This window comes from Prunus persica, chromosome G6, assembly GCF_000346465.2.
Source record: "Prunus persica cultivar Lovell chromosome G6, Prunus_persica_NCBIv2, whole genome shotgun sequence".
In the NCBI taxonomy this organism is placed as follows: domain Eukaryota; kingdom Viridiplantae; phylum Streptophyta; class Magnoliopsida; order Rosales; family Rosaceae; genus Prunus; species Prunus persica.
The window spans coordinates 18,804,824-18,874,808 of NC_034014.1; the positions used below are offsets into that span (position 1 = coordinate 18,804,824).

The window sequence follows — 69,985 nt, forward strand, 5'->3', positions numbered from 1 at the left end:
AATTTTAATTATAAATACAAGTCATTTTTTATATTAAGAGTACTTTCTTAGTCACTTTCCCATTGTAACAACTATCATATTTAAGTTTTTCTCAATCTCAGCAAGTGAGTATGGGTGGGCATTAATCTAGCCGAACTGACTAAATGGTCTATTCAAACCCTAATGACTATTTTGTTTTGGTTTCAACCAACAAAAAATTCAAATGGTTTAAAAAAAAAAATCGGACCTTATGGTTTGGTTTCGTTCAGTTTTGAGCTTTTGTAAACTGGCCTACCCAATTTGGACCGTCTACTTGTATATGTATTTTTCATTTTAGTGTATTTTACTTATGTAGTCCTCTTATTGGATAATAACTAGATATGAATGTTAAATCTGAAGTTTGATAGAACTTTGAAGTTATTGATATATTGTAACTATATTAGTTATTAGACTTGAAGTTTTATTGCATGTTGAATTTTAGGATAGTTTGATATGCTAGAAAATGAAAATATATATATAGCAAGTTATGAATTTTTTTTTATTGTAATTAAGCTAACAATGTTGAAAACATGCAAAGAAAAAATAAGAGTGTTGCTAAACAAACCCTAAAATTAATTGAGTATATCATATAATCTAAGTACACTTTAATATTTTAATCAAAATATAAGATTAACTAAGTATACCTTATTTAACTACCAAAAATACCCCGATACACCCTATCACACAACACGTGACTTTGAAAATCTTTTCCGGCTGCTTCCCGATTGAATTGGACCTCAACCTAGGGTAGGGGGAAGGCTCCTTTCTTTCATACCATACTTCAACATTGGGGTAGAGGGAAGAATTTTAAATTATGAAAGAGGCTTATTTTTGGGCACGAAAGACAACCCTCAACCAACCAGCATCAGCCATAGCAAAAGTTGTCCACACTGAAACCATAAGAATGAGAGGGCAAGCGTGGGATAAAATTGAGAGAAAGACATGAGATTTGGGCATGTCATTTAGGGTTATTTTCCTTAGTGTTGATCAGTAAATGATTCATCAAACTGGCGAGAAGTTGGGGTCAACGGAGTAGTTTTCTTCTTCCCTTCATTTCAAATGGGATTGCGCAACAATTTTCCATCCACATGCTCTGTCACTATCATCTAATGCTTGTTTGTTTGACGTTCTACTAATATTCTGTGTAATTAACGCAAACAGAATTTCCAAGGAATTACAGAAAATATACTTTCCAATCTGACAAAATAACAGAGTAAGCTCCACCTCCTAACATAGTATTTTAACCAACCAAATCGTGCAAGGATTAAAATTGGGGAGAGATGGCTAATCTATCAACCTACTATAACAAGGTTTACATGCAAAGTTCCCACAGGACCAAGTTTCCAAAATCTTACATCCAGTCTACTAAAATGAAAGGACACATTTACAAGTGAAGAAAATAGAGAGACAGCTCCAAACCAGTCAGAAAGATTATTTTTTGTCATTTTATATTAGGGTAAATTAGTAATTTAATAAATAGTTTCGTAGTAAGATGTACTTAGTTAATTTTAAGATTCATTTAGCAGAACTCAAAAAGAATTGGGCTTTAGGCCAAATTAACCGAACCAAATTGTCTTATTATAATTAATTTGCCCGCAATTTTAAAGTGAAACTGATCCAATTCGAATATGCAAGAGGGAGGTGGAAATAAGGTTTGGAAGAGAGACAATTTCTCTACTATGGAATCCAAAAATAAATTAAAGGGTCTGTTTAGAATTGCATGTGATACCTACCTACAGAAGTATACAATTGGTAAGAGGGCAATTGGCCAGGCAGGAAGAATTGCAAAGGATGCGACAAAACTATGTGTTGTTGAGGGGTCAATTCCACCAAAAGCAGGACGCTTTTCCAGTGTAAATATGTACCAGCTGGGATTGCAGGGTTTGATCAGACAACTGCAGCAAACGCATGAAAGACTGGATCATGCTACATTAATAAACATGCACCATTCATGGAAATGGCCCAGCAAAAACTACAAGGGCTAGCTATAGGTTAAGCTAAGCTAAGCTAAACTACAAGGACTTCTCCTCCTCCAAGGAAGTAAATTGATCGGGTTCTGTGTTTTATGAGACACGACTTGACAGGACCCAATAGCCACCTATTCAAAGAAACAACATTTACTTGTACAAGTTTTAGTCGAGCAGTTTCCATTTACTTTAAACTTTTGTGCTTTTGTTTTAATTTGTAGTTTAGCATTTATTCTTTTATTTATTATTTTTGTTTTTTCTATTAACACTTTTTTCGAACTAAAAGATTTCATTCATGAAGGAGAAATCATGCTTATTTGGTGTTGTGTAGTGAAAGATAGATTGATGTATCCGTAAGCCAATCAACATAGAGAGACATCTAGGTAAAGAGAAGGTAAAAGTGATCATAATTATTCAAGTAATGGACCCTAGGTTCTAATACATATAATCTTTTCTTTTCACCTTAGGAAAACTTATTATGAGCATGAACACAGAGATATTTGCAATGATGACACTTTCATATGTTTGATGCCAAATCCCTTTACACTTCAATTCAAACGTTAATGAGTTAGTAATACGACATTAACCACTCATTTTGATATACTTCATAATATTTATCTCATGATGCAGACTGTTTACTTCTTTAAATTGGGTGAAATTTTGCAGGGATAATTTTTGAATAAGAACCTACAATTTAAACATTTCGAATTATGAAAATACATTACGAAGTATGCCCAAATGTACCGTTCGAGCCGTATTAACTTACTAACCATATAATGCATTACCCCCTAAGATAAACATATTCTATACATGAAAAGCAAGATAGGAAGAGCTGTGCACGTCCATCTAATAAAGGTTTAGTATATATGCTTTTAGAGTTATAAAGCTAAAATCACAAATGGCCTCAAACAAGAACATGCATGTCCATATTAGCACCAGTGTTAGGCCCGTGACATTCATATTCCTTGACTAATAAAGGAAGCGATGTCATTTCTGTCTCATTCTCACGCAAGATAAAATCTACAGAAAATTACACTTGCATTAAAATATAGATAATGTGCTTTCTTGTCATCACATGCACACTTAACGCACATATTATAACTTATATAACATCCATTCCATACTTCGCATTTTATAATGTCAAATAATAAAATTATGGGATCACTCATTCAAATAAATATTTCATTTAATCCATAGTCTAATTACCAATTAACAACATAACATGTAGTAGATATCTAACGGTTCAAAGTGACCTGAGTCGGATTCTCATGTTAGTCCATAGCATGCATGATACTTTTTTCTATCATGAGGTTTGTCTTATGTGATTTTCTTGATAAAAGTTTTAACAAGACCACTGTATTAATGTCGTTCTTTGTATGTCTTTTATGATTTATGAATAAAATCTTTTTTTTATATATAAAAAATATAACAACATAACATGTATATTTAGGTGAAATGAAATACCAATGTCATAGATCCTTGCGAACCCTCATGCTCCTACTTAAGGTTTCTTAACTTAATTTGATGATTTATATATGTTGCAGAAACTCTATAATTTTATCTAAATGTCAATGGAAAACAATGCTACCCAAAAAAGGTCACCAAAGTTGGGTGGCAAAGCGATCTAGACCATGATCACTTTATCTCCTTTCGGGATCAGCGCAAACCCAAAGTCAAAATTAAATTCTCAAACAGTGACCTCTCTTTCTCTCTCCAGCATCCAAAGCAAGTCAGTATCATTCTGCATTTGCGCCTTTTGAGGAGCTGTGTGATCTCTTGTCCTGGGCGTCTACTTTTCACCCATCTCTTTTTTTAAATGAATAGTGATATAAAGACGTAAATTTTCAACCACCAAGACACCAACAACAAAACAGCACATTAAATTAACAAGGCAGAAGAGAGGCAGAAGAAGAAGAATATCTGAACATGGATGTTCGTTTTAGAAGACCCACCAGAGAAACCAGCCCAGACAGAGCCAAAGCTTGCAGCATGCAGATGCAGATGCAGCCAAGACTCAACAACAAACCCATCAAAAAACACCAAGTCGTCTACTATCTTTCAAGAAATGGCCATCTTGAGCATCCCCATTACATGGAAATCACCCATTTGGCCAACCGGCCACTTCGTTTGAGAGGTGAGCCCAAATTCTCTGCTACAAAACAAAACTTCTTGTTTTCTTTTTCTTCATTGTTAATCTTTTCTTCTTCTTCTTCTTCTTTGTTTCATGTACAATTAGATGCAATGGAACGGCTCACGGCTCTTAGAGGCAAAGGCATGCCCTCACTATATTCTTGGTCCTGCAAAAGGTTCTGTTTTGTTATTTTTATACTTTTTTTCCTTCAAATTTTAGTTCTTATTGAGCTAATTATCTTTGTTAAGCTCATTATTATTATTATTTTTAGGAGCTACAAGAATGGTTACGTGTGGAACGATTTAGCTGAAAACGATACAATCTATCCAGCAGAAGGTGCTGAATATGTACTCAAAGGATCAGAACTACTTGAAGGCTGCTCTGCAGGTGCTCTGTCTCAACATGAATTAATCTCCATTACCGAGTGTCATTATTGATAATAAGAAAATTTAATTAAATTTTTTTCATTATTTTATGCAGAAAGATTAGATCAGCTTCAGATAAGCAGCAGCCAACAGATACAAGACACAAATTTTGAGTCCAAGAGAAGATCACCACTTGCTCCAACCCGAAACAGAAGAGAACACGATCATCAACAAGCAGAGAATAAGTACCTCATCACCAAGTATCCTCATCATGATCATGATCCAGACCAAGACTACGATGAACAAGAAGAAGAAGAAGACTATGAGGATGAGAAGACAAGCTACACCAGCTCCACCACACCCCACTCTCGCTGCTCCAGAGGGGTTTCCACCACAGACGAACTCGAAGAGCCTCCACAAACCCGCAAAACCCCAACTGAGTCAACTCACCCCGAGCCATCTCCTCCTCCAAACCCATCAATTATATTATCAAATCAACCCAACCAAACCACCAGTCTCTCGGAAAGGTTCGAGGACGGCGAGCCAGTTGCTGTTTCCACCTCCAAGTCTTCAGCACAGAGCAGGAACTCTGTTCTGCTTCAGCTCATAGCATGTGGAAGCTCTGCTGTGGCCAAAGCGAAGAACGCGCCTTGTGTGAAGCAGCACACAGTTTATAATTCACCATTTGAGAGGAAGAGCAGCGAGAGCTTTCGAAAAGAGGTTGTGTACAAGGCTGCTGTGAAGGTGGCGGCTGAAGAGGACATGATCAATTACATGTCTGAGAATCCAAGGTTTGGGAATTTGCAGGCAGAGGAGAAAGAGTATTTTAGTGGGAGTATTGTTGAGAGTATCAAGGAAGATCGAATTTCAGCCGAGCGTGCGCTCAAAAGATCGAATTCTTACAATGAAGAAAGGTCAGTGAGCATGCATTCATAATTTGCGTCAATTAATTAAGCTATGTCTCTGCAGAGTATTAATTTGCATGTTCTGCATGAATTTAAGTTTTGAGTAACTTTAGGTGTTTGATTAATTTGGTTCAGGAGCACTAAGGCTGGGTTAGCGGCCGAAACAGTAGAGGAAGAGAAGAGAGAGAAGGCAGGTGTGAAAGGAAAGTGCATTCCTCGTAAACTATCTTCTGCTGTATCAAAACAAACCAGGAAATGATTGTTAGCTTGGGTTCCCATAATTATGAAGAATTGTGGTCACTAAAAGCCATGGGGAAAGGTAAAAGCTGTAGGGAAAGGTTTTCTTTTGGATCCTTGAATTAATCTGAAAGCAGTGGCTAGTGTGACTGTGATTCCTTGACACTCAGTATGTTGCAGCAATCATAATTCCCTGCCTACTATGGATTGTACTGTATAATGCTTTCATGAGGTGTTGATTTGGTACCTGAATAGAATCATAATCAAGGCAAACGTTGACATCATGAATTGCTCATAACATGCAATCTTTTTCTGTTTAAGACCTTGAATTTTAGCTAAAGGATTTATTAATATCCATATTAATATTTAAATGTGGAGGGGGGTTGGGGGCGGTGTGGAATTGGAGGGAGCACCCGAAGTAGAGCCAGCCTTGACTTTTGAGTGGCTCGTGACCAGAAATTGAAATGAGATCACTTTCCCTTTATATATCACAATTTAAAAGAAAAAATAATAATTCTATATATATATACTAAACCAAGGGCATGTGTACTAATTTGTAATCAGAATCAAAATGAAGTGTTGGATTCCGATTACGAATTACTTATATATTTACATTAATGAAAATGGAAGTGGGGTGTAAATATTGGCATGTCAGACGTGATGTTATTAATTTTGGTGTAATATCAAGACCTTTGCGATGAGGGACCAACCAAAGAGTCATAGGTGAAATAAAAACTGGGGCACAATATTTTAATAAAATAGAGTTTTTTTATTTAAACTCCACACTTTTCTTTGTTGATTCCCATACTTAAATTATTAATCTATTAAGTTTTATTATTGTGTAAAATGACAAAAAAGGTCATCTAACTTAATACTTAACCTTAAACCCTACACACACTCCACCACTCTTTATATTAGTGGCTTGTGGGTCATCAATTGAGGTATGTGATGTGAGAAGTTGTCATCAGGAAGACCACTTGCTAATTTCCCCAAGAAAACTTTTGAATTTTGTGCAAGAATTTGAGCAGGCTCCTCAAGGAAGATACAGACCGTGAGTCTCTCTGTTTTACAATAAGTAATGATAGTTGGAATTAGATGTTAATCACTAAGCTTGAAAGTAGAATGGTGAGGGGCAAGATAATGGGGGTGTGAGGTTGATGAGTTTTATTTTGTTTTGTTTTGTTTTTCTTCTGTTAGGTGTGTATTTAGGGATAGTTTGGGAAGATAGTGAGATTTTCTTAAAAATTGTAAAAATTTAAATTAGAAGTTGGGGTGAACTTAGAATATAGAGTGAACAAAGAGAAATGTAAGGTTTAAATATAAAAACTCCAACAATATTATTCCCAAAGCCCACTCGAAAGCAAGGTTTAAACCCCATTAGGTGTTAGTAATATGCCCTTAAAGCCAACTAATTATGTAATAGTTAGAGTGAAGGACATCTTTGATAAAAGACATATTATGTTATCATGGGAAAGAAATATTATTTTATACATTAAATCATCCTATATTATCTTTCAATATGCAGAACAACTATAGTCCAAAGAATACACAAGTGAATATGAGAACTATGCAATGAGATTGCATACATAGAGACTTCTCATCATCCTTAAATCCTGAATATGTTCCTGGTAATTGGAATATTGATTGGGCGTCAATATTCCGCAAAGACCAATACACACAGTATTGTCTCTATATATAGGGAATCGCAAGGTCTCAAAGCATTAAGTGTGGAGACACATCGATATGTGTGTAGGTGCTTGTAGAAGAACAAGTACACTGAACGCGATCCAACACATGAATTACAGCATGGAAGTCTTTACTCACATGTCAAGCTAGAACTTATAAATTGCAATGGTGCAAACTAATCCTTAGACCTAATGCATCATAGATGTTTTGTGGCCTGTTGTTAATCTTTGAGGGTACTATACGATCATGTTGAATTAAGCATAGCTTAAAAGTGCTCATCAGGATTCTCAATGGAATCATGGAAGCAAAAGAATGTACAACAAGGAATCTCTACTCTCAGTAAAGGAGAGAGAATACTCCAAGATATGATTGGTCAAATCTTTACCCAGAGTAGTGGATAAGACTTGAAAGAAGAAGTCTTCAAATCTTACCAGGATAATCATATAAAAGGAATGATTCACATTAGGATATTGACAATCAGATTCCATGATTTAATAATGTGAATAAGGAGTATTGACATAAGAGAAGGATTCAATTGCACGATGATTCCAATTTGAATAGGTTTTTTCACAACATCTCATTTAGCTCGGATAACCATGACTTCCTGCTAGGCGACAACCATGGTTTGCGGATGTCCTAAAAGTTTTCAATTATTAATAGGAATAATTGAATTGTGAAATTGAATTTGTATATCATCTCTGAGGAGTTGAGTCATCCCACTACCTTGCTAAAGGGAACCTACGAATCTGCACACTCAAAGAATGTGATTATAGGTACAAATGGAGAGAAAGAAAATGAGAAGACACAAGTCAATGGTTGATAGTCAAATGTCAAAGTCAATGGTCAAAAGTCAACATATTGACCGGAGCAATTGACCAAAGTCAAATAGTTCGACCGGGTCAATTAAGTAAGACTATAATTATAATTTAATAGTTAAATTATAGTTAAAAGATTAATTATGGAATTAATATTGACATATAGAAATATTGGATAGAGCTTTTAAATATGATTTAAAAAGAAAAGGGACAAAATAGCCCAAAATGATGTTGGGCCCAAGGGATAAATGTCATAAGATGACATGACTCATAGACCAAATGGAGCCCTAGCACCCACCCAAAATTCGGCAACTAAGGGGGAGCTCTCCCCTTGCCTTTTTGTGTTGTCCTATATAAGCTAAGTGTTTGAGAAAACCTAGTTAGGGTTTTTGGTTTCCTACGTTGGTTGATGACGGATCATCTTTGTATCTCATCTTCCATAAACCAAAAATTGGTCCAATCAAGAAGTAGACTAACATCCATACTTCTTGATTGCCTTCTCTTAATCTCTAGCAGCATTTGGTGTGGTGAGGTAGAGGACTCCAATCTTGGAGCCTTAAGGTGAATGAGTCAAAATCAAGAGAAACAAAAGGCTTTTCCAACAAAGGTGTTCATTCTTGAGAAATTAAGAAAATACCATCAAGGGTAAATATCTATTTCCTTTTTCCTTTTTCTATTTGTGTTCAAAGAGACTAAACTAAGATATTTGGTTTAAAATGAAAAAGGTTTAGCTCAAGTAGTATAAACAAAATGAATCTGCCATTTCGAATGTTTTTGTTGTATAGGTTGTAGTTAAAGTTCATTTCTTAAGCATTAGATGCATGTTTCCTTCACTAGGTTCCAAGACTAAAGAATTTAGCATAATTGGGAATCCAAGTTTGAATAGAAAACCTTTGCTTATTGCTTGACCCAAAAAACAAATTGTTGCTTATTGAGTTTGTTGTCAAACTTCTCTTTTAGCTTCACGTTATCCTATCCCAATTCTCAAGTAGAACTCCATCAATTGGTATCGAAACATCCTTCTTGGGATCTCATTTTCTTCAGTCACTCTACGACCTGATGACGCGAGGTTGACATGGTCAGCAAGGACGTGATCCTCGTGATATCGAGAATGAGGAGTTGAGAAGGCAAGTGCATCAATTAACAAAGCAATTGTGTCGCTTCGAAACTCAGAATCATCACGATTCTGATCTCAGTCTTGGTGACGATGAGAACCCCTTTCACTTTCGCGTTCCGCATGAAGATCCAGGTGAAGAGGCTGTATATGAACATGCTATTTAGTTCAATAACACATTCAATGACATCAATATGAAGGTAGACATATCGGAATTTGAAGGAAAGATTAAGCCTGACAAATTTATCAATTGGTTGAACGCCGTCAAAAGGGTCTTTGACTATAAAGAAGTTCCAATCATCGTAAGCTGAAAATTGTGGCTATTAAACTGACCAAGTATGCATCAGCTTGGTGGGAGCAGTTAAGGGAAAGACTAGGGAAAGCAAGAATCACATTAGGGACAACATGAAAAGGGAGTTACGGAAGAAGTTTCTCCCTGAAAACTATCTACAAGAATGGTATTCAAAGATGTATAATTTTCAATAAGGTAGCAAGTCCGTAGATGAGTACAAGGAAGAATTTGATTTACTCATGATTCGTTGTAGAGTTGAAGAACTAGAGGAGCAAACGGTTGCCGGATACTTAGGAGGGTTACGAAGGGAAATTCATGAGTTTTGAGTAGCGTTGGTGTTTGATGAATTTGGTTAGGAGCAGAAGGATATAATCTACAAGAATGGTTAACGTTACGTGTGGAACATTCAATTTCACTGAACACGATATAATCTATCCAGCAGAAGGAGCTGAATATGTATTCAAAGGATCAGAATTAGTTGAAGGGTGCTCTGCAGGTGTTATGTCTCAACATTAATTTACGGCTTATTTATGGATACGCCCCTTGTGCTTTCAAAATAGCCTCATATTACCACCTGTTCTTTGAAATGTCTCAATATACCACCTATACTTTCAATAAGTGTTTCACATTAGCTATTCTATCAAATTTGAGAGAAGTTCCGTTAGCTGATGTGGCCCCCACTTCTTTTCAATCTCTTAACAACGGAGAGGAAGGGTTAGTCAGGTTGAGAAAAGGGGAAATTTGGGAGAAAATGGAGAATTTATGAGAAGAATGTTAGGTTGATGGAATTTCATATTTGGAAATCTAGAGGTTCAGATTTGGGAGAAAATCAGGGATTTGGGAGAAAAAGGGAAATTTGATTTAGTGATTTCAGATTTGGGATATCCCCACAACATTCAAACCATCCTTCTTCACCCAAATATGAAATCCCCAAATCAAATTCCGGTTTTCTCCCAAATATGAACTTCACTCAACCTAACCTTCTTCTCCCAAATTCCCCATTTTCTCAATATGACTAACCCTTCCTCTCCCTTGTTAAAAGATTGAAAAGAAGTGGGGGCCACATCAGCTAACATAACTTCTCTCAAATCTGACAGAATAGCAAACGTGAGACACTTATTGAAAGTATAGGTGGTATATTGAGACATTTCAAAAAACTTGTGGTAATTTGAGACTATTTTGAAAACACATGGGGCATATCCATAAATAACCCTTAATTTATCTCCATTACCTAGTGTCATTTTGATGATATTGATATAGCAACTATATTATGTAATTTAATACAACAATTAAAAAAAAAATCATGTTATGCAGAAAGAATGGATCAGCTTCAGATAAGCAGCAGCCAACAGATACAAGACACAAAATTTTGAGTCCAAAAGGAGATCACCAGTTGCTCCAACTCGAAACAGAGAACATGATCAAGACTACAATGAACAAGAAGTAGACTGTTGAAGATTTCTCAAAATATTAAGAAGTTGTGAAAAGCGACTGGTCACTTTGGACAATGATCGGTTGTTTTTGGCATACTGGTACAAACATCATCTCTATATTAAACAACCGATCTAGGGTGTGATTGGCACGAAGAAAAAATGACTGGTCGTTGCGTGTCTGGGGTGTGATTTTGAAGTGCCTTTTGAGTGTTTAGATATGTCTCTTGATGCCTAAGTGTTTGAATTAGATATATGACCGTTAGAAATACTTCATATACACAATTCAAATATAAAGATACATTCTTACATGAAGAGATGTGTTCTCATTAAAGTGGTACCTTTTGATTAAGAGGTGCAATCCAAGAGAAAAATAGTTTCTGAATTAAGAGTTACACCAATTCAGAAAGGACACAAATACCTCTATAAATAGAGAAGAATTCTCTGCAAAACTCACTTACATTCAATCCTATTGCTAATTGCTATCATAACTTTTCTCATATTTCACAAAGTAAAAACCTTCTAGAGACTATAATCTGCAGCAATATCATTTTGATATTCTTGAGCATCCTTATCACATTCTTGAGTGTGTTTGGGATTGTCTTTGGTTGTGCAAAACATTGACAACATATAGTTTAAAGCTAGGCTTCATTGTATCCACATGGCTTATTTGCTTAACCTCTTTGCACACAAGTAGTAAGGGCAAATAAAGACTGAAAGATAGACATCTTTCATCCTACTATAGCCATTCTTATACAACTTCATATCCAACATAGAAGACTATGAGGATGAGAAGACAAGCTACACCAGCTCCACCACACCCCACTCTCTCTGCTCCAGAGGTGTTCCTGTAAAGACCTACTTCCAAAAAAGATATATTTGCAGATTCAGATGTGGCTTTAGTAATCTAAACCAGTCACAGTGAACATCCATGTTTCTACGAATTTTTCTTTTATGGTTGAGAGATTTTGAAACTTCTAAACCATACATTTATAAACTTATATTTTTGATAGCCCATTTATATGTAAAAAACCCAGCCTAATAAATTGTCCATCACCACAACATCGGGCAGAGTTTTGCATTCAAATTATTCTTTTGTCCTAACCTTTTCCTTTGTTCTTATATTTTTTATTTTCTTGCTACAAGAACGCTTTGTGAGCACTCTAAGTTAGTGACTGAGGAAAGCTAGGTGGAGGTCTATTTTGTGGAGGTGGAGTAGCTAAGATTTCAGGTAACTGAAGGTGGCATTCTGGGATGATTTTAGGTTGTTCTGTGAACAACCTATACAGCTGAGTAACCTCAGTTGATGTGGCTGCACTTGAGAGAAACCAAAATAATATTCTCCTCTTCCTCTATAAATAGGGGTTGTTTAGTTTGAGAAATTTCAAACAAAGAAATCTGTAAGCTCACTTGAATTTGTTCCTAATGCTGTTGTGTTTTGTGGGCTTTTGCCGCTTATGGGCTTTTAGCCATCATGTGGGCTCTTTACCTTTATGTGGGCTTAATGCTTTTATGTGTGCTTTATGTATTTTATTAGCTTTATTATTGCAGTGGGCTCTATGTCTGTTTGTATTGCATTTGGTGTAAACTCAATTATTTGAGTTCATTTGATGTAATCTGGTTATCCTTCTATTTAATAAAACTTGATTCTGACCCAAAAAAAAAAAGGATAAATTATTCAAATGGTCTTCAAACTTATACCCGATTTACATTTTGGTCCTTAAACTAAATTATTCTTTCAAATGGTACACCAACTCTTTATTAATCGGCGCTTTGGTCATACCGTTACATTTTGTCAATATTGCCATCAAATATAGGGGTAAGTCTGAATTGAATGAATTTTCAGGCCTTCTTCGTCAGCAATCGCAGAATAAATTTCAAGGCTTTTAGAGCTTGCTTTCTATTCTGGGGATGGAGGAAGATGAAAATCGCAAGGGGGAGAGAGAAGAAAATCGTAGGTAGGGGATGGGTTTTGTGGGTCTGGGTACAGGGCCGGTCTTGAGATTTTGAAGGCCCTGTGCAAACCTTAAATTGGGGCCTCACATAAGCTAACACAAACTTACATCATTATGTAATGCCATACAATAAATATTTTTTTTTCTTCAAGTGATCAAAGTATCCCTACTCCCAAGGACAAAATGAAATTTCACAAAAGAATTAAATTGGATTAAATCGATAACATTGGGTCAGAGATGTTACACCTTTGAAATAATCACCATGATTGTGACGATGAGTCTTTGTCATCATAGGTCATACTCAGATATTAAATATTTTTTAACACCTAATTTATTTTGTATCAATATTCCAAGAACATCATTAATTCGATGCAATTATTTTGGTTGACTTAGTTGGATGCATTATTTTTGCGAAATTGAATATCTAAGCATAATTATTGACTAATTCATTGTGATCGGGTATTTATTATTTCAGTTTGTGGTTGTGAAAGTAGATGGGATATTGAATGTTGGTGTTGACATCGGACAAGCCTTTAACACAAGCAGATTTTGAAGTCGAGTCCTAAATAGAAGTTGAGGCCCTACAAACCAACACAACTAGAAACGTCTTTGTGTCAACAATTTGCTCACTCTGTATATATATAACATTTGTTATACATATAGAGTGCTGCTATTTCCACCCACATGTCCTATTTTCTCACCCACTGTGTAAATTTGAAAAATTAAAATCCTACTTTTCCACCCACCATTATTCATAAAATACCCTTTAATTATTAATTCGACCAAACACCATCAACTCCAAGTTAAAAACATAAAAATTTTAACCCAAAAAAAAAAAAAAAACATTCTTCATCTTCTTCATGTGTTTTCAACATCACGACCTTACCCTACCATATTAATATTCTCATCAACCCCTTAGCAGTACTGATGGCTAGCTTCACGACCGCGACACCACCACCACAACAACAACATACAACCAACAAGACTACAATGGATTTTTAATTGAAGTGATGTTATATGGAATAAGGACCCATATGTGGGTTAATCATACTAAAAAATCTTTAAAATGGAATAAAATTAAAGGACAATTTGGCCTCTATTATTAACACCTACCAACCCTGACACAATATTAAAGGTGGAGTTGAGAATTTGATTTGATTTTTTTTTTTAAAACTTTTCAAATGATTGGGATGGGTAGATCAATGCTCGCTGAATTTGTTGAGGTTAGGAAGATGGAAAGAATATGGAGAGTAAAAGAAAAAATTTATTTTCTTTTTAAAATTTGTTTTATTTTTAGGGTTTTAGAAGTCATTTTACATAGGGATAAATTTGTCTTTAAATTTTTTAAAAATAAGGTGGGTGCAAAAATATGATGTGGGTGAAAATAGCAGCACTCTACATATATTATACACATGAAAAAAAATTGGGGCCCCTAAAAAATTAGGGGCCCTGTGCGGTGGCACCACTTGCACACCCTCAGGGCCACCCCTGTCTGGGTAGGGACTGGGGTTTTGGGTTGTGGGTTCGTAGGGTTGGAGGTGGTGGTCACTCTCTACGATTTTCATCTAGGCTGCTCTGTGTTCTTTGTTCTGCTAGGCTGCTCTCTGCGATTAGCTTTTCAACTTTCTCTGAAAGCTCAAAGAAAATAGCAAGGCCAAAGAATGAGAGAGGCATAAGTCCATATATACACACACAAAGCAAAAGTGTGCGGCCCTGGTATGAAAAAGTCTAAAGTACAGAAATGATTCAATTGAAAATATTATTTTGTAAAGACAAATTTGGCCCCCTATGTGTATATTTCTAGGAGATTTTTTCCCCCCATGTCCTCGTTCATAGTTGTTCGATTATTTGATTAGTCAAACCCATGGATGGAGAGGGAGGGAGGAGAAGAGGGAGTGGGTGGGGGGGTGGGGTTAAGTGTGGCAGCCATAGATAGCTGGGGAGCTGATGCTGGGGGGATAGGGGGCTGGGTCGCAGAGGGGGTCGCAAGGGGAAGGAGAATGAGAGGTAAGGATTGGGGGTGGGTTGTGGCTGAGGCTGGGATGGTTGGTAGAGCATTTCCAGCAGTTTGCCCATTGCCATGGCAAGAGCAGTCTTAGCCCTAGCTCCCCAGCAAAGTGTGTTTTCAGCAGTTGCCCTTTGCCATGGTAAATACTATCATTTTTTTATTTTTTTCACAACTTTTTTTACTTAAACAATTAATTTGGATAATATTTTCGAATAAGATTTTTGAGTTCCTACGTGTCAATATTATTCATATTGGATAATATTTTCGGATAAGATTTTATTTTATTAGTTGTATTGGTTGGTATTTATGGGGAAAAAAAGTATGAGGATTTGGTGTTAAAAGTGAAGAGTATTGGTTGGTATTTATAGACACTAGCGAATCCAGAATTTTTGTAGCAGAGGTGCAATATTGACTAAGTATGAAAAATGATTTTTCGGAATAATCATTTTCTCAAGATAATTTTTGGCGGCTTTTATTCCTTACACATCAAATAAGAAAACTTGATTTTATGGAATTTTAATATGAAGTATATATTGACTTAATGAGCCATCATTTTTAGCCTAAATCGTGTTTTGCACTAAAACCAATTTTTCATATTTTGATTTGGTGGGAATTTGATTTTCTAGTATTTTTATTTGAATCCAAATAGGGGGTACTTTCTTATTTACATTGTAAACTTAAGTAAATAGAGTAATATAAAAATAAATGAAAGTAAAAGGACAAAGACATTTACTTAAATGTTGAAAATGGAAATAAGGTATAGAGAAAAAACAAATCAGTAATTTTTTTGGTTTTTTTTTTTAATTTTTATCCATTTTTTTTCATTTTTTTTATTGCACAAACATTGGCTGTTGTTGGATTGCTGAAAAAAATATGATCGGATAGCCTAGCACGCGCCACGTGGATGATTTTAAAAAATTTGGACTCAGGGCTGACGTGACGTCAGCACGCTGACATCAGCCTTGCCCTCAGGCCAGCCCAGTCTACTGGGTCCCACCATTTGTCCGGGCTTGCTTTTGTTGCTGGAAATCACTTTTTTGCCCAAACCACCCCCCCAGCCCGAGTCCAGCCTTAGCTGCTGAAAATGCTCTTAGGGAGAAGGAAATACACACACAGAGAGAGAGAGAGAGAGACTTTTGTTTTTATTTTTGTTGTTTTTTATTCTTTTATAGTTTTTAATTAATTTTAGAAATAAAGAAAATTTTGTATTATTTAATTTTTAATCATATATTTTTATTTTTTAGTTGTCAAAAGTCTTATTTACCTCCACAAATGTAGCATGTGCTGCTCACATGACTAAATTTAACAGAAAATGTAACAGTAGGACCTAGCGTTGATTAATAAAGAGTTGGTTGACTATTTGAATGAATAATTTAATTTAGGGACCAAAATGTAAATCGGATCCAAATTTGAGGACCATTTGAGTAATTTACCATTTATGTTAAATATGAGGGCAAATTGATCATTATTTACCCTAAAATTAGGTTAAATCTAACAGAAAATTAGACGGTAGGACCATTGGAGCGAATAATATAAAGTTGATGGACTATTATTTGAACGAATAATTTAGTTGAAGGACCAAAATATAAATCAGGTATAAGTTTGAGGACCATTTGAGTAATTTACCCAAAAAAAAATCTCAATCTTATTTGAGTTGAAGGGTTTTTAACTGTAGACGTCCCTGAACGTTGCCCCCAGTTACAATTGGGTACATGAACTTTTTTTTTTTAGGCAATTACATCTTTTATCTTCACAAGTTTTTCCAATTAGGTCCTACTATCCAAGTCTGCCAATTTGTCCTTCAAAATGAGGGGTAAAAACGTCCTTTTGAGCTGCAGAGGTAATTGTTTTAAGGGTTTTTAATTGTAGACATCCCTGAACTTTACTTGCAATTGCAATTAGTTCCAATACAGTACACCCACACGAGAGGACTGCAGAACATCCTAACTGTTAAAAGAAGCCTTTTATGAGAAAAATCATAGTCCTTTGACACCCACACAAACTACAAGGCATACCATAGCAGAAACCAATAGAGAACATGCAAGAGGAACACATAAACAACAGTAAAAGGACCCATGAGAAGCACTCCACTTCAATTCAGAATCGAACAAAGAAAACGGTGCATAGTAGAAAAGAGCACCACATCCCAACAACTACCACTAGTGTCGCTGCTGCCGCCGCTGTTGAAATAGAGACAAACATCAGCCACCAAGTATCACAACTCTCCCAAAGAGAGACACAATCCAGTGTCACCATATAAACAACAATAAAAAGACCCTGAGAAGCACTCCACTTTAACTCAAAACTAAACAAAGAAAATCTCCTATGACCAAGCATAGTTCTTTGGTCGGCGCAGAGTAGAGAAGAGCACCATATCTCAACAACTACCACCAGCGTCGCTGCTGCTGCCGCCGTTGAAACAAATATAAAACATCCGCCACCAGGTATCACAACTCTCCCAAAGAAAGACACAATCCAGCGTCACTCCTGTCACCACTGTCAAGACAAAGACAACACCAACCACTTAGAATACTGCAAAAACAATCAAATAAAACAAACATAAAAAACAGACCTAGATCCAAACAGATCTAGACTATCTGGGGAGGAGAAGGGGAGGAGAAGAGGGGATGAGAGGAAGGAAAAAGATGGGAGAAAAAGAAGGGGAGATGAGGAAAGGAAAGGGAAGATGGGCGGTGGAGAGGAGGGGCAGTGGTCACCTCCCCCCTTAGCTTCCTTGCGGTTGATTATCGACAAGGAGAAAAAGAACCAGAGTACGGCTAAGGTTGTTTAGAGGTTTTTCTTTTTAAGTGACCAATATTAAGACCCTGTAGTGCATTTAGATGTTGCTTTGCAACTTCAATCTTTACTAACTATAATGAGTATAAAATTGACGGAAGCAGTCCATCAAATCCTTCAAGAGTCAATATGGAATTCTACAAAAGTTTATCATTTAATTAAGTTTGTGTAACTCTTTAAGGGGCTTGTATCCCCAAAAAAAGAAAAAGTATGTGCAACTCTACATGAGCCCAAGTCCGTAGAGTTTATAAAAGTCAATAATAATAAGAGTGCTACTATTTCCACCCACTTATTCTATTTCCCACCTACCTCATCTTCCCACCCATTATATAAATTTGAAAAAATACAATACTATCTTTCCACCCACCATTATTCCTAAAATGTCCTTTGATTATTAATTCAAGTAAATTTCCCTTTTGAGCTGGTATAACATAAATGCTCTTCCCACAGTCCTAATTCTACATGTCTGGAAGGGATCCTCATTTGCTAACCCATTTTATGCTTCATTCTTCTGCCATTATTGCCTCAGTTAGAAGATAGAGTTCAATGCTATTTTTAGTTTTGTTCAAATTTTTTGATGTTCTGTTTCTTTACTTTAGAATTAATTTTAGAAACTTGCTTTCGATCATATGGGAAATCACTAAAGGGATGTTGATAATTATTAGTGTTCCAAAGCTCGTCCAATTCTTCTTATCTCTACAATTCTTTTCTTTCTTATTGTTATTGGTTCCTCCATCGGTTTTTTTCACAATTCTTCTTGAACATTTGGTGTTGCACATTACATTTTGCATCTTCCTTCAGAGTTAGAATCGCTGCAATCAATATGAAGAAAGCAAACCCAGAAAAAGAGTTATAACTGTTGATGCTCTTTTTGGGTATCAACTTAAGTAGATGTGGAGTGATGGATGGTGTGTGGAGACGTGGGCCTTCAGCATGTGTGTAAAGATTTGGGCAAGCAATAAATATACAGAAGACGAGATATACGTGGTTCACCCTTAATGAATGAGCTACGTCTACGGAAAAGGATGTTCTCATTATGGTAATATTTGTTTACATTTGTACAAAGGGATTAAACCCAAAGATAAAGGGAAGATGGCCCAAGGCCTAAGGTACAAAGCCCAAGAATTCAAGACCCAAGACCTCTTTCCAAGTGAAGAGTAGTCTTCTTTTATACGTGAAGGAGAGTCTCCACCTCTTGTAGTCTTCCAATGTGGGACTCCTTGCCTTGCTTAGAGTTGTGACTTATGATAAAGCTTTTTTGGCTAAGGTGATGGCCTTTCAAAGCATGGCACATGAATGATCTAGCCTAATTAGTTGCTCGGTTAGTTACGGTACAAACAATAACGAAACAAAAATCTATTGATCAATATCTTCAAAACTAAAAAGCTATTAACCAAACCCAACAAACACGAAAAACCCCAATTCTCAAATCAAACTAATATCATTTACTGAATACCATCAATCAAAACCATCAAAAATCCAAAACCCCATCTCCAAATGGTAGCACTCTAATAATAATAATAATAATAATAATATTTTAACTGTGCAAAAGTCAATCAATTAAAAATCTTCTGCATAAGTTTTGATAAATCTGAATTCATTACACATTTAAATAAAATCCTTAAACAAATATTGTCGAATGATAGATTGCTTGGTTTTAAATTTTCATGTAAAATAAAATCAATTTCTTTTGAAAATAACTATTTAGAAAAGAAAAAAATGCAATGCAAAGTCGCTCTATTAAGAGGAGTATACTTTTCATTGAACGAACAGACATAATGTCTTAGCCACAAAAAAACTTTCACTTTTAGAAAAAGCCAAAGCTTTTTCAAAAAAGACAGAAAAACCTCCCAACTTTCAAACCAAAGACATGCAAATGTAAAGGATTCATTAGGAAATTCAAAAATAAATAAGGGTAATTTTGTCCATTTTGGCTTCTTTTAAAAAATCTCTCTCCTTTGGCCTTTTTCAAAGTCTCCCTAATTTAATGTTATAGCTTTCAAAAAAAAAAAAAATTGTAAATTTAACTTGTTCTTCTCTTATGCAAACCTCCATATGTTAGTACTTTACGGACACCATTGTAAACATATAGGAAAGCAGGGAGGGCTAAAAGAAAATACATATATATATAGTTTCCTTCTATTGAGGAATCCTTCAAATAATTTTACTTAAATTAGGTCTTCTGACTAGGCATCAGAAAAAAAAATTTCAAACTACTTATAAGAGCATCTCCAAGGGAGATGTCAAATATCAAACATCAAATTTAAATTTGATGGCTAATGTGACAATTTGACATCTTACAAAGCTTTACACTCCATCCGAAATATCAAATTAAATTATTATTTTATTACATTTTAGTGTTGATTCATTTTTAATTAAAAATAAAAGAAAAGAAAAAATAATAAAATATTAATTTGACATCTTACTTTTGGGATGTCAAAAATAACATCTCAACCTCCAGCCTTCATTCCACGTCAGCTTTGACACATCGGTTAGAGTGATGTGAGATATTATTTCTAACTGTTAAATATTTATGTGGCACGTTTGACACATTAGTTGGAGATGCTCTAACCGAACATATTACTTAAATTAGGTCTTCTGACTAGGTTGTCACTGCTCATATCCGGGGCAAGAAAACAACTCGGGCTTTCTACCTATAGATTCTTTACTCTTCTACATTCTTAAACCATGGAGAGGTCGAACATGGGGCAGAAGTAGGCCTGGGCTGCTTTGTTTGGGCTTTTCGGCTTTTGTGGTGCTTCCCACTCTTAATTAATATATATATAAAACAAAGTATGCGTATATATTTTTTATATATAAAAAGAGAAAAAACCCACCCCAAGTTCATCTTGAAATCATGGCTCCCATCTCTGGGGTCGAACCCTTATACAATTTACACCCAAAGAAAAAAAAAAAAAAAAAAGTACTCCCATATTGAGAAAAATGAAATACTCTTAAAGAAACACAACTGAATGTAGATCACTTGATCCCATGTGATGCATCGATTGCTGACTCCAGACCCCAAGAAGTGTGCATCTAAAATATATATTATATGTGTTATGCACATGTTTTTCTTCATTTTTAGTGTGAAAGATGTCCACAATATAAGCAAAATGATATTGAGCAATGAATAGAAGATGTTGGATACGACGATTTTGTCTCTAGGATCCACAACATGCAGTACAATTCCTCTATAATATATTTTGCAAAGCTTAGTCAACTTCGACTTCTTTGTCCATGAATCTGCTTCGTGAGATCATATATTAATTCTTTCGCATCCATCACTCTAGGTCATGCACATGCACGTATAAATGTAGTAGGTAGGTCTACAGTACTCAAAAGAGGAAGAAGAAAAATATCCAACTCTCTTCTTTAGGAATTGTGTAGTCAATACACTAATATAGGAGACAATTCCTACAGCCCCTAAGCCTTCTTCCTTGGGCATTTTTTTTATATATTTTTTTTTAAACAAAGAGATTAAGTTATAGATGTAATTTCCACAAAAGGTGCTTTCGAAACATATGAAAGTTCCCTTGATACAGGACATTTAAGAAGTTAAAGGAAAAGAAAAAGCCCCAACAACAATTTGTTGAATGTGCCTCCTACTCATAAGGTCCATTTTTTTCCCTTCTTCTTGTAATTTATTTTGCACTATTCTCCTTTCCGTAGGCATCAGGTGGTTAGGCCTCTTCTGATCAGGAGCGAATCCACTGTTTCTAAATTTGTGTTCCCTTCCATGTCCCTTCTCTAATTTGTTGACACATGTCAACTAGTATAACTGAGAGTTATAACTTTTTTATTTGAGAATCTTAAAAATTAAAAATATTAAAAACAGCCCACAATGCGCGAGCATGAATTATGGATATGTTTACGGTCACAAAAGTTTCTCTCCTATTTTGGTAATATGAATGTGAATGGCAGCGAATGTGAAAAGAACCTGGGTCAGACTTCCTCCAATCTTTCGCATGCAATAGATATAAGACAGGTTCTTATTTCATAATCTTAATTCATGCCCCAAATTTTATAAAATGCTGGCAGAAAATGGATCTTACTCCTTGCAGTTAATGCCAAGCGGAGGAAAGGGCACACGAAATGGCCCGCAAGACGCTCTCTAATTTCAATGGCGGTGCATGTGACTGATCCAAGACCCTCACTATTATATGAATGCACTAAATCCCATTTGCTTTCACTTGTTTCTTCACATTTTACACTTCAGTTTCTTCGAGCATTTCCCTCCTCTCTTTGGACTTGGCTCAGCCAACACTTAATTGATTGCTGATTGTTTCTATTTAGCCATGGCCATCTCTAGGGTTTTGTTGTTGTTTGCTCTCTGTGTGCTTCCGGGGCTTGTCAGCGCACGCACATTGGGCAACCCCTTCCACATCCAAGGCCGCGTCTACTGCGACACTTGCCGTTGTGGTTTTGAGACCACTGCCACCACTTACATTCCCGGTACTCCTTGTAACCCCATAAGTTTTCTATTTATGTTGACTCGCATATTGCATTTTCTGATCACATAGCTAAACACATTATGTGACAGATGAGTCTTACCTGTTATGTACGGACGGAACAAACGTATGATGATTTTTCTAAACATTTTTGTTTGAATTGTGTGTTATGCTGTGCTTGTTAATTAGGTGCAACTGTGAGAATTGAGTGCAAATACAGGAACACCTTGCAGCTTGCTTACAGTGTTGAGGGAGAGACCGACGCAACTGGAACATACAACATTTTGGTTGAAGATGACCATGAGGACCAAATCTGTGAGTCTGTTCTTGTTAGCAGCCCAGTAAATGACTGTAAATCAGCAGACCCGGGACGTAAACGTGCGAACGTGGTGGTCACCCGTTACAACGGCGTCGTTAAGGACAAGCATTACGCAAATAACATGGGATTCTTCAAGGATCAGCCGTTGGCTGGGTGTGAAGAACTGCTAAAGCAATACTTGAACTATGATCAGCCGGAATAGAGGAGGAGGAGCTATATACAGCCTTGTTAGTTCATGTGGGCAATCTTAGATTTGAGCTATAATGCTGTTGGTTATATAAACCTATCATTGATCTCAATGATATATGGGTGTTGGTTCTCCGTCTGTCTTTAATTTGTTTAGTTTGTGGACGTTAATGTTTTAATCTTAATGTTCTGTTTCACTATATATGTATGTATTTTGGTCACTTAATTGTGGCTTTCAATATGGATGAACTTCTCTCCTTCTGCTAAATAATCATGATCAGTAACAAAAGAAAAAAACTATACACTAGAAAAGAAGAAACCTTTCATCTCCTCTCTTTTTCTTTTTTTTCAAAAATAAAATATCAATGTCTTTCTTCTTTTTTTGGCAACAAAATCAATAGTATCTTTAAAAAAAAATGAGGTTTATATTGTGGGAGCAAATAAATCCGACATCCAATCAGAAGGCGCCACTTGGAAAAGAAGCTAATCCTAGAAATATATTATTTAAACTAATAAATCAAGTTTAATAATATATTTAAAGTGCTGCTAAACGAATCCTAAAATTAACTGAGTACACCTACCAAACTATTTATTGAATTACTAATTTATTCTATTATAAAATGACCAAAAAAGATATATTGAATTGTGAAACAAATATAATTTTAATAAGTACTCTACTCACCATATTCAACACTAATAAAATAGCAACTGAACACTGGCGAAGGCACAAGGAGATGTCATTGAATGTTTGGGGTCCTGCATTAAACTTGAATTGATTCTTGCGTTGAATTATTGTCTTGCCTTGAAACTTGTAAGATGCTATTTCTTTGTTCTATTTATCTGCTAAACTTGAATTATTGTCTTGCCTCCATGATTCCTTATTGTAGATGATGATTGACAACATATTGAAAATAAAAAAGAATACTGGTGTTGTTGTATAAGAAACGAGAAGATGATTTTTTAGAGACGTGGTTGTGGTTGCAACTGAGGTGATGTATTTTATTTGGTTCAGTTAATTCCACAGGCAGAACTACCTAGTGGGCTACACTGGGTTGTAGCCCACGTAGCTTTTTGGAAAAGAAAATTTTAAACTTATATAGCCCATTAGCTGAGGCTATCCTCTTGTGGCTTCTTGGTAGTTTCTTACGTAAAGAATTATATCCTAATATCCGAATTGATCCCACATAATTAAGTATCCTCGATTATAATAAACTATGTTAACATAAAAAATATACATGTGAAACTTAGCCTAGCAGCAGTCCCAAAAAAGTTACATGTCTCCTTTTGTATTCTTTGTTATGAAAGTCTCATTTGTAAAATTTGTATCCCTAACTCTCCAATTTTAATATTTTCATTGATTTGTCTCCATAAGAGAAAGATTTGTCTCAATGAAATTCACCTTTTTACGAATAAGATGAAACGAAAATGTCACAAAGATATCATTTGATAGGTTGATTCGCAACAAGATGGATTCATATGACCAGGCCTGGGCTCGGATCGGTTCGGAACGGTAGAAGGCTCTTCCGTTAACCAAACCAAAGACTTCGGTAGTCCATTTTCTCTTCCGTTAATCAAACCAAAGACTTTGGTAGACTTCGGATCGGTTAACCTAATATTCAGTTCGGATTGGTTCGGTACACCGGTAGTTCCGTGATAAAGACATACTAATAAAAATACAATTTATAATACTTTCACATAACATAAGTTCTTGAATAAATACACCAAATCATCCTTGTAAAATATAAAAATCCAATAGTCTAATTCATCCAAGTAAGAAATCAAATAACTTAGTCACTATATCATTCAATATATACTCAAGATGTATTGAGAGCCACTTGTGTTTGTTGTTTGAACATTTGAATGTTATTTTTACTAAATTCTCTACATTTATGTAAATGATTTTGAATTTGTTTCTCGTTGGATTCTTTATTTTTTTCATGCTGAATACAACCATATAAAGAACATAAAATTTGGATCAACGTTTGTAAAGTTACAGGTAAAAAACTGGACAAAGGTCAAAACTAGAAAATATAGGAAATTCATAAATTCCTCTCTGACCATAAAGTGCTATAGTACCCGGGTGATAAAGAAGTGATAGAATGGTAATAAAGCAGTGATACAATGGTGATAAAAAAGTGATACAGCAGTGATAAAGAAGTGATAGAAAATGTTGATTGTATTTATCTTTAGTTCTTGTTTTGTATTTAAATAATAGAATAAGTATAAATATCAGATCGGTACGGGTTTCTATTGGGTTAGGAATATTATTTCCGTTAACCAAACCAAACATCTCGGTATGGATCAGATTGGAATAATTAAAATAAAAAAATAATTATTTAACCAAACCAAACCAAACCGTCGGTATGGTATGGTCGGTACACGGATAATTCAGATGAGATGCCCACCCCTACATATGACAATAACAAAATATTTCAATTATCTAAAGGATGTTAGTGTAACATCCCACATCGACCAACGGAGAGGGAGTGATGTGTCTTATATGTACATGCCCACCTTCATCTAACACGAGGTCTTTTGGGAGCTCACTGGCTTCAGAGTCATGGAAACTCTGAAGTTAAGCAAGTTAGGGCTAGAGTACTCCTAGGATGGGTGACCCATTGAGAAGTTGCTCGTGAATTCCCAGAAACAAAACCGTGAGGGTAGAGAGGGGGCCCTAAGCGGACAATATTGTGCCACGACATAGCCGATCTTGGGATGTGACAATTTGGTATCAAAGCCACTCTGCCGTGTGATACGAGTATGCCGACGAGGACGTCGGGCCCTTAAGGAGGGTGGATTGTAATATTCCACATTGACTAATGGAGAGGGGGTGATGTGCCTTATATGTACATGCCCACCTCTATCAAGCACGAAGCCTTTTAGGAGCTCACTGGCATCGGAGTCATGGGAACTCCGAAGTTAAGGGAGTTAGGACTAGAGCAATCCTAGGATGGGTGACCTACTGGGAAATTACTCATGAGTTTCCAAAAACAAAACCGTGAGGGCAGAGAGGGGGACCCAAAGTGAACAATATCATGCTACAGCGGAGCCGATCCCGAGATGTGACAGTCATGGCACAACTTCAATAGGTACACTTTCAGTTATGTTGTTAAATATAAATTCATTTTGATAATTTGTATTTTTTTATTGTATCTAATATGTATTTGTTTTAAGTTAAAACTTATTGGAAATTAGTCAATGTAGCTATGAATTGCATGGTTTATTTGATTTAATGTATACTTTTGTTTTAGCCAAAAAAATATAGCTAGCTCAACCGTCAAAAAATTCATGGTTTTGCCCTGTGGTGTTTGTGCACGTAGGACTTTAGCGTTTGAGGTATACAAGCTATTAGCTAAGTGAAACACGTTGGCGTTTGGTTTCTTTCACTTTGTGGTTGCTGGAGGAGCCGACTATTGGTGGGATATGTTTCTCTTTTTTTCTTTCCAAAGACTTTCAATTTTTTTTTCTTTACTTTGTGTGCTAGTGTATTAGAGTGTATCAGGGGTATTTTTGGTAGTTACACAGGATGTACTTAGTTAATATTACATTTTGATTAAAATATTATCGTGTACTTAGATCATAGGGTGTACTCAATTAATTTTGAGATTCGTTTAGCAGCACTATAAATTTAATAGAGAAGTTACCTATTTAAGTTGAAGGAAAAAAATTCTATAAATTCCCTCAATCAAATTATTCAAGAAATGAATAATTCTCTTTAAAGAGGATTATTCCCTCCTTAAATGGAAAAGAAGAGGTTACAAAGATGGAGGGCTATTTAAACAAGAGGAGAAGACAAAGAATGTAATTCTAAACTTCTTCCTAACTTGGGAAAACCCTAGAGATTACACACATACACACACACACACTCTCTCTCTCTCTCCCCCTAGCCGAATTCCCTTCTCCCTCTCACACTTGTGGTTGACCAGCCCAAACTGTCGCCATCTCTTACTTACTTGGCTCCCAAGCCACACATCTCTCCTGTAGAGAATTATCTCTGTCCTTTCAGTATATTATCTGCATCTTCTAAGACCATTTTACTGACTTAAACATCGGAAAGCCCTTGGCCACCACCACTCCGATGGTTCTCCATTGACCGCCATTTATCTTATAGGAATCTGGCAAGGGAATGGTCGAGAGAAAAGATTCATACGCAAATATTCTCCCGTGAGAAAATTGCACAAACATTTTGGTGCTTTCATTGAGAGCCTCGAAATATACTCAAAGCGAAGCTCACACAAATTTCAATAAGGAAATTTGTTTCCTTTCCATTTATCAAATCCATTCGAAGCACTTGAAACAACCATGGTAAAAAGTATCACCATGAGGAGCAAGACGATGGCCACAAACTCCACTGCGTCACCAAGTCCCCACGGTCCCCACCTTACACCGAGACTAGCAATTCCTATGCTGCCGCTGCCGCCATGCTTGGACCAGTCTTGGAGCAGGTGTCACCACACCCACCTTTGTCGCCTCAACCCCTAAACGTTGCACCTATTCGTGCTTCCGGAGACACTTTAGGTCATCATTAACTTGGCTCCACACAATTCTCTCATGCATGCCCAAACATCCATGCAGATCTCAATCGCAAGGTTGACGAGCTGACTAGGAGAGTTGAGGACCAAAGCAATTTGGTTGATTGGCTACTCAGGCATATTGATTGGCTACTCCAAGGAGAAAATAAATTCAACTCTCAAAGGGAGCCCAGCTACAATTAGGAATTAAAAAGCTCAGTGTGTATTTCACATCTCCTACATGCCCCATGTGTGACATGCAGAAGCTGAGGAGCATTTGTGGGAGTAAATAAATCCAACGAACAATCAGGAGGCACCACGTGGAAAAGAAGCAAACCCTAGGAATATAGTATTTAAATAAATATTCTAATTTTATAATATATTCATTATGGGGATTACCTATTTAGATTGAGGGAATAAATTCCATAAATTCCCTTAATCTATTTATTTCCTTCCATAACTTCCTCTCAACTCAATTAATTAGAGAGGAATAATTCTTAATTATTCCTTCCTTAATTGGAAAAAGGAATGTTACAAGGAAAAGACATTTAAGCTAAAGTTGGAAGACAAAGAATGTAACTTTGGAAAACCCTAGAGATTACACACACACACACACACACACACACACACTCTCTCTCTCTCTCTCTCTCTCTCTCTCTCTCTCTCACACACACACACACACACACACTTACCTCTCTCCCCTGCTCGGCTCACATGCTACCCATCTCTTTCATAGAGAAAACATCTCCATACCTTTCAGAAATACCCCATGATATTATTGACTTAGGCATGGAGGGCCCTTAGCCACCACCACACTGGTGTTTTTCTGATTGTTTTCTTGATCTTGAGGGGAATCTAAGGAGGGACGAGCGAGAAAGAATATTCATCTGTGAATATTCTCCGGTGAGAAATTTGCATGCACAAACATATATAACAAAGATTACAAAGCACAACCCACAACTAGCAGAAAAACTTGTGTGAAACGGTAATAGCATTGTTTTGCTATCTCTAGCTAATCACAGACTACCACATGAAAAAGTTATCACATATGGCATGTCATGATTGACCGGGGATAGCAAAACCGTTTCACACAAGTGTTTCTACACAACTAGTAAATCATAAAAGATTTTTATCACAAATGGTACCCGGACTTTTCACAAGTTCTCATTTAAGTTCTCAAACTTTCTAATCAATCAATTTGGTCTTTAATATTTTGATTCACACATCAGTTTGGTCCCTCTCATCGCATCTCGTCAAAATCTTCATTAAAATTGGTCTCTTACCAACTTTAAAGGGATATTTTCTTCAAAATACAACCTATCCACCTATGGCAGCTCACACATTTTGCTCAACAATGCTATCTTCTCTCTACATGGACTCCAAATATAAAACCCTAATTGGAGAGAATATGACCTTATTGAGCAAAAATTTGAGTTTTAAGACTAAAACGAGCCATATTTAGTTGAAATATATGTTTAAAGTTGATGTGTACATTTTTGAACCCAAAAAAAAAAAAATTTGATGTGTACAGCTTAATTTGATTTGAGAGTTTGCGGACTAAAATAAGTACTTTTAGGGTATGTTTGGTAGGCTGGACTAGCCAAGACAGTGTTAAATAACACTTTGAAACCAGCATTCAGTGAAAAAGGGACTAAAATAAATGGGATTGTATAGTCCATTGGTTAAAAAAATACCAGACTCGCTCGTTCAATATTGCGAGGATGAAATGCGGTTCACAAAATAGATAGCGTGCTATTTTGAACGCACGAGTCCAACCAACACAACCTTCACTCTCTCATTCTCTTCCTCTCGAACGACTGGAAGACCTCCATGGCGGTGGCTAGCTCGTCGAACTCGACGGTGGTGCCGTTTCCATTGGCAAGAGGACTTGGAGCTGGTAGCTGGTGGACTTGACGCCAAGCGACCGGAGCAAGTCAGCGAGCTTGAGCTGGGTGAGGCTGCCATCAGAGTCCATGTCGAATCGCATGAAGATGTTTTTCAACTGCTTATGCTGATTGGAGCCCTGCAACCATTGTTCTGGTAATGGCCAAAGAAGAAGAAAGAGATCAGATATGATCCCAATTGTGTTCTGGGCACTTGGGCCTTTTAAAAAAATTTAAAAAAAATTAATTTTGTGGTGTGGTAATTGGTTTGTGAAAAGTTATGGTGTGAGGCAAATTGGCTTCTTTTTTGGGTTTTTCCCTTTGAAAATTTGGAAAGAAAGACAAACAGCCAGGAAGAAGATGGGAAAGACAGAGGTATAGGAAGAGAATATAATTTAAATAAATAAATAAATTTATAAATTATAAATTATTTTTTTCACACATCAGCCCCAATTAAATATTTCTAATTAAATATAAATATTTTTCAATTCAAAATTCTTAATTAAATTTAAATATTATAATAACGAATTTTTAGTTCGACACAGCACCAAACATAGGTCTTCACTATTTTTACAATCCAGTTTCTTAGTCCGACGCAGCACTAAACGTAGGTTAGTAATTAATCCAGTTTAGTCCAATCCGAGCTAATCCAAAACAATCCCAGAATTTAGTCCAGTCCATGACAGTCTACAGTACCAAACGACCCCTTAAAAGTTCAGGGCACTAGTGATAAAAACCTTAATGTTAAAATCAAATTAAAAGGAGGATACGACGTCGTTAGGCTCGGGGATTGGTGAAAAGTTTTTGCCGTGGGGAAAACTGAAAAGGACCTCCGCCATCTCTTTCTTGGTTCTGCGTTCCCCCGCGAATTTGGAAAAAGCGCCATCTCTGCCCGTCTTTGTTGCTTCCTTCCTTCCTCGCTTCAATCTTCACAAGGCGTTGATCCCTCCAAAGCTTTTAGATCAAGATCACTCTCAAATCCCCCACAAACCCATCTGATATCCATGTAAGTTTTGCTCGTTCTTTATTTTTGAATTGCTTGGGTGTTTCAAGCATGATCCTTTATTTTCTTTTACATTAACATGTAGTTGGAATTCAATTTTGTTCCTTGCTTCGATCTGGCTCTGTTTTTCAGTTAAGTTGGCTGTGTCTTGTGTAGTTAATTCTAACTTTCCAGCTTTTATTGCCATGAATAGGAAAGAAAAAAAAAACCTGTGTTTTCAGTGAAGTATGCTTTGTGGAAATTTATAAAATGACCTAATTGAATGATGATTATAAGGTTGATGATGGAATTACGTCCCAGGTATTAGTCATTAATAGATAGCTCTGTAGAATGAAAATGTTTGGTCAATATGTTTTGCGAGGTCATTTAACTTTTGCTTTGATTGCTTTTTTTCTTTTTCTTTTTTTGGACATTATCAGAATGGTTGCGAATGCTTTCCGCCATCCTGTTGGGGTAATTCAGCTCCATGGTTCTGTTGGTGACAGTGGTTCTATGAGCAAATGTAGGCAGATGTCTTTCAGATTTATCTCCAAAAATTTTGCGGTTGATGTGGGTTTGCTTAGAAAAGGACAATGTGGTTCTAGACAGTGTAAACTGCAAGTAATTCGTGCATCTTCTTCTCAAACTTCAACAACTGATCCAATTTTATCTACCTCAAAAGGTATTACCAACAATTCTCACAAGACAGCAAGTGTGTTTGCTAATTGTTGACTCTATATTCTCCCTTTTGTAGCTGAAAGTGCTTTAATACTAATTCGTCATGGTGAATCTTTGTGGAATGAGAAGAACTTGTTCACCGGTTGTGTTGATGTGCCTTTAACCAAGAGAGGTGTAGATGAGGCAATAGAAGCCGGTAAGAGAATTAGCAACATCCCTATAGATATGATTTTCACATCTTCGCTGATTCGTGCACAGATGACAGCTATGCTTGCCATGACCCAACACCGCCGAAAGAAGGTATCTTTGCTCAAATACTGAGATTTTCATTTGTACAAATTTGACTTTAGAGATACTGAAACTTTAATATCAAAGATAGTACTCGTTTAAGTAGATAATTGATTCATGCTCAACACATGTGGAGCACGTTAAGCATCAAGATATGAGTGTATACTAAATCATATTTGTGGAAAGATTTGAATTTGGGACCTAGCTGTACGGTGCCACCTAACCCAAAGAAAAGGGTCATTGCTCCTCTAATTTAATTATAGAGATAGCGTTAATTATTGATGTTTCCATCCCATTGGTAGTGTTTAGGCATAGAACATAGTCAACAGTTGTTTTTGAGAATGGAAAGTATAGCTAAAGGTTTTCAGCAAGATCTTGTAAATATGGAATTTCACTAATTACATGTGGTGTCCAATTTATATGAAGTCATATGCAAACCCTTCGAGACTTCTGGTCAATGCCATTGGAGATATCTGCCTAAATGTTTTTATTTTTTTGGACTTTTTAGAATCCTCTGCTGCCTACATGGTGTAGATAATAAAAAAACCACTGAATGCTCATTCTTGAAAACGGTAATTCTGGCCCATCTGGTTGCTTATCTCTTTGATCTATACTCTTTATAGTTTTAACTGCGAAACATATACTTGCCAGGGGCAGTTCCAAAGTCTTGCTTACTGTGTTTGTGGTCGAACAGGTGGGGTGTACTTCTGATTTTAATGTTAACTGCTACCCAATAATGTAAACAGTGTGACGTGACAGACTTGAAAGAGAGAGGTTAAACAAGCTGACTTGGACCTAACCATTTAATATCAAGAATTTTAACAGTATGCTAACTTAGTTGAATTAGACTGCTTATTTCCTAGAGAAATAGATATAAACTGTTATGGAAATCAAATTTACATAAAGGGAAGTTATGTATGTTATGCTTTTCAGGTACCAATCATTACGCATAACGAGAGTAGACAGGCGAAAACATGGAGTCAAATTTACAGTGGAGATACGAAGAAGCAATCGATTCCAGTTGTAACTGCTTGGCAATTGAACGAAAGAATGTACTTTTCTATGTGCTTTATTCTTTTACATGCACATCGTTTTACATTGAACAAAATTTGAGTAGATAGCATTACTAGCTATTGTCTTCTATAGGTATGGTGAATTACAGGGTCTTAATAAGCTAGAGACAGCTGAAAGATATGGAAAGGAGAAAGTGCATGAGTGGCGTCGGAGTTATGATATTCCTCCCCCAAGCGGTGAGAGCTTGGAAATGTGTTCACAAAGAGCTGTAGCCTACTTTAAAGAACATGTAAGCAGATCAGTTCTTCTATTATCTGATATTCACATGGAATTCCCATTAGAAGCTGAATGTGTGTTACTATGTTCTTGACTCTTCTTAATGTATAAGAACCTGACACGTTGAAATTGCATCGTAGATTGAACCAAAACTACAATCTGGAAAGAACGTGCTGGTTGCTGCCCATGGGAATTCGTTAAGGTCTATAATCATGTATCTTGAGAGATTAACTTCTCAAGAGGTAATGAGCATACTTTGAAAATTTCTCACCAGCCATGGAGTACTTTATATCAGTGGAAAATAATTCTCAGTACTTCGCGTCAAACAGGTTATTAGCTTAGAGTTATCAACCGGTGTACCACTGCTTTATATTCATAAGGAGGAAAAGTTTATGAGGAGGGGAAGTCCAGTTGGACCTACAGAACCTGGTGTTTATGCTTATACTAAGGTATTGACTCTCTGCTCATCTAAGTTGTTGACATCCTCAAACATGCAGCCAATTGTCTGTAACCTTACCTTATACGATCACTCAAAATCTGCATGTTATCCCTTGAACACTAGTCTCATTTAAAATTTCGAACTTCTTTAGACAACTTGATCTTAAAACTTAATTGAAAATTCACACATTTTGCACACAAGACAGTCTCATCTGAGAGAGGCCATTAGAGAATCACGTGGAATGAAAGAAGTTGAGTAAGTTCTTGGAGAAGGCCACCTTTTTAAGGAGTAATGCTCTTAGTTGTTTCATAACCAATGTGGGAATGCTGGAACTTTGGCTAGCTTGGAACCTGAGTCCCACATCAAAAATTGATAAAGCTTAGTGCTGTAGTCTATCTATGTCCATCTGCTCCTCCCAGAGGTGGCAGTTTATAATAGCTCATGGCACTTGCCCCGAGCTGGCTCATCAGCCTGGGTGAGCTTAACTCCATAGAACTTAGGGTGGGGTCAGATATTTAATCAAGCCCATTAGTACGGCTCAGCTTGTGGCACCCTTTGGGCTTGAGAACTATGTGAGTGCACTAATTTGACTGTCAAATGCTCAGACCAGTTTCCTGGTCATGCCAAGACTGATGACATTAGCTCGAGGATGAATAGTACACGTATATTATTTTCTGTTTCACCAGTTTTCTAGACATTGGTGTATTTCTATTGAGTCCTCAATGTCCAAGTTTTTTTTTTTTTTTTTTCCTGAATTTGGCAGATATTGATTTGTTGGGCTAAAATTAACTTACCCAATGCAAGCTATTTTGTTGTTGCTTAATCCTATTAGTCCAATGATTCTCTTTTCCTAGTCACCCTTTCCAGATATTTCATTAACTGCTTTCTACACTTTTTTCAAGCAGAGTTTAGCTCTCTACAGGCAAGAATTGGATAAAAAGTCGCATTGAACTATATAAAAGCAGGTAACCTCCTTGACGGAACATCTGTGCTGAAACATTTTTACTTGTTGAAAGACCTGATCTTAACAAATTGAGTGCTTAGTGTTTTGGTATAGTTATGTCCTATACACAGTATAACTATGTTTAACGTTGGATGTCAACCTTCAACTGGACATGGATTGATTGTGTAGTTCAATGTTCACGAGATGCTTGTTTTCTCAGGGGACAACCTATTTTTATTTGGGGGCTTTTTCTGTTTATGAAACAATTGAAGGACATATGCCTGGAATTCTGCAGCATATGAATACAGCTCTGTGCCGTACAAATTTTTGTTTTTCAATTTGCATATCAGAAGTCACTAATTAGAACAAGGCATTGAATTTCTGTAGTTTCAGTACATTCCTGACGTCAAAAGATATTGGAAAAACAAGAAAAGTCACATCATACTTAACAATGTTGAAACTTTTATTGTATGTTAGAGTGTGGGCATGTTGAAGGATTACAAAGGGCATGGCCATGATTTTGCTGCTATTTCTGAAACTTTAGTTAGATAGTTAGGCGATGGTTGACAATTGAGACAGATGTATTCGAACCGCCTCTTTTGTTTGATTTCCAAAAGTCAGAAAGGGGCTACTTTCTCTTCTTTTTTTTCTAGTTCTAATACCAAAACAAAAATGGTAACTGCCTTTTAATGTAGCTGCAATGTTGAAGTACTAATTTTGGAAGTACTTTTTAGATGCTACTTTCTCGACCGAAAAATTGAAGCATCAATTGAGTCTCAAATTGATTGCTAGAATACCATTGAAAAATATTATGAGTTTACAACTTAACTCTTATGTTGCATGGCCTACTTATACATGGCTCTGTTTGAGGGATGAGTATTTTCGAGAAGGTATGTATGTTATGTTGTCATACTTGTAATAGAATCATTGATCGTTCTTGACTAGACAAAACCGTTTGACAAGAAAATCCATTATTTATGTCTAATTGTGTTTCGTACTTTGGTTTCTTGTCTTTTCAGTATCTAAAATAAATAAACACTATCATGTCAGATCTCTATAAAATCCATTATTTGAAAGCTATTATATGGATGAGCTCTTTCAATCTGAAGGGGACAGATTGACCTTGAATTCTAACTGCATTTAGGTCTACAAAAGTGGGTGGATTAAGTGCAGGCCGTGTTGACAAAAAAGACTTATCATATGAATAAGACGAAGCCAAAGCTTAAAGCTTAATTAGTGCATGCATTTGTCTTAAGAAGTTTGGAATTGACCATAATGTGCACCTCAATTATTAATTAATTTCGAGCTATAGTTCCTCTCGGCCACGTTTGGTACCTCGTGTTTATGTGGATAATACGGAGGCTGACCTTCAAAATTTGTCTAAGTTGAAGGTAGAATATGGATTAGTCATGACGAAAACTTATTCCAATCCCCACAAAAATGGTATGAAATCAACATCTTATAATTTATTCCTTCTTATCCCTACAAGTGAAAAATCCTTATGCTCTACATACTTCAATTTACTTTGAATCTTGTGAGTTTTCCATTCCAATCCAATTTTATGCACCAAATATGGCCATCGTGTATGGCTAATTAGTAAATTGATCTACTGATGTTTGGAGGGAAGAACTCGTCTTTAATTCGAACTTGAATGATGTTTCTTAAACCTTACGCATGTAACCAACTTGTATGTTACTCGAAGTTATCTTTAATTACACATACTAAAGTGGAGTATGTGCAGATCTAACATAGATAGTAGTAACGTGCGGATATCTGCATAGGAGAAATTCTATATATGTAAAATGATTGAGAACTTGATTTTAATTGTTCACATAAAAAGTATAGAATATATATAATATGGTAATATTCAAAAAGGAAAACAGAGTAGATAAAATGAATTGGGATGAAATGACAACGACAATGTGTTGTGTCACTGTGACTAACGGTTTCTCCTCTTTACCGTCCTAAATTCTCCGAAAGCTTTGGCGCCAAAATCTCATCCTTCCAAACAGAACACACAAGGAAGAAGAAAATCATTAATCACATCAAACAAACCCAGCAAAAGCCAAAAAAAGAAAATTACAGCCACATTATTCAAGAACACATCAAAACCCAGAAAAGAAAAAAAAAATCAGCAATTTAATTTCAGAGATTATTAAAAAAACACACTCACTCAAAGTGTGTGACACAATTAATTGATATATATATCATATATATATATATAAGAATATATATATCAATGAATGAATGTCTTCCTCTTGTGGAGATGCCAACGTCGAAATGACCAAAGACGACACCGACATCACACATGATAACTCTGTCAAGAATGACAAGAAAAAGAAGGTATTTTATTTATGTATTTATTTATTTATTTCTAGTTTTCATTTTGTTTTATTTATTTATTTTGTTTTTTTTCCCCATGTTTTTGTATGAAGTCTATCATTCCTAGGCTTTTTGGTGTAAAGAGAACAGGACGCGAAGGCTCAGACGAAGACATATTCAAATCAGATGGGGATGGCATTGATTATCATCTAGGTATCTCCCATCTCTCATACATAAATATATATATATATATATATATATACATATGCCTTCTTCTTTTTTTTGTCTTTTTTATATAAATTTTAAATAGTTTTTAATTAAGGTATTTTCGTTTTTAATAGATTTGGAGAAAAAGATTGCTGCTAGGAGACAAGCTTTCATGGAGGCAACTCCTATCATGAGAAAGAATTTTTCAGGTATGCTGGGTTATGCATGCATATAATTTATTACAGATGTGAATTAAGTTTAGAAAATCATGTTTTGGAAAGTGATTTTGTGTAGTTAAATCATTTTTAATTGATGGGTGATGGGTCAGCTTTAGATTGAATCTAAATGATAGAGACAGGCCACTTACCACAAACAGATGGACTGGAAATTTCCCTTATCTCCTCTCGTCCCATTTTGGTAGCTGACCTAACAACAATCTGTTTTGATTATTAATTGTGATATATTTGTATGCCAAGGAAACACTAATCGTACATGTACCAAAACAAATCTAAAAGTTGTGGATCCCACTAATATGATAAATGTCTTCTTTGTTTACGTTTAGGTTTACTCGCAACCTTATTTATTTTTAACAGATAAGATATTCAGTCGTAGATCACATCTTTGAGTTACTAATATAGAAAAAAAGTGAGAATAGTTTTGATGACGAGTGTTACTATTTCGCTAAACTTGGAGATTTTCTTGCTTGATTTCGAGCCTTAGGCCTTAGCATGTAGAAAAATCATGATTTAAGTAGACTTTGTGAGATTTGATGAGCATAATGAAAATTGTAAAAGATGATGCTATTTTCTTATCTCTGCTATCAGATAGGCAGGCTAGTCCGGGGATTCAAAGCCTAAACCTATCAAACTTTGAACACTCTATGGCGCCAGCAACTGAGACTAAAGAATTCAGGTAAGAATTAATTCTTATCATCATCTCTAGCTAAGAGACTAAGACAGGAGGTTGTATATAAATACATATAGAGTTTAATTAATTTAGTTGTTGCTTTCAGTTAATTTTTTTTTAAAACAAAAAATTGTGGTTAATTTGGGTGCAGGATATTTGTGGCGACATGGAATGTGGGAGGAAAGTCACCTAACAATGGCCTCAACCTCCAAGATTTCTTGCAGGTGGAGGGCTCTTCGGACGTCTATGTGTTAGGGTACGTAAGAAATGCCTCACATTAATTAAAAAAATTATAATAAAAAACCCAGAAAATTTAACCTTTGTAGCATGAGACTATTTAATTAACATTTGTATTTTTCTTGTTATAATAAGGTTTCAGGAAATTGTTCCTCTAAGTGCTGGAAATGTTCTAGTGATTGAGGACAATGAACCAGCAGCAAAATGGCTAGCCCTCATAAACCAAGCACTGAATAAACCCCAAAACGCATGCTCCAATGTGCATTCTTCTTCAGATTCATCAAACCAGGGTTCCAACAACAACACCACCAAGGAATCCAAGTCCCCAGGCAGTCTCAACATCTTCCAGAAGCCTTCTCTAAAAGCTCTCAGAAAAAGCTTCAAAGCAAACAGTAGCCTTCTCAAGTCTTGCAACTGCCCTGTGGAGTATCCATACCAAGAAAGGCGGCGGATAAGAAAGCTCAGTGATACTACCAGTGAATCAGACTCAGCAGCTTCTCCTCGAAGCATTTATGGCAGTGATGGTAGTGTAGATGAATTTCTTGCAATAGCTGGGATTCAGTCCCCGTCTTCCTCTGGCGACATGAATTACCGCCTTGTAACAAGCAAGAAGATGGTAGGGATTTTCCTATCGGTTTGGGTTCGAAAAGAGTTGGTTCATCACATTGGCCATCTCAGAGTCTCCACTGTAGGAAGAGGAATAATGGGTTGCCTCGGAAATAAGGTTGGTAAAAACTCTGATAAAATTATTTGTACCGTGACAACTGACCACTAATATTAGTTGACATGATACAAATTGCAGTACTCCCACTTTGGTGTGCCTATTTACGCATAGTATCCACGGTATTTAATCAGATTATATGATACAAATAGTTTTCGGTCTAATACAATACAATAAAAAGGATGTTTAATGATCATATTATATATATAGCCTGATAATTGTTGAACTGTGATTTTAATCTGCAGGGATGCATATCAATAAGCATGACATTGCACCAAACAAGCTTTTGCTTCGTGTGCTGTCACTTGGCTTCCGGGGAGAAGGAAGGTGATGAGCTCAAGAGGAACGCAGATGTGACTGAGATCCTCAAAAGCACACAATTTCCCAAGATCTGCAAGAATCCAAATCGTCGTCCTTGTGAAAGAATAACTGATCATGAGTACGTACGTTTTAAGATATATGAAGAAAAGAGTAGCAGGAAAAATTGATGTTGCTTTGCTTTTACATTTCACCTTTTTTTTCTTTTCCTTTTGACTTTCATGCATGCATGGTTCAATAACTTGTGATCTTCTGATTATGTATAATTGTTGCAGTCGGATGATATGGCTTGGAGATTTGAATTATCGGATGGCTTTGAGCTATGAGGAAACAAGGGTTTTGTTGGAGGATAATGACTGGGACACCCTTCTAGAGAAGGATCAGGTTTGTTGTAGTGTGCCTTTCTAGACGACTTACATGGATTCTTGCGCACAATCTTGGTCAAGTTTCTAAAGAAAAACAGCTTTAAATATTATTCTTATATATTACAATTAAATGTGTTGATTTTGATTAACTAATGCAGTTGAATATAGAGAGAGAGGCCGGGAGAGTATTCAGTGGGTTCAAAGAGGGGCAAATCTTCTTTGCCCCCACTTACAAGTATTCTCAAAATTCAGACTCTTACGCCGGAGAAACTGCCAAGTCCAAGAAGAAACGACGAACTCCTGCATGGTATCAATCCTCTCCCCTCTTAATTTACTACAACACATTAAGTCAAACATTAATTTGATAATAGAAATATTCTCTTGTCATACTGTCTTGTCAGAGTAGTAGGAATCTATAAAATGTATCGTCAAGATTCACGGTTTAGCGATATAAGTCTAGCAAGAGAACATTATGTACCCTCTAGTTTGGTTAATTATTTTGAAACTATTATCGTGGTATATTTGATTTTTCAAATGAATATATTACAGGTGTGATAGGATACTATGGCGCGGTGAGGGCTTTGAACAATTATCTTATATTCGAGGGGAGTCAAGATTCTCAGACCACAGGCCTGTTTGTGCTGTGTTCTCAGTGGAAGTTGATGTTCTTAGAAGCAAAAACAACAGATTCAGAAAGGGCTATTCGTGTACCGCTCCAAGGCTTGAATATGATGAATGCATGCCTCAGAGACATAGCTTCTACGAGTTTTAGTAGAAACATATCCATCAGAATATTGTATAGGGACTCTTTAGGATTAATTACTTGCCTCCCTCTTCAACTCTCCTTTTGTTCTTCTTTTTTTAATTATGATTAGTGAAAACAAGATAGAACAAGATCACCTCTCTCACATAAGCGGATCTCACTTATGTAAGTGAGTGTGGTAAACCTCTCCAAATGAACAACTAGTTAGGGAACTAACGACAATTAATGAAAGTATGAGGCTCTATCACATAGTGTATAGATCAAAAGATAAATATTTTCACTAAGCAACTGTGTGCATGTGTATGTGCATCTAGATGTACCCCTCATTTGTTTAATCTTTTTTATTTAATTACGTTTAAATCTTCATATAATCCTTTCAGCCATAAACTTTATTTCATTAAAAAATGAACTAAATTTCACTAAATATAATGCATCTCTTACAAATTTTTTATTTATTTATCATATACATTTCCAATATATGTCCTAATCGGAAATGGGTTGGATTAGTCTCACTCACAACATTAGGTCACGCCACACATAGCCCTAAACCCAGTGCCGGGCCTGGGCCATTTTCATGAGCTCTACATGGTATCCTAGCTTATATCCCTCCCTATCAATCAAACTAATTAGTTTATCAGAATTTTTTTTCAGACAATTTAGTAATTGACTTTTCTTTTTCACTTTGGTTACTTGGGTTCCACTCATTACTCTAGTTTAGGTCACTAACTTTCATTTTACATTTACCTTTGTTCATGCCTTTGTAAAAAATGTTTTGACTTTAAAACTAGTATCAAAGCCAAAATATAAAGAGTTCAATTTTTAAAATGAAAAAAGTGTTGCATTAAGTATTTAATCCCAAATTGATTTGCTAAATAATGTGGTCGGCATGTTATCATGATGATACCCGTGAGTGATGTGGTAAACAATGTGGTTAGTAAATATAAATTAGTAATCTTATTGACTACATCTTTTTCATAGAAATAGTGTTATTGATGCATTGGAACAACAAGAAGAAATCTGAAAATTATTGCAACCTAGATAGCTACTCCCTCTTTGGTACATATAGTTTTGATATATATTGCTTCACTAATCATATCCCAAATCCCAAATTGAAGTTGATTCTTGGCTATGTGAGATTTCTTCTTCTGAACAAAGATTTAAATCCATATTTCCCCTTTGGATATCAAATGCTCTATCTATAGCCAGATCTTCAATACCACCTCCCCAATAGCTTGCTCCATAGTCTCCCACTTTAGTGTCAGAAACCTCACCCCCAACTTGACCATTAATTACAAGTGCACCACTGTTCTGACCAATCTGATTGGCCTTCTGCAGCTCCATATTAATCCAATCCACCATACTCGTAACACCAGTATCAACAGGGAATTCATCAAACAAAGGAAATTTCCCCTCAGCCAATAAACCAGAAGCACATAATGCAGATTCATGGTCTACCTTCGATTTCTTATACACAAACCCTAAACCCAACTCAGAACTCTTCAAGCCCTGACGATTTTGCCAAGCCTCTTCATCAAAGATGCTGTTCTTCCTCTTTTCACTGCTGGGCAAGCTGCACATCCGCTTCCCATTATTCTTGCCTTTGATTTGACTAAGGCCAGAAGGGCTTTCTTTCTGATCCTCCTTTTCATTTGAGTCAGAGATTTTGAGGCAAGTCTCAGTAAGTTGCAGAAGGACTTCTTCTTGATTGACCACTTTTGACCAAATAGCAGTCTCCTTAGCAGTCATTTTATCTTGCAAACACTTGCTCTGCCTCACAAGCCTTCTCATCCTATCTGAATTAGGAGCCATGTGCTTGATCACAGCAGCCAAGACACTCACTTTCCAAGCCTTTTTAAGATCATGAGGCTTCCTATAAGGAGGAGCACCATGATCTATAGAAACCCCTTGGTCACCCCACCAAAGCTCCTCCCCTGTAGGCCACCATGGAGGAGCCAAGCCCTTCTCCAATGGGAACCTCCTCTGTGCAGGCACACAGCGCTGCATCAGAGCAGAAAGCAGAGACCCCAAAGTAGTGTCTTGCAGTTCATGAAGAAGATGAGCATAAGAGCCATGGTCCAATTCACCTTGCTCAAAAATCAAAGCTGGCAAGTACTCAGCTATGGCAGTTGGGGCATTTCGGTTAAATATCACTTTGTCCTTCCACCACTCTCTCAAGCTATCAGAGGACCCTGTCACTGGCTTCCCCTTCTCAGGCACAATCCCATACACAAAGCCCTTTCCTTTGCAAACCTCCATGATTTTCACCATGTACTTGAGTATTGAATCTTGGGCTCTTGCCATTTTCTTCCGACGAGACACCTCTTGTTTTGCTAAGGTCTCGGCTTCTTCTTCTTCTTCTTCTTCTTCTTCTTCTTCTTCTCCTTCTTCTTCTATGATTTTTCTATCCTCCTTGAACTTTCGTAACCGCATATTATCTTTCCACATTCGTTTCTTGAGCTCACCATAGCTGATGTCTACAGCTTCTTCTTCATCTTCTGCTAGCACTCCGAGCCCTGGAGGATCAACTTCTCCATGAAACTCTACCATAATTCAACTATTTGTGTTGCTCCAAATAACCCCAATTGATATAACTATGCAATATGCATGGCCATGATGTTTTGATTAAGTTGTCTATATAAGCAACTAAAAAGAACCCAATGGCGGTGTGAAACCAGATTTTGAAACATAAATGTGAAGAGGGTTTCCTATTTTCCTTTTTCGGGTATGAACATAAATGGGAAGGCTTGAGGACAAGATTGGCATTAACGAGGTTGAGGGGAAATTTTGGAGGATTCTGAAGAACAATTCAAGGAATTACGGGGGCTTGTGAAGTAACAAATTGTATTTGTGGGGAGGGTGCAATTTGCTTCCAGCGCCGTAATGTCATTGTGTTTTTTTTGTCCTTTTTAAAATTTAAAAAAAAAATGTTGCATGCATGAGGGACACGTGGTGTCAATTTGATTGCCAAGCTAGGCTCCTTATCCATTGCAAGATATATATAAATTGCCACTCCAACTTTACTGGATTAAATAATTAATTACCGACAATAAATCTTCTGGTTTTAGAGTTGTTTTGTGGTGTGTGGAAAGGGCAGGTTTTGATTCATGGCTACGTAAGGAAGTTGTGTCACCATCTTCATTCTCAAACACTGAAAGTCTGAAACCACATATTGCATGCGTAAGAAATTGCTGTACTAAGAAACTTATAATGTGTTTTGGTTTGGACTTTGGACATTGGAGAGGGGATGATGAATGATACATAGACTTGGTCCTTCCTCATAGTTCATGCGACGTTCTCTCCATTTCACACATTCTAATTTGAGTTATATGCGTCATTGTTCTTCTAGAAGAAAATAACACTATTGCCTTCTAAACAAAAGAGAAAAATAATTCAACACTGGTGTATTGGTTTTGTATAACTCATTCATGGATGCAAGGAGCTTATCCTCATGCCCTAAAGATATAATGCGGGGTTATAAAGAGGGATCATTAATAGCCGTCTGATCAAGTGCAAAGTTATTATTAAATTGCTGGATTGAACCCCTTCATATAGAAGTTTCCGCTCAGCATGGGGCTTGTAACCGTGGTCATATTTACGGGTAGATTTATGGCTAACTTGGGCCATGAGTTTGAGCTGGATTTTCATCATTGCGGGCCTTTTTGGTTGCTGAAGGCCCAACTCAGGACTATAATACAACTCAATCATGAAAGTTTTCTTCTTGTTATTCCCTAAGACTGAAAAAAGAAAAAGAAAAAAAAGAGACTAATAATTATCCGCCAGTCAGTGCTCAATCATGCATCCTTTCATTATCTGATCATGAGGCATCTATGAGATCATACGGATTTCGTTTATACATGCAAGAAACTAATAATTGAGCAGAGATAGAAATGAAGTTATATGAATTTGCTTCAATGTACTACCAATATCTGCTACCATATCCTAGGACAGCATTTTTGTTCTTTCAAAATTGATTATAGTCTCATTGTTGTTGTTCATAGAGCTATATCCAGAAAATTCTACAATGATGAATGAGACTTTCGTTTCCCCATGAAAAAAAGTAAAAGAATGATACTTCTGTCATTGCTGCTAGAGTTTTTGTTGTTGACTTTTTCTCCCATCTATTAAACTTTGGGGGGGTTTCTACAAAGACTAAACATTTCTTTCGAGCCAAAGACACAAAGCATTTTTTTCTCTTGGGAAGGTAAGTAGAACTAGTAAACGGGTCGTGTTTGTCGTGTTCATGTTGATTCGCTTTTCTTATCTGGTTAACACGACATAACCCGTTAATTTAACAGGTGAAAAATACCAAACACGAACACGACCTGTTAAAATAAGGAATGACACGGTACGACTCGTTTTACCGTTAAGAATTAAAAAAAATTACAAAATTATAATAAAAACTTAAAAAATAATTAAAAATAAACTAGATAAGAGTTTGGGGAGGGGAGAAGGAGGAGAAGAAATACGAAGAAAAATAGAAAGATATAAAGTGCAAAACTACTCCTACTCTTAATGGGTGATAATAGGTATTCTCAAAGTCACATGATTCCATTTATTTTCAACTCGATCCGTTAAGTTCCGACCCAAATACTGATTCTTTTGTACAAATTTATGTCGTATTAACGGATCATGTACAATATTGCCATGTAAGTATGGAGTCTAAAGTCTAAAGACCAGTATCTTCAAAAATTCAAACTAATTTAACCTTCACTTGTGGAGCTGGGCTTTCTAAATATCCCCCTTTTCTTCCTATATTTTACTCAAGCAGATTACCATTTTCATTACTCTCTTCTCTAGACTCCGGATATGCTGTCTCCAAATTTTGCGGCTCATCTCTCGTTAGTATAATTTTTTGCCATCTTTCCTTAACACATTAAGCCTTTTGCAGTGTCATCACAATCACAAAAATCGTTGTGAGCCATGGGCCAACTATGAAGTAAACATGGCACATGAACAAAAAGAAAAACAAGTTACAAAAAGGTAAAAAGTAAAAAAGAAAAAGGTCAAAGACAGATTGGCATAATAAAAGCTAATAATAGAGGCGCCAACAATGGAGTGAAATCAAAAGTTTACTTCATAAAGGAACTAAATAAAGGTGGATTGCCAAAGCACTTGTATATTGTACCGACTCTTTTCCCAAAGATGGAAAGAATGCTTTGGCAATGGGATGGCATCCATATTCTAGTGTTTATTACAAGCATATCCATGGGGTCCAAAGACGAAAGCACATTTGACATATTTACAAAAATAATTCATTAAAAAGACGAAAAGAAAAATCTCTATACACGCATATCAAACTATGATTGGCAGAGATGTATGAACTATTCTGTAAAAAAAAAAAAAGGCGTCATCTTATCTTTGATCTGTTTCTGGTATGAACACACTGCAATCCTAAAGTACTAGTCTCCAGCTATCATTTTGACTCTTCTGCTAAAGACCCAATGTAATTTATCTAACAGCTAATACATTACTAGATCTCTCCCCCTCCCCCTCAACAAAAACATGCATTCCTTTTGGGGTTTTGGCCAAGATTCTTTCTTTGCCCACTAAAAATATGCCTGCCTTAACAAATTTGTAACTCCCATACTGCACAAAATTGAGTGCTTGTATATACTGGAATATTCAACTAGTGGCTACTCATAATTTCGACACCAAAAGAAGAAATAATAAGCAGAAAGATAAAAGATAATTTATATTATGTTTGATTTATTTTATTTTGGGGTTCATTTTGATCATCTTTTTGTGTGTAGAAAGAGAGGAAGGAAAGAAAAAGAGCAGGTAATTTCCCAATAAGCGGATTTTAAGGAGCCGTTAGAGGATCCCTTGTGAGACCTGAGGGCAATTCTGTCATCTGAGCACCTTTTCCAATATAATATTGATGTTGTATTGTATTGCTTTCTGACACGCACCAATTCTGCCACTGTGCTCTGTTTAAAGCAGTATTTTCTGCAATGCAATGCTGATATTGAAACGCCAAAATAAAAAATAAAAAATAAATAAAAGAAACTCTTTGGTTTTTTTTTAAATACGAAACGATCATTTAAATTATTTTAAATTAATTTAATATACAAGAAGGAACTCGAATTTGAACGCTAAGATTTTATAATTGATTTTACACAGAAAGGAAAAAACAAAGAGAGGGTTTTTCCCATCAAAAAAGAAGAAAGGGTTTTAGATTATTTTCCAAGAAATCTGACACACTCTACGAGGCTCTTTGCTCTCTCACTCACCTCCTCTGTGACTAAACCATACTGTACCAGATTCCTCTCTCTCTCTCTCTCTCTCTCTCTCTCTCTGCTCTTTCAGTCTCCGTTCATCATTTCAACAGTTTTAGCCTCGCCATCGCTGCAAAATCTTTGTATCAGAGGAGCCTCCCATAAAAGCCTCTGAGTCGCTCAGGTTCTATTTTTTGTGGCCAACTCTTTCGCATTCATTGCTTTCAGTTTCGGCCCGTTGGGTTTCCGTTAATGGGTTTTCTTTTATGAGCCCCAACCACTCCTACACTCTGGCTCTGCTGCTTTTCTAGCTCACCCTGCTATGAAAACAACTACTTGTCTCTGTTTTTGACTCTGAGCTCTGTTTTATGCGAACCTCATAGTTTTACTCTGAAACAAAGTTCAACGATTTCCTCGCATTTTCGCTATCTAGGTCTTGTCTACATCTTCAAAACCAAGTCTTCCTCAAGTGGGTTTTTTGTTTGCTGCAAAACCCACATATGCTTTTGGGAGCTGTAATGCTAAATGCTCTGTTTTTCCTCTGATCAGTAATATAAGGTTTGGGTTTGAAGAAATGGTTTTTCTTATTTTTCCAAAGCTGTTCTTTTTAATTCATTTTCTTAGTAGTTTGTTTTTGCTTTGAGAAGAGTGTTTTCAGTCTTTTTGAGACGTTTAAAATGGGTTTTCTTTAACAGATTTTATTGAAAATTTGGGCTCTTTGTGCTTTCATGAAACGGGTTTTCTTTCTTTTTCAGAGGTTCTGTTTGGTTGCCAAGAAAATGAGCGTAATTTCATGAGCTGGGTCCCAAAATTTTCCTTCTAAAATGGGTGGTGCAAACTCTAAAACTGAGAAGGACGAAGCTCTGCGTCTCTGCAGAGAGCGCAAGAGATTCATCAAGCAAGCAATTGATTCAAGGTATGCTTTAGCAGCTTCTCATGTATCTTACATCAACTCCCTTAGAAACATTGGCATTGCGCTTCGGCGATACGCCGAGGCTGAGGTGTTGATAGAGTCGTCTCTGTCAACATCAGACAAGACCCCATCACACTCCTCCTACCCTTCACCGTCGCCATCGCCTATGGCTGAGGCTTCTGACTCGCCTATGCACAGTGAGAGACCCATTTCGCCTCCTGTGGCGACTCTGAGTTATATGAGGTCAGGAGGTGGTGCTGCTGTGACTGTAAGGTTCAATCCGCTTAGTAGTAGTTATATGGATGACGATATTCCGTTGCCACCACCACCACCTCCTCTGCCTGAGGAAGATTCTTCTTGGGATTATTTTGATCCTGTTGATGAGAGTGAGAGCTTTAGGTTTGTGGGAAATAGTGGAGTGGATGTGAATTTTGATGATATCAGAGGGTGGAGACAGGTGAGGGGTGAAGAAACTAATCATAGTGTGGTGGAGGAGACAAGGAGATGGGCAAAAGTTGGATTAGATGGAAATAATGAACATCATGAAGGAAGTAAAAGGCTGATAATCGAGCAAAGGGCTTCCGAAGGTTCTGGTCATTCAATGACTCAAAATGATAGTGTAGAGCATAATGGCAATTTGATGAACTCGGGAGGAGTTGATGGGTCTCTGCAAGCAGGTCATGGTGAAGCGAGACAGTTGAACATGGGACGTAATGCCAATGGGGCAGCTAGAAATTTGACAGGCCAAGTTGCACTTGAGCAGTCTGGTTCGAAGAGAAGGGAGAAGGATTTATGTGCAGAAAGAGAGGACCCTTCGGAGTTTATCACCCACAGAGCTAAAGATTTTCTTTCAAGCATAAAGGATATTGAGCATCGCTTTTTCAGAGCTGGAGAATCAGGTAGAGAGGTCTCCAGGATGCTTGAGTCAAACAAAATCAGGGTTGGATATTCGGAGGCAAAAGGTAATTTTTAATGTTGGTTGGAGAGTGTTGTGTTTTGTATGTCCACTTAAACTGCTGAATTAAATCCCAGCATTTGCTTGCCTTTGCGCTAGTGCCACTGATAATTTTAGTAGGTTGAAATTTTTTTTTTTTCCTTGTTTTTTCTCCATAAACTCTTTCTGACTCTTCAAGTTTTGCAGGTAGATCATCAGCTTTGGCTGTTGTCATTGCTTTCCAGATCGTTTTCTGCCGTGGAAAGACTGCACTTGTTTCTCATGGTAAGTTGTTGCAATTGATATGTCACAAGCTAATTATCAATCCAATAATTACTTTAGGGTTTGGATCCTAGTAATCCTTTGGTTTTGTTTGAGGTCTTTTCCATTCACTCATCACTTCTGGTTTTGTAAAATCCTAGTAATCCTTTGATAAGTTCTTTTATTTGAAGCACAGGAGTTGTGCATCGGACACAAAGAAGCAGACAAACATAGTTGTCCCTTAATTTTGATTTGTTGTGTGGCATTTGTTGGATCAGTTGGTTCACATGCATTATTTGCATTTCATGCAGCCAAACAAATGAAGCCTCTTCGACCTATTCACATTTTATTTAATGGAAGATAACTCTTTTACAGAATGATTGGAAGCTCCTGTGTCTTTTCCCACCATAATATGAGATCTTAATGATTTTTTCAGAACCTACTCAACATGCAACGAAAGTTATTACCTGGAAGAGGACAACATCTTCGAGGTCATCTTCATCAAGGAATGCTCTTGCCACAGCATCAAAAGATGATGTTGATGACAGTGGAAGTGATTTTGTTGAAGAGTTTTGCATGATTGCTGGAAGTCATTCCTCCACTCTGGAGAGACTGTATGCTTGGGAAAGAAAACTCTATGACGAAGTAAAGGTACTTCGTTGAAGTCTCTGCATTTTTTTATTAAAGAGTCAAGTATCTTGTTTGACCTTTTCATTTCTGTAATCTATTGTTCCATGCTCTTAAACAATCTGCCACGTGATCTGCTTACCTCAATCCATGATTCAGCACATAAATGTGAATGTATGAATATTCCTGGCTTGGTAGGGTCCGACCAAAAAAAAAAAAAAGATGAATTATTATTATGGTAATAATATATGAAAAAGGATCTTCCTAACAATCTTGCTTATATAGCAGAACTGGTTTTTCAATAGATGTTTTGCACACAAGAACACCCATATGTACATACATATACATACTTTGAAAGAAATAGTTGAGAGGGAAAGAGATACTCTGTATTGTGGAGAGTATGATTATTTGATGAAATCAGTTGGTAGATGAAGTGAGTATTGCTGGAAACATCAACTTTTTATTTTGCATCTCGTGAACCCTGTTTCTCTGACATTGAATACAGGAGAAAAGATAATGATTGATTTTTTTTTCCTTTTTTGCCATAGTGATCAAACTTATTATGTTATTGGTTTTCTAGCTTTGTAATCATCTTCTCACATATTTTTTTGGTTCCGTAGGCAAGTGAATCTATTAGGAAGGTGTATGATCAGAAGTGTGATCAACTTAGGAATCAGTTTGCAAAGGATTGTAGCAGTCAAGTTATTGATAAAACCCGTGCAGTTGTAAAGGATCTTCATTCACGAATAAGAGTGGCAATTCACGCTGTTGATTCAATATCAAAGCGGATTGAAAAAATGAGAGATGAAGAATTGCATCCACAACTTTTAGAACTTACTCAGGGGTACGTAGGATCCTCTTGTTCCCATAATGGACTTTGTGGCCACTAAATGTTATTTTCCAGTTGTTGGAATTCAATTTTTTTTTTTGTTTCAAAGCATCACTAACCTTGTATTTGTGAATGGTGATTCTGTGTAGATTGACCAGAATGTGGAAGGCCATGCTTGAATGCCACCATGCGCAATATATTACCATCTCATTGGCATATCATTCGAAGAGCTCAACAGTAACTTCCCAAGGAGATTCCCGCAGGCTGATCATGGCCCAACTTTTGGATGAGATTGAGTGTTTTGGCCTGAGCTTTGCAAACTGGATCAACAGCCACACGTCATATGTTGAAGCTCTCAATGGTTGGCTACATAACTGCATCATGCAACCAAGGGAGCGTTCCAAAAGCAGAAGGCCATTTTCCCCTCGTCGAGTTGTGGCCCCACCCATATTTGTTCTCTTTCGAGATTGGGCAGTCGGGATCCAAGCATTGCCATCTAATGAACTTACTGATGCAATCAGAACCTTCTTATCAGATCTGCGTCATTTGATGGCACAACAAGCAGATTCACAGAAAAACCAGAGGACAGCTGATGCAAACAACGGAGAATCAGAGAACAAAGATGACGAGAACAGTGAAGAATCATCTCCAAACCTGAGCTGCATACATTCGAGCTTGACAAAGGTTCTGGATAGACTGACTAAATTTTCCGAGGAATCATTGAAGATGTACGAAGATATCAGACAGAAAAGTGAAGCAGCTCGAATTGCATATCTAAACTGCAGGCCCATTAGATACTAAGTTTATGTAATTATTACATATAAGCATCTCATAAGTTTGTGATTGGATACAGGTGTGTAAAGTTGAATTATTGCAAAGAGCATTTGGGTAGGAAAAGTGCAAATTTTTGGGCAAGTGCATACGATTTTAGAACCGAAATAGGAAGAGTTTTCTGCCAAAACTCGTGATTGGCTATATTGTTATGCATTGTTATGCAACTAGTCTCAGATAGTGCTTTGTTTGTTTGCCTCATTGGGGGTGTTGAAACTTGATGGCAGACCACTTGCTCTGAGGTGCAAGCCATTTTCACATGGCAGAACCCGAAAAAGAAAAACCTGTTATGGGTAAGATAATGGAAGACATCTGCAATTTCCAATTTACATGCAAAGGTTCCCTTGTCATGCAATCCACATTTAAAACTTGTATGTCATATATCAACCACCAATTGCCTTTTGAATAAGAATTTATAATGTTATAAGTTACAACAGTACATGACTATTCCTGCCCAGAAATATCACTTTGTCCCCAAACTCTCAATAATCAATTATTGTGAGGGGCCAAAGTTTGTATTTTCTCTGAAAAAAAGTATGGTAAGAAAAGCAAGAACTTTAACCAATCCCTTGTTATGCCAATTTGGCTTTGACAATTATTTCCTGCTTTTTCTTTTTCTATAAGAATTAAAAGCCCACGTATTGTGTGTAATGAGAGTAGGCATCTGACTGCATTGCAATTGGGGCCCGTGTAACATGATCTGGAATATCAAAAGCGTCTATCAGTTCCCTTGCTATATTTCTCACTCGGAAACTCAGATATTCTGAGAGTTTGTGGATTGCCTGCACAGACAGAAATCATCAGTCAAAATTGGGAACTTCAGGGCATTCCTTCAAATGCCATGCATGATGCATTTGTGACTATGTCTATTCAGGCTTACATATGGTTTCCATTATCCTGACTCATAGTGAAAGCATAGAATCAAAAGATTTTTAGTTTTATTTTTCATGCTTAATTGGATTATTAGTCAAGGTGTTTAAATACCTTAGCTTTGTTTGGCGCCACATAATCAACATTACGATAGGTTCCTATATCTTTCCAGATTCGTTCCAAGGCATAAAGATCACAAACGAGTTTCAAAGCAGCTCGAGAACTTGCATCCGGACAGCTGGCACATAAATAGCCCAAATTAGAAATACAAAACCATAATGGAAAGAGAGAAATGAAAGTAACAGAGAAATAAGAATTACTTCTGAACAGATTCGATAAATGTGGCAAGGATGACAGACTCAATATGGGACTCTGCAAGTGTCAAAAGGTGATTTAAGCATCTATTCCAAGCACCAAAACTTCCAAGAGTTTTAGAGTGCTTGCGTAGTCTAACGGCAACACTTTGGAGTAATCGAGAAGTTCGGTACTGCAAGAGGAAAATTATGTGACTAAAATTTCAGTTTTGATTTAATACTAAAAGTAGGATTTGAATTCACCAAAAGAAAAGTAGGATTTGAATCAGAAAACCAAGATAAAACTCACTCTAAAAGCATCCAACTGGAACTTAGGATCTCGCAAATGGTCTTCACTTTCCCAACGAGCAGTCACTGGATTTGGCTGAGATAAATATGAGTTCATGGACTCTCTAAGGTAGTTCCATGTAACAGTGAGTGTGCCCCCTTGAAATTTCTCCTTGTATTGCTTCAACAGATCACCTGCCACCTGCATCACCAGTGAAAAATTTCAGAGTAGGTATTGCTTTACGACAATTTTTTTGGCATATCTATTTCATCTCTTGTTTGAACATTTCATGCTCTACTGATTTGGAACCCATGAATGTTTTATCCTATGAAACAAACTAGAGCATACATCATAAACACTCCAAGCAAGAGTGTAGAGAAAGTGATGTGTTAGCAACCTGTTGTAGAAGCACTGTGTTGTCCCCTTCAAATGTCTGGAAAATGTCATGGTCATTCCTCAAGCTACCAAAGCGGTTGACAGCAGCATACCCATGGCCTCCACAAGCTTCCCTGCAGATACTCAATGACTTTGCTGTATATCCTGTCACATAAGCCTTGAGCCCTGCTGAAAGCGAATGGACATCACCAACCAATTGTTCATCATGAGTCTTTTTCATCTCTGCATATTTCTCCACCAAATGCAGCGTAGCAAAATGGAATGCATAAGTTGAAGCCAGCATTGGCATTAACTTGTGCTGATGGGACTGGTAATCAAGAATAGTAACTTCAGGTTGCTTAGGAGGACCAAATTGTTGACGCAGTAGAGAATATCGAATTGCAATTATGGCAGCAATCTTGAGGACACTAACTGAAGAATATGCAAGGCCGACTCTCCCACCTACAAGTTCCCCTAGTGTGGCAGCAAACCTTTTATTTATAGATGGTAAGCTACTTGTGTATTTCCCATCCCGGGAGACATCTCCAAATCGATTAAGAAGATTATCACGAGGGATTCTCACTGAGTGGAATCTTAATGCTCCGTTGTCCACCCCATTCAGACCAACCTTATGGCCACAATCATGTATCTCAATCCCTGGAAGAGTTTGGTGGGTCTCGAAATCCCTTATTGGCACAATGAAGGCATGGACACCCATATCAGAAACTCCTTTGGTATCGTGAGTTGGCAACATGAGCTTAGCAAAAACTGTAGCAAACTTGCCATGAACAGCAGCATTGCCAATCCACCATTTGATGGCACCATCATTGGGTGTGTCGATTATAAATTCATCCGTGAGTGGATCAAATGTTGCCACAGTTTGTAGACCTTGAACATTTGAGCCTTTAGGCACCAAAATAAAAAACAAATGAGGTTAAATCTGAATTCTAGATAATGTAATGCACCAGTACCTAAGAAATATAAACAGAAAACAAATAATAACAAAGAAATGTGAACCAAAAGATGATCAATAACCATCATGAACCTGTCTCTTCTAAAAAAACAAAAGGGGATAATTAGCACCAACCAATCAACAGTTATTACATTAACCAAGCGAAAGGTTGATAGACCGTGGTTGTTATACCCATTTCAGCATCCAGTCCATACAACTCTGACACTCCAAAACTAAGTGGCTAAAAAGTAATCAAGAATCTTGGAGAACTTTCTTCATACTATCTCACACATCATTAATCTTTTGCTCATTGGACACTTTTTTCCATGTGATTTCACTTCCTCAGAATAATATTAGTCATTAAAAATTACGATTTGTGCTCACTGAAGTAAAAACTGCAAAAAGTTGCACGAGGGTCACCAATTCTTTCCACATAATCAAGATGCTTGAACACACAATGAAAGCATGTCTTGAGATGTCACAGAAATTAAGTGTAATCTTAATATCAGCTTGGGCAAAAGCAACCAAACAAGTAAACAACTGGAAGTAACAGAAACAGCTCACCGTGATGCAGTTCTGTCATAGCAAAACAACCTGGATAATCCATATTGTCAATACCATCAAAATACTTGTCCTTGTGTTTTTTAGTTCCTAAATTGAGTACAGAACCTCCCCAAAGACTGCACAAGTGAGGGAAAAAAATCAGTGTGATAAAACACAAATTGTAAAGATTAAGGCAATTAACCATCAAACCACGTTTCAGGTAAGCATATACTGGAAGAGAAAAGGCCCCATGACAAGTTTTTGTCAATCTAAGAACCATGGAATTACATCAATTGAATCCAAACAAAAAAAATCAGCAATAACAAATGTGATGATAAACTCTGCGGACCCTCTATTTTAATGGAAATTTCTGCCTTAAAAAATTCATTGTAGTTCTTATAAATATAGTAACCGTCCATTCCAGAATATTCAATTTGCACAACAAGGCATGTAGGCTATCACAAGGTTCCCACCACATGAAAATTGTCTTAATTGTCCCTTGCTCACCTCATGAACCTTCTGCATGTTATCAAATTTTTTATAAAAACTTGATTTTGCTATTATAGTCCCAATGTTGACACGCATCCACCTTAAGCCCATCCTGCTATTTCTAATCATGCACATTGCACCTCAATCACCAAATTTTCATCTATGCTCATGGGTGGCCTTCCAGCAGTGTTAGTATAGGGTTTTCCATTTTTCACAAATTTTGTTGGTTTACCGTTGTTTCAATAGCTTGAGCTGTTATAAATGTGAACCAACAGTTATTTTATACCGTAAACAGCCTCCCTCACAAGTGGGAACTAACACATGAACTACTTGAATTAAATTGTGAGAAAATACGGCAGAGCGCGGACCTCCACCTCCTCTCCATTACAAGCTGAATTTCACTGGTTTATCACTGGTCCCAAAAACATAAGCTTTTGGATGTGGACCACCAATTGTTTTGTATTGTAACAGTTTTGTCTACTTACATATATATGTACCTCTGTGTGTGGAGCAGAAACAAATTTACTGCAGTAACAATCATCCAAAAGCAATTACAACACAGAGTAAAACAAACACATACTATGATGTACTAAGAGCGAAAGCTATGATTTGGGAAATCGAACGAGACAATTCAAAGAATCATGGTCATCCGTCATGGTAAACCCACCAATCCAATAATCAAACAAGACAAAACCCATGTCAAAAAACACCTTTTCCCCAAAAATTCCGATCCCAAACTCAAAATTAAAAGCCATCATTAGCAACCAAATGCCACAAAACCCAGAACCAGAAAAGCACAACAATAAACATCATAGTAGCAATAATCACCTGTACTGCACCCCCATCTTAATCGCAAGAGACACGTCCACGCTTCCAACGGCTTCCAAAATAGCGAAGTACTTAGCCGGGTCTTCAATCACGTACCTGAAAGGCCTAATCCCAGCATCTCTGACCAACGCAACAAGCTGCCTCATACAAAGCTCACGGTGATCATCCTTCAAAATCTCAAGTGGCGTCTGAAGATCAGGCCTGTTGTTGAAGTAGTCCAAAACTCTGTCTTGAATGTCTTTATGCTTGCCTCTCAAGTAATTGGAAAGACTATCTGTGTCCACCTTCAGCATCGCCGCTTTGGCGCACTCTAGCAGCTGAAGCTGGTGGTGGGTGGCGTCGTTTTTAGGTTGTGGGTAATTGGGTGTCAGGTGCAAGGACAGCCGTTGGATGCGCCTGTTGGTGATGGACTGTGATTCGTCCTCCCCCGTCGGATCTGGGTAGGGGCTTTGCATTTTTTTTGTTTTAATCAGAGACAGAGAGTCGGTGGAGGAGGAGGAAGAAGAGGTTGGCTGGTTTGTGGGGAAGGTCTGAAAATTCGAAATGGGAAAGATCCGCTGGTTCGTTTCCTTATACGCGAGAGGCGATGCGGTGGAGGTTGGCGTGGCGGCTGCGGATTGGTGTGGAAGTTGGCAGTTAGTCTTGGCGCGCGTTTCAATGTCATGGGATATGTATGCACGATCGAGGGTGATGTGGTGTAAATATGGATTTTAGATCAAATTTGTTCTTGTGACGTATCGTTGCGTCCATTCAATAATAAAGGATTAATATCACAAAATGTTGTTAATGTTTACAAAATTATCAGATTGTATTTTTAATTTTTTTCTGTCATTCATGATGTGTGATCACAAATAATTTATGCTGTTAGTTTCCGTTAAAAACTTTGCTAGTTTATTGACGTGGCACATATATATCACAAAACATCTCTGAGGTTTACGCACTTATTACAAATGGTCCTTGCAAAATTTTTTACTTTTTTTATTTAAAATTCATAACATTTTGGTTTTCTTTTTAAATTTTATGAATTTTAAATTATTTAAAAATATATATTGTATTTTAAATACATGTGACACTATATTATTGGAAATGTAGGATCCACATATATGCCACATTAACAAACTAATGGAGTTTTTAAAAAATAATTTAAAAATGAAAAAAACCAAGGGTTTAGGGTTCATAAAAGTCCCTCAAGGTTAAAATCCTTCTATAAATGGTTTTTGTTGTAAATATTAAGGTGGAGCCCACCTCCAATGATAGGAGCTTAGTCTATATAAGGGCTCACCCTTCCATTTGTAATACACACAATGAGAAGAGAAAACATTCCCTTCTCTCTCTCAATTTCTTCTCCCATTTGTAAGAAACACACATAATAGAGAGCAAACATTCTCTCCATCTCAATCCCCTCTCTACAATTTCTCATTGATTTATAACACGTTATCAGCACGAATTTGTTCAAACTATACCAGCTGAAGATGCTGTCTCCGACCCTGAAAATTTTGTTGGAGGACCAAGAAGCTCTGTCTCTGGGATTTCAAGAGAGAGAGAGCAGAGAGAGTGGTCTGGTACAAAAAAAAAAAAAAAAAATCTGATCGGCCCTTTATCTTTCTCTCTCTCTCTCTCTCTCTAGCTCCTCAGCTTCTGCTCATTGTTGATGAACAATGGAGGGAGGAGATAGACCACCTTGGCTTCGTCTCAGTGAGAAGGAACACAATCAAATGGGAAATCTTTTAATTTCTCTGAGGTCAGAGTCTTCATTCAGAAACTCACTCAGAGAAGTCCCTCGTTTGGTGAAGAAGCAGAACCAAGATGGGCTCTGTTTCTCTGAAGATTGGTGATGGAACAGCCAGATTCAAAAGAGCAACGCTATGTTCATCAACCGTCAATCTTCTCACGGATCCGAGCTCTAGCTCTCAGGCCTCTCAGAGGCCACGCATGACGACGCCGTTTCCGGACGCAAGTCCCAGCCTTTCGTTCCGGGGCTCCTACCACCGTCGAGCCCAATCCGAAGTCCAATTCCGGATCCTCGACGATAAAGATGAGTGCGAGGCCGAGGCACCGGCATAGCGACTCGGTTGACGCGTCTTTGGACAGCATAGAGGCCAAGAAGGCCATGGCTCCTGATAAGCTCGTCGAGCTCTGGACTGTCGACCCAAAACGAGCTAAGAGGATTTTGGCAAATCGGCAGTCTGCTGCTCGGTCAAAAGAGAGGAAGGCCCGGACATATCAGGCTTCGTGGTTAGCCCTCGCTTCGTGTTCGTTGTTGGAAATATAATTGTCATCATTCTCCTTGTCAAGTCCGGCAGGTTTTCAGGTAAAGACTCCAGCACAGGAGCTGATCTTTACGATGAGTTTGTTCACAACAGCGAAGAGAACCATGAAATGGTCATGACCCATTTTCCGATTCCACGACTCGGGCGAGTCGGTGGTCAAGAACTCGATCTCATCCCCTGATGATTCCTTGCCCATGAAAACAATAGCCGGGGGCAGTATAGCAAATACCACCAGAGAGCCTTAATCTTCATCTGTCATGGATACGCCATGGAAAATCAGCAGGCCTTGAAGGCTATGTCAAAAGCTTTGATGATGTAGTGGATGACTGTACCAATCACTTCACAAACATATGTGAAAGCAGAGAATATGCTGTCGATTGAAAGCCATCTATGAGGGAAAGTTGGCTGGACAGCACATGTTGTCGAGTGCGCATGATTACAGCCCCACCCACATATTCTGCTGCACATGTGAAAACCCACCGAAACAATAAAATAAAAAAAATAAAATAAAAAAAAATAAAATAAAAATAAAAGGGGATCACTCAGCAAGGGCATAAGCGAAAGAATAAGCGATAAAGATCTCTGCTCCCTTACCTTCCCTATTATTTCATATTATATTTATCTGCTTTTCTTTTACTAACCATTAACAAAAATGGACCCTTGGTAATACTAAACATATTATCAGTGGGAGACCGTTACTAATACTAACACTTTTCATGTTCGGTGGTGGTTTTTACCCCACATTTATTTTATTTACTGTATGGTGTAGGTTTATTACCCATACAATCAGTATTTATTTAAAAGGGTGGTGCGGGTTTATCGTCCACGCCTTTACTTTCATTTAAAAGTATGGAGCAGAATTAGTGCCCATACACGTACGTTTACTTTATGAATTTAATTTACCGCACATTTAATTTTATTTAAAGTATGGTGCGGGATTAACGTCCATACAGCAAGCAATTTAATTTATGCATTTAATTTACCGCACATTTACATTTATTTAAAAGGGTGGTGCGGGTTTATCGTCCACGCCTTTACTTTTATTTAAATGTATGGAGCAGAATTAATGCCCATACAAGCACCTTAACTTTATGAATTTAATTTACCGCACATTTACATTTATTTAAAGTATGGTGCGGGTTTATCGTCCATACCAGTAATTTATTTACCAGCAATTTATTTTATGGACTAAATGTGTTGTATGATGAGTTTTTCACAGTATATAGATCAGGACCAGAAGTTCCTTGATCCTCATCATACAATTACATCAGGACTTGAAGATCCTTGATGATGATGTTAATATGAGAGCTGACAGTCTCTCCGATACTATATTTGTAAACATGTGATCGGACTTGAGGGTCCTTGATCCCTGACATGTAAATAAGGACCTGGGGTTCCTTAATGATGTAACAGTACCGTATTAGTTCATAATGCCGTACACATGGATGATAACTGTACTGGCAAATGTACTGTACACATGAATAGTGCCGTATACATGAATAGTGATGTATGCATAAATATTTACCATTTTGGGTAAACTATCACCATTCAAAAGGGAACCTGCAGTTCCTTAAACTCATGGATGAGCAATTAAATGAGATGCCAGAAGTTCCTCAAAATATGGACAATTATGTAAGGGCTTGAAGTCCAGAAATATGTACAGAAAATTGTAAAAATGTCCATACCATGAGAATATGTGATTTTGGCCCGAAGTTCAAAATCTAAGGGGATTGAATGTCCATACCATGAGAATATGTGATTTTGGCCAGAAGTTCAAAATCTAACAGTGTTGAGAACCTGAAGTTCCAACAATTAAATGGACAACCCTTGAGGTATTATTGCAAATTGTGGTACGCCACATATCTCTTTGGCATAAGAGAATGATGAATTGAGGCTCCCCACATATTTTGTTATATCTGGGCCGGAAGCTCATGAACCCAAATATATGAGATATTAGCGTGGCTTTTACTCAATTCATATTTCATGTCCATTTTGAAAAGTGACAGGACCCGACCCAATTTCCGCTTTGGAATCCGAGCCGAATCCTGTGCGTGTACGACACCTGGCGAATGCCGGGCACGAATGACCTTTTTACCCTTTTCTTAAACAAATTTCTTAAAATTTACTTTCGACTTCTGCCGAAAATCCGACTGAGTCTACCCTGTATTTTGACCAAACACAAAGTCTTCCACCTGTCAAACAGTCTCAAAATCCTACCAGTTCCTTATGTTCAACAAGATCTCAGAGCATTTCTATACAAATTTACAGGATTTACAAAAGAGTTACAACGAACTCCTACACTTTGGTGGTGGGTCGGAAACTAGGATGATGGCCCGAGTGGTTTCCTTCAGGAGACCGTAGTCAGCCTGATCCGCAATCCTGGCACTCACGGTCCGGGCGTCCCCAAAACTCGTGAGGCAAATGTCAAGTGCACTGACGTAACTGAAAGTAAACTGGATGTCTGTAGACATCATCATATCCGAAGGCAACATAAACCGAAGGCAATCTGGATGTCCGTAGACATCGTCTTATTTGACGGCCACCTGTTTCTGTAACCGGGTACCCACAGTGGTTTAAGAAAATATTAACTGCTGAGAAAATATCAAATATAAATGTCATAATATTTCTGAAAGATCTGATGAATAACTGAATCTTTATTCAATCTATAACTGTACTGCCCTTTTTATCTGATAGAAAACTCAAACTCTGCTTTCTATAATTCATGGTGGTCTAAAATAATTATCTTGGATAAAATCTGACATCCTCTGTATTCTGATAAAATCTGAGCTAGATATTTCTGAATCATAAATCTCAAAGTCTGTTGTCCAAATAACTTTAGCAAAATCAGCTAAGCAATGTATAGAAGGAATCTTTAAATTCATAGGAATAAATCACACTGAATAAAACTGATTCAGAAAATCATATAAAAAAAAGAAAGGTCCACTCACTGCTGGTCCGAGCTAGCTGGACCTCTTGGAGGTCCCTCCTGTGGATTAGCTGGACTCCTGGTGCCTAATTATCCATGAATAATAAATTAATAAATGACTGGATAAATAGAATTTTAAATCAAATACCCTGCCCCCGGCTCTTAGAAATATGTACATTTCTTTCCAGATCACTCCTATGCCCACCTTAGCTCTTTTTAGACACTTGAACCACTTTTGGAAGGTCCGACGCTCAGTTAAGCGATAAACTGTCAGATCGGCCGACCCGGGACCCGTGGGGTCCACGATCTCCGATGGCCAATCTGAGCTTCCCGGAGGGTTTCTCATAGGGCGGGAACCAAGTTCTGCGAATTTGGTCCGAATCGGACGGTCGGATCGGCCAAAATCGCGTTATCGCTTAAAACTCTAACCCTAGCCCTAGGGTTCGCGATTCCGGAGTATCCGGGACTCCGATTCGAAATCCGTTGAATCCTACACGATCCTGAAACAATGTAGGACAACATATCCGAAATGGGGTGCGATCCAACGGCTAGACAACACTGCACCCGGAAATCGCATATTATGGAAAAATCCGTTCGGGGCTCAAACGGACTCCGAATTGAGTTCCGCGAAATCCTACGCGCTCGTGATGGCACGAGGGTCTCAAAACTGGCCAGAGCCGTGCCACCACCCTGGCCCACGCGCTGCCACACGCGCGGACCGATTGGGTGTCCAAAGCGATTCGGGTGTGCCGAAAAACAATCTTGGAACTGAGACTCCAAACTCCTACCCTAGGTAAAACACCCCATTTGGAGTCACTTTTGTTCTTGGACAACCCCCGAAAAGTGGCCGGAAAGGGCCGATTCTGGCGGCCGAAGTTCGGCCAATTTCAAATCGAAAATTAAGCAACCTAAAGGTGAAATCGATCTAAACCCAGCCAACCATCAGTTAGAGCACGAAACATAGTTAGAAATCGATACCTCACACGACTGATTTGGTGTCCGGATGAGGGAGAAACTGAGGTTGGAAAATCGGCCAAAACTGCTGCTTTTTCCAGCAGTTTCCAGCGGCTCCAGCAGGGGCGGCGGACGGCTGAGGTTGCTGGCGGAAGCTGGCCGGTGCTGCTGGGTCCGTTCCGGAGGGTCGGGGTGGCTTGGAAGGTGGCTGCCCTTCTGGTTTTTCTGAACTATCGGGAGGGAGAGAGAGAGAGAGAGAGAGTGAGAGAATGAGAGAGTGAGAGAAGAAAACAGATTTTAAAAAAAAATGATCTCCCAAAATTTCCATTTTGCCCTCGTGAGTATTTTGACCGTAACTTCTTCATTACAACTCCGGTTCGGGTCTACTCCATGTCTACGAACTCGTTTCGCCGTGCTCTACGCAACGGCATAAGCGGAATTGCCAAATTCTTTTCCGATCAAAAAGTCAAATTTTCCCCCTTTTAAAATATGCGAGGGCAAAATCGTCTTTTGGCTCTCAATTTTTAGATATTTTGGTTTGGGTTCTTACAAAAAGGGCAAATAAATTATGAGTTTGTGTTTAGCTCAGGCCAAAAGTTTCGGGCTCCCATACGTTGAAATATGAAATTTGGGAGAGTCGATGTGGTTATTTGAACCTATAAGGCACAAGGTTCCAAACCGTCATTTTGAAATGACGTAAAAACCACAGGTGCAAATTTTAAGAATATGCTCAATTATTATAACAGGAAAGGAGCAAGTTGAAACGCAGTTGCTCCAATCAAGTTTTGCAAAGGCCATATCTATAGGAGGAAATATGGCTACAGTTTTCAGGATCCCAATATTATCTCAGATCCCCATATTATCTTTTTCTTTCCAGAGTCCAAAACTTCACGTGGCCTCTGATAATGCCTGTCGGCACTTTCGGCTTTTTCAAGTATTATTTTCATCAAAAACCGATCTTGCTTTACGGATTTCACGGAGCTACTTTTTCAAAAGTACCCCGAGAATCTCGCAATTTTCCTATGGTTAATTTGAAATTCACCGGTTCTACCTATTCATTGTATTTGTGTATAAATGTGTTACTAACGAAATTTTCTTTGCAGAAGACATCCAGTTTTCTCCATACCTAGTGATGCGATATCTACTTGTTTTTCTTATCAAGAAAAGAGTTGTGATTTTACTCTTACAGGATATAATTAGATCATCAAGCGCTACATTTACTGGGCCGATACAAGCTTGAATGATACTTGAGAAAAGTTTCTCCCACCTAAGGATGTAAGCAATACTTGTGTTATTTTATGCTTATATACTTATTTGATATTTTATCTTGAAAGGTAACCAAATGGGAAGATAAGTCCGTTCCAAAAGAATGGCTTGTATGTATCCATGGATTATTAATGCAAATTTTACAGATTGCAAGTTGGATACATTGATAATACACTGCACAGATTAAAGTCCCATAAGAACAACATATGGGTATAGCAGTGATCAATATGATGCACGCCTGTTGCGTAGCAAATGATATGGATTGAAGTCCCGAAAGGACAATCCTTTGACATGTCAATATTGATATTATGCACGCCTAATGCGTAGCAAATTATATGGGTTAAAGTCCCATAATATGGGTTAAAGTCCCAGAAATTAATTGACATGTATGTATTAATCTGTGGCATGCCTGCAGCATGACAGATATATGGGTTCTAAAATGTTCCAACTCCCTAAATGGAGATTTTCCACGCCCTATGTAAAATAACGCTCCATTGGAGGTTATAATCCACATTCTCACATAATAAAAGCCCCATGAAGTGGCTTGGGTACCCAAAAGCAAAGAAATGCTTATAATTAATGCATGCGCATGCAAATGAGAATGGTGAGATTATGAATTGATGAATGACAATTTTTAGTTTTGGAGTAGCTACTCAAATCATCAATGGGCTGTGTTGATTGGAACCACGTTCAATTATTAAATGTCGACAATATCATTGGCCAAAATGGAACGAGGTAATTCCATTATAAATGAGAATGAACGTGAAAGAACAAACCCACAGTACGAACCCCAAAAGATGTTAATACTGAAATTTATACTTGGGTGTTCGGAATAAAAGGGAATATACCTACTTTGTATGACACACTGTTTCTGGCAGAAACGAGGAATGTTGGGTTTTCTCCATATTTACAGATTCAATTGTGCTCCCCCCCCCCCCCCCCCCCCCCTTATTACACAATTACGGAGACCAACATATTATCTTTAAGGGTTATTAAATGCACAGAGCATATCGCCAGAAGCGATTCCCTAAAGATGTATAAATAGCTGGGTTAAAGCTATATAATGTATCATAAAGTTTAATCCCTTTTAGACAAAATCCGTTGAGAGGATTGACATTGCATAAAGCAAGTCCCTAAAGGACATGTGCTTAAAGCACAAAATTTGTACTCAATATTAATATGCATAAATTACCTCAGTGAGTACATTGATTATAATGTGATTGCAACACATTAAAGCTTCTGCAGAATTCACGAAATATTTGTCTCGATCGAGCATTATGCCAACGAGATTCTTGCTTATACTAAGAAAATATTGAAGCATTTTTATGAGTCTTATCCGTTGGTCCTTAAATGTTTTTCCGGAAGTATACTAGACCAGATAGAGCTCAGCTCCACACTGTACTCTTTTTCCTTCATCCAGGTTTTTATCCCATTGGGTTTTTCCTGGTAAGGTTTTAACGAGGCAGTGTCGCTCAAGGGTTTAGGGTATACTATGAAAATTTTTATGGTCGCTTACTGAACAAAAGCTAGTCCTAAATTTTTCAGGGGAGATATTCATCAGGGGGAGCATGGTTTTAATAAAGACCTTCATACACTGTACTCTTTTTCCTTCATCCAGGTTTTTATCCCACTGGGTTTTTCCTGGTAAGGTTTTAACGAGGCAGTGTCGCTCAAGATTGACTCACAGAAGCAGTGTCAACTACGATATTCAGAAAGCTGATCAACAGTATGACTTAAAGATATTTTGCCAAGCATCAAGGGGGAGCGCACCATCAATAAAGATCTTCAAACACCGTACTCTTTTTCCTTCGTCTAGGTTTTTATCCCACTGGGTTTTTCCTGGCAAGGTTTTAACGAGGCAGTGTCGCACGCGCGTCAATACACATAGAATTTTTATGTTACACATGATTATGTACTCTTTTTCCCTTTGACCAGTTTTTGTCCCACTGGGTTTTTACTGGCAAGGTTTTTAACGAGGCATATTCCGTATCATTTGTGGTCTCCAAGGGGGAGTGTTGTAAATATTAAGGTGGAGCCCACCTCCAATGATAGGAGCTTAGTCTATATAAGGGCTCACCCTTCCATTTGTAATACACACAATGAGAAGAGAAAACATTCCCTTCTCTCTCTCAATTTCTTCTCCCATTTATAAGAAACACACATAATAGAGAGCAAACATTCTCTCCATCTCAATCCCCTCTCTACAATTTCCCATTGATTTATAACAGTTTTTTCATTTTTAAATTTTATGAATTTTAAATTATTTTTTAAAAACTTCATTAGTTTGTTAATGTGGCATATATGTGGAGTCTGCATCTTCAAAAATATAGTATCACGTTTATTTAAAATACAATATATGTTTTTAAATAATTTTAAAAAGAAAACCAAAATTTTATGAATTTTAAATGAAAAAATAAAAAAATTTCGCAAGGACCATTTGTGATAGGTGCGTGAACCTCATGGATGTTTTGTGATATCTAAGAGATTTGTGGTCACTTACCGTTTGATGTAAATTCAACGGTTCACTCATTCTTGCACTCCTTTTAAGAAACTTTTTTGAATCATTGAATTAATATCCAACGGTGGGTGACCACAACATCTTGGACTCATGTGGTCCAAGAGATTGGAGCTGTATATATATATATATATATATATATGTCACGTCAGCAAACTAACGGAATTTTTGACCGAACCTAACGACAGAGACCATTTGTGATCACACATACTAACATTGAGGACCACAAATAACACCCAAAAAATACATTAAAGATGCAATCTGATAGTTTTGTAAATCTTATAGACGTTTTGTGATATTATAGTTGGTGGATACTTAAATACTTTCCATTCTTGCATTCTCTCTCTCCTCTTATTCGACAATATTTAAGCAAATCTAATGGTTAAACTTTATTTATTTTAATTGAGGTCTTGATATTTTTTTGGTTTGTGGAGGCTGAGTTTTGCAAATGAATGCGATCTTCTGTTCTCTGGAATTTTTAGTTTGAAATGACTTGCACACCTTAATTTAGTCTCTCCAAGCGTTTTAGTTTTATATGGTGCTTGGTTTAACCAAGTGTGCTGGTTTATGTGGAAAATCTATATTTGCTCTTTGTGAATGTGATTGGGGGAAGATTATATTTTCTTGATGATGTTGATGTATCCCCCTTTTTGGAGTTGTATCACCATTTGTGGCTAAATTCTTAATATGATTTTCACTTGATAAAAGAAAATATGCTAATCTAATTGAATTCAATTCAATTTTGATGTGGACTTTGGAAGATTGAATTGGATTTGTAAATTCAAAATATGACGTAATTGGATTAAATGACACAACTTCTGAGAATACAATAAAATTCAATTTAATCTATTGATTGTAGTTGATTTCGCTTTTTTTCTTTTCTTTTTTTTGTTTGTTATGTTTGTTATTTTTCTAATGATACAGGCGTTTGAAATTGATGGAATTATATTAGTATTTATTTAGTAGATCTAAGAAAATCTTCTTTGTTAATCAAGGAGGGTCAAATACCTGAATAAGTGTTTCATTAAAAAAAAGGCCAAAGCAGCACCAGCAAAACACAACAAACAAGATAGAGGCTAAATTAAGCTCCAAACAGAGAGCTGAGACAAACAGCCTAAGTCACAAAATAGCAAAACTCCCGGAAGACAAGGGAGGCCATTTGACAATAAAACTCCCACAAGAGATGGGGGTAGCCTGACAGTTCAACTTTCCAGTTGCTCTGCTCTGATTCCTTGCTCATCAACAACAACAAACAAGCGAAACTTGGGCTAGACAAATGTTGCACAAAGCGGCCCAACAAAGCCCAACCCTTAAAAGAGTCGCAAGACCAACTGCGACGATTAGGATGAATGAAAGCAACACCAACTGCAACGACACAATAAACTTCAAACTGCTCTACTGCAAAACTGTCTTGTAAGTTGTAATTTCCCCACTGCTAAAATGGCATGTAACTAACTACCTACAAACTTTGATGGCCATGTTTATCCCAAGTTGTTGTTGTCCATCCATGGATGTGGAACAATTGGCACTGGTATTGTGGGCGAAAAGGGTTTGGGGTTGATTACGAGATGGGATGGAGATGGGGCAATGGGTGGGTTACTGGTGGGTGATTGGTCTTTCTTGGGCAAACAAAATGTGAACACAATTTTTACACTTTCTCACTCCCATTGCGTACTTTTTCTCGCTTGTTATCTCATGCAATAAATTCTTTTTTAGCACATACATAGCATGTAGGAAAATTTCTAGTATTATAGAACCAAATCACTTTTATTTAGCATTCAAATCTTGTTCAACATTTACATTTATCGAAATGTGTGAATGATTGAACAATGTGTAACTAAGAGCATTCCAATAGCCTCTTAAACAATTTTGGAATGCTAAAATAGGTAAGTCACATCAACAAAATTCTCTCCAATAGCCCTGTCAAACTCAGTCGTCAAATTCAGTCATCAAACCTGCAACCTTTTTTGTATCAATCATCAAACATGCAACATTTTTTTCTATCTCCACGATTGGTAAGTTGACTTTGGCTCTTCAAAACATTTAATTTTACTTTGGAAAAACAAAACCTACCTTGAAAGTGTTAAACTCGTACTTTTTTTTTTTTCAAGTAATAAATGCATTCTTAACATGTTTTCATATTTTTCATTCTTTTCCATAACACTGCATTAATTGAATTGAAGAGTCTGGGGCATAAAATTTTAAAGTAGCAAATAAACTTTTTCAAATTTTCTCATAGGTCAACAAACTTTAATTTGAAGAGTTTAATTTACTACTATTGTTGGAGATGCGAGTAGCGAATTTAACTCTTCAAATTAAAGTTTGTTAACCTATGTGGCAAATTAAAAAGGCTTACTTACTACGTTAATAATTTATGCCCCAACAAACTCTTTAATTCAAGTAATGCAATGTTATAGAAAACAATGAAAAATGTGAAAAATATCTACTTATTTATTATTTGAAAAATAAAAAATGCATGTTATTTTTTCCAAACATAAAAAAACAAAAAAACAGAAAAAAAAAAAAAAAAACCATGGTCAACTTATCAATCATGAAGAGAGAAAAAGAGGTTGCACGTTTAATGACTGAATTTTATTTTATTTTATTTTTGTCGAAGGAATGAACATGTCATTACCAAAAAGATACTACAAAAAGCCCAAAACTAAGTCAGGAAAAGAAAAACAAGGGCTCAACAAAAAAGAAAAGAAAACAACAGTCCAATTCCAAGTACAAACACCACCGTCACCGGATCTGCCGCCGTCGTCATTAGAAGAAGAAGGTCCAGAGGAACTAATAAGGGAGATCTGAAAAGCATGGATTTGGAGGAGCAATCCACCAACATTTATCATACTCAATCGATCCAAGTAGGGGTCAAAATTGACCATTAAGTTACATAGGCCACACATCCATGGCAAAAGCTCAGATATGCAGATGGGTTGTAGGAGAGAAGCAGCTGCAACAATCCAGTAAACAACCCAGAGAATCATAGGGAGATAAGAGAATTTTAAGGTTTCAAATCTGATGGGAGGGGGAGAGGAAAAAACTGATGTGTGGGTGATGGGAGGGGAGGAGAAGTAGGTGAGAGAGGGGTGATGGTTGAAGTGAAAATGGAGAGGAGATGCATATGGAATTTGAAAGGACATATGGGCCAAAATCTAGAAAAGCAAGGAGAAAAGGCAAAGCAAAACAAAAAATGAGGAAAAGAAAAAGGAAAAGTCACACCAAAGGTGGCAGAAGTGCCGCCCCAAAGGGCGGTAGGAAAACCACCAGCTGCTACTTAGAAGAGAAGGTGATGGAGGAGGAGAGAAGTTCGAGAGAGAATGAGGAGCCTCTCTCTCTAAAGCTTTCTCAGTTCAATATTACTAACTTGATGACTGAATTTGACAAGACTATTGGATATGATTTTGATGATGTAGTTCACCTATTTTAGCATTCTAAAACTGTTGAAGAGGTTGTTGGAGATGCTCTAATGATTCATAACTTTATGCTCCATTTTGTAAATTTTCAAAACCTAGTAGGTTTTCGAGGGTATAAAATTGATTGGTGGGATGGCGTTTTTTAAATTTAAATTTAAATTTTAAATGGGAGGGGAGAGAGGCGGCCCATAGGCCCATTAGTTTGGTGGCGCTGGGCGCAGTTTGCTGAATTTGCTGACTTTTCAAACTTTTGGAGGGCGGGTCATGGTCAGCCTCTCATCACTCCCGCCTGAACAAATTTTGAGTTAGAGATTCCCCTTCTCTCTTCTCGCGTTACCCGCCCACACTTCTCCATTTCAAGATCCTCACTCAGATTTCTTTCATTTTGATTGAACAAACATTTCCCGATTGCAAAAAGGTCAGTACATATCTCTTTTTTCATATGGATTTTTTCTGTTCGTGTCTAAATATATATTCCTTGAATATAAAATTCATATCTAGGGTTGAGTTAGAATTCCTAATTTTACATTATGTAGTTCTTCCGAATTTTCTGGTATTTAGGCTTTCTAAATAAGTAATATTCTTTGTGGGTTTTCCATTTTTATTTTCTGGATCAGGGGGTGGAGAATTCATTGTTTTTGGCGAACCGGAGAAGTGGGTTTTCGAGGGTCTCAGTTGAATACTCAATTGAGTTGACAGATTTCGTTTTTTGTTTCTCTGCAAGTGAGTTTCATTATGAGTAGTGATAATTCCAAAGATGGGTTTTGCAAAACCCGCCCGGTTCTCGGTGATTTGACCAACCGGCCCATAAAAAGGGGGTTTTCGATGATTTCAGCTGATTCGAAACCTAAATCTGGAGATGGGTATGGTAATAATGTGGATTCTGAAAATGGGGATTCCAAATTTGCCAAGCAAGTGTCTTTAGGGTGTGAGAATATAGTAAGAGAGAAGTGTAAGACCAAAATTGGAGCAGAATGTAACCCTGAAGCTTTATCTTCCCCAAAGGGCACACAAGATTCTGAGTTTTCACCTACTTATACTGCCACTGATGATTCATCGAATGACAACAGTGACTCTGTTACCTTGACTATGTCAAATGACATTGCGGAAAAGTCCAGTGACACTGGAGATAATGCGAGCAGTGTTATGGGGGTTGCTGATGCGTTGATGGATAATTGCACGTCCATTGTTTCAAATTCCAAGTGCTCAGGACTGTGCAAGAATGACTGTTGTGATGGTGGAGAAAAATGTCAGTATGGGAAAGCGGAACAGACTTCTGATGTTGCTCAAAGCATTCCTCTATATGAAGGATTAGTCACTGTTGTTCGCGGGAATGATGAAAAGGATCTTGATGATGGTAATCTGGCATCAAACAAACATGGTTATGCCAATAGTTCGAGATTGCCTGGGTCACATTGTTGCTCAAAATCCCATGAATTTGAAAAATTGGAAAGATGCACGACTCTTAAGGGTGATAATGTTGCTGGTTTGAACGTCGGTGATGACTTTCTTAAAGGTTGCTCTTGTTCGTTTTGCTTGAAAGGTATTACAACCCCTGGTTATGCTAGTTTTATACCTGATTGCTTAGGATGTGGAATGGATATATGTAGACTAACATGAGTTTGGTTATTTTGCAATCTGATAATCAGCCGCTCACATTTTGTCAGACCTTCAATACCAGGATATCAAGGGTCGAATTTCTGGTAAGTTGTGCAGAATGTGTAGAAAATTTACTCTGGTGAACATTTTAAATTTCTATTTGAATTTGCCTTTCTTTTCACTCTGGAATATTTTACATTTTACCATTTGGATTTCTGGCAAGTTTGTGTAAAATGTGTGAAATGTTACTGCAGTGGGCATCTAA

The 69,985-nt window shown here is 37.1% G+C and overlaps 8 protein-coding genes across 14 annotated transcripts in view; 6 read left to right on the forward strand and 2 right to left on the reverse strand.

Moving 5' to 3' along the window:
• On the forward strand, nt 3,760-5,918 carry LOC18773952 (protein UPSTREAM OF FLC). Its single transcript, XM_007207843.2, has 5 exons — nt 3,760-4,119; nt 4,222-4,291; nt 4,388-4,503; nt 4,597-5,395; nt 5,522-5,918. Exons 1-5 carry the CDS (start codon nt 3,912-3,914, stop codon nt 5,643-5,645), a joined length of 1,317 nt encoding a protein of 438 aa, XP_007207905.1. The 5' UTR covers nt 3,760-3,911; the 3' UTR covers nt 5,646-5,918.
• LOC18774794 (protein DOWNSTREAM OF FLC) lies at nt 21,901-22,940 on the forward strand. Its single transcript, XM_020566888.1, has 2 exons — nt 21,901-22,171; nt 22,357-22,940. Exons 1-2 carry the CDS (start codon nt 22,015-22,017, stop codon nt 22,686-22,688), a joined length of 489 nt encoding a protein of 162 aa, XP_020422477.1. The 5' UTR covers nt 21,901-22,014; the 3' UTR covers nt 22,689-22,940.
• Nucleotides 29,801-34,467, forward strand: LOC18773279 (2,3-bisphosphoglycerate-dependent phosphoglycerate mutase). Of its 5 annotated transcripts, XM_020567282.1 has the most exons (9): nt 29,801-30,072; nt 30,489-30,730; nt 30,803-31,026; nt 31,948-32,066; nt 32,161-32,317; nt 32,445-32,546; nt 32,634-32,753; nt 33,649-33,708; nt 33,907-34,467. In XM_020567282.1, the coding sequence occupies exons 2-8, from the start codon at nt 30,490-30,492 to the stop codon at nt 33,691-33,693; spliced, it is 1,008 nt and encodes a 335-aa protein (XP_020422871.1). In that variant the 5' UTR covers nt 29,801-30,072; nt 30,489; the 3' UTR covers nt 33,694-33,708; nt 33,907-34,467. The 5 variants fall into 5 exon arrangements, with proteins under 5 accessions (XP_020422871.1, XP_020422870.1, XP_020422872.1 ...); XM_020567281.1 differs by having other exon boundaries at nt 29,857-30,072; nt 33,649-34,467; XM_020567283.1 differs by having other exon boundaries at nt 29,857-30,072; nt 30,555-30,730; nt 33,649-34,467.
• LOC18772479 (type I inositol polyphosphate 5-phosphatase 5) lies at nt 35,354-39,656 on the forward strand. The gene is made up of 9 exons (XM_020567279.1): nt 35,354-36,221; nt 36,350-36,424; nt 37,040-37,127; nt 37,273-37,377; nt 37,494-38,082; nt 38,325-38,518; nt 38,673-38,781; nt 38,921-39,069; nt 39,312-39,656. The coding sequence occupies exons 1-9, from the start codon at nt 36,116-36,118 to the stop codon at nt 39,532-39,534; spliced, it is 1,638 nt and encodes a 545-aa protein (XP_020422868.1). The 5' UTR covers nt 35,354-36,115; the 3' UTR covers nt 39,535-39,656.
• LOC18773309 (putative ETHYLENE INSENSITIVE 3-like 4 protein) lies at nt 40,612-42,072 on the reverse strand. The gene has a single exon (XM_020565809.1). It carries the CDS (start codon nt 42,070-42,072, stop codon nt 40,612-40,614), a length of 1,461 nt encoding a protein of 486 aa, XP_020421398.1.
• On the forward strand, nt 45,447-50,336 carry LOC18773193. 2 transcript variants are annotated; one of them, XM_020565956.1, is made up of 6 exons: nt 45,447-46,298; nt 46,496-47,615; nt 47,795-47,872; nt 48,285-48,499; nt 49,096-49,319; nt 49,454-50,336. In XM_020565956.1, exons 2-6 carry the CDS (start codon nt 46,565-46,567, stop codon nt 50,103-50,105), a joined length of 2,220 nt encoding a protein of 739 aa, XP_020421545.1. In that variant the 5' UTR covers nt 45,447-46,298; nt 46,496-46,564; the 3' UTR covers nt 50,106-50,336. The 2 variants fall into 2 exon arrangements, with proteins under 2 accessions (XP_020421545.1, XP_020421546.1); XM_020565957.1 differs by having other exon boundaries at nt 45,447-45,924.
• LOC18775205 (acyl-coenzyme A oxidase 2, peroxisomal) lies at nt 50,497-55,459 on the reverse strand. Its single transcript, XM_007208372.2, has 7 exons — nt 54,775-55,459; nt 53,479-53,594; nt 51,985-52,865; nt 51,609-51,788; nt 51,326-51,492; nt 51,120-51,243; nt 50,497-50,917 (listed from the first exon to the last, which is right to left on the reverse strand). The coding sequence occupies exons 1-7, from the start codon at nt 55,227-55,229 to the stop codon at nt 50,762-50,764; spliced, it is 2,079 nt and encodes a 692-aa protein (XP_007208434.1). The 5' UTR covers nt 55,230-55,459; the 3' UTR covers nt 50,497-50,761.
• LOC18775312 overlaps nt 68,295-69,985 on the forward strand; it is a 2,668-nt gene continuing 977 nt past the window's right edge. Inside the window, exons 1-3 of one of the 2 annotated variants that reach the window (XM_020565006.1) lie at nt 68,295-68,539; nt 68,739-69,664; nt 69,771-69,824. In XM_020565006.1, the coding sequence (XP_020420595.1) occupies nt 68,857-69,664; nt 69,771-69,824 (862 nt within the window). In that variant the 5' untranslated portion in view covers nt 68,295-68,539; nt 68,739-68,856. The remainder of the gene's footprint in view (nt 68,540-68,738; nt 69,665-69,770; nt 69,825-69,985) is intronic. The other variant, XM_020565007.1, reaches the window with a different exon arrangement.

Excerpts from the sequence above, each read along its gene's own strand:
- LOC18773952 (XM_007207843.2), top strand. The coding sequence starts at position 3,912 with ATGGATGTTCGTTTTAGAAGACCCACCAGAGAAACCAGCCCAGACAGA. Across the intron at positions 4,292-4,387 it reads TATTCTTGGTCCTGCAAAAG|GAGCTACAAGAATGGTTACG; the intron begins GTTCTGTTTTGT and ends TATTATTTTTAG. Across the intron at positions 4,504-4,596 it reads ACTTGAAGGCTGCTCTGCAG|AAAGATTAGATCAGCTTCAG; the intron begins GTGCTCTGTCTC and ends TATTTTATGCAG.
- LOC18774794 (XM_020566888.1), top strand. The coding sequence starts at position 22,015 with ATGGCCATCTCTAGGGTTTTGTTGTTGTTTGCTCTCTGTGTGCTTCCG. Across the intron at positions 22,172-22,356 it reads TGCCACCACTTACATTCCCG|GTGCAACTGTGAGAATTGAG; the intron begins GTACTCCTTGTA and ends CTTGTTAATTAG.
- LOC18773279 (XM_007205450.2), top strand. The coding sequence starts at position 30,400 with ATGAAAATGTTTGGTCAATATGTTTTGCGAGGTCATTTAACTTTTGCT. Across the intron at positions 31,027-31,947 it reads CCCAACACCGCCGAAAGAAG|GTACCAATCATTACGCATAA; the intron begins GTATCTTTGCTC and ends TATGCTTTTCAG. Across the intron at positions 32,754-33,648 it reads GTGTTTATGCTTATACTAAG|AGTTTAGCTCTCTACAGGCA; the intron begins GTATTGACTCTC and ends TTTTTCAAGCAG.
- LOC18772479 (XM_020567279.1), top strand. The coding sequence starts at position 36,116 with ATGAAGTCTATCATTCCTAGGCTTTTTGGTGTAAAGAGAACAGGACGC. Across the intron at positions 37,378-37,493 it reads TCGGACGTCTATGTGTTAGG|GTTTCAGGAAATTGTTCCTC; the intron begins GTACGTAAGAAA and ends TGTTATAATAAG. Across the intron at positions 38,782-38,920 it reads CCCTTCTAGAGAAGGATCAG|TTGAATATAGAGAGAGAGGC; the intron begins GTTTGTTGTAGT and ends TAACTAATGCAG.
- LOC18773309 (XM_020565809.1), bottom strand. The coding sequence starts at position 42,072 with ATGGTAGAGTTTCATGGAGAAGTTGATCCTCCAGGGCTCGGAGTGCTA.
- LOC18773193 (XM_020565956.1), top strand. The coding sequence starts at position 46,565 with ATGGGTGGTGCAAACTCTAAAACTGAGAAGGACGAAGCTCTGCGTCTC. Across the intron at positions 48,500-49,095 it reads AACTCTATGACGAAGTAAAG|GCAAGTGAATCTATTAGGAA; the intron begins GTACTTCGTTGA and ends TTGGTTCCGTAG. Across the intron at positions 49,320-49,453 it reads CTTTTAGAACTTACTCAGGG|ATTGACCAGAATGTGGAAGG; the intron begins GTACGTAGGATC and ends GATTCTGTGTAG.
- LOC18775205 (XM_007208372.2), bottom strand. The coding sequence starts at position 55,229 with ATGCAAAGCCCCTACCCAGATCCGACGGGGGAGGACGAATCACAGTCC. Across the intron at positions 51,493-51,608 it reads TCCAGTTGGATGCTTTTAGA|TACCGAACTTCTCGATTACT; the intron begins GTGAGTTTTATC and ends TTCCTCTTGCAG. Across the intron at positions 50,918-51,119 it reads TGGCGCCAAACAAAGCTAAG|GCAATCCACAAACTCTCAGA; the intron begins GTATTTAAACAC and ends CTGTCTGTGCAG.